General features: G+C 34.7%; 2 protein-coding genes across 2 annotated transcripts; both read left to right on the forward strand.

Moving 5' to 3' along the window:
- Positions 1-19,846: 19,846 nt before the first annotated feature.
- grap2a (GRB2 related adaptor protein 2a) lies at positions 19,847-43,365 on the forward strand. The gene is given in 12 exon segments (XM_056451142.1): positions 19,847-19,982; positions 28,332-28,406; positions 32,234-32,346; positions 36,347-36,438; positions 36,565-36,684; positions 40,745-40,928; positions 41,187-41,228; positions 41,230-41,292; positions 42,122-42,220; positions 42,510-42,564; positions 42,567-42,616; positions 42,618-43,365. Coding segments are annotated over 10 exon segments (852 nt in total). The 5' UTR covers positions 19,847-19,982; positions 28,332-28,406; positions 32,234-32,268; the 3' UTR covers positions 42,687-43,365.
- A 350-nt stretch (positions 43,366-43,715) lies between these two features.
- Positions 43,716-60,153, forward strand: fam83fa (family with sequence similarity 83 member Fa). Its single transcript, XM_056451151.1, is given in 6 exon segments — positions 43,716-43,919; positions 43,921-44,259; positions 50,238-50,405; positions 56,431-56,552; positions 56,634-57,499; positions 59,604-60,153. Coding segments are annotated over 6 exon segments (1,668 nt in total). The 5' UTR covers positions 43,716-43,796; the 3' UTR covers positions 59,654-60,153.
- The last annotated feature ends 2,596 nt before the right edge of the window (positions 60,154-62,749 follow it).

Consider the following 62,749-nt stretch of genomic DNA (forward strand, 5'->3'; position numbering starts at 1 on the left):
CACACCTCTGATTAACGATTAGTATGAAAGACACCAAACCTGCTATATTTAAAATGTCAGCGGTAGTCACTGTAAACTCTTTTTACATGCTAATCAAATTTTTTTGGTATCCATAGAATTAATAAAAAAGTGGCAGATTTTCATTTAAATATAAAGCACCTTACGATTGGAATAATTTGCTAGTTTATTCAATTCGTAACCTTCTTTTATATGCTTAGAAATGCTCTTAGCATTATTTACAGAATACTTATTTGATTCTGATTTGTGTTTGCATATGGTTGAATATTTATATTTCAATAAAAGGTTATTGTAATATTGTTTAATAACTATAGCGTAAAATTAATAATGTGAAAGGTGCATATTGTTGTATGTTTAGACAGCTTTTTGAGTGTTTGATGGTCGCATTGATGGTTTACTGCATTGATGCAGTTGTATTACAGCACTGCTGTATCTGGAATTTGTGTATTTATTTGCGAAAATTGAGGACCCCCTTGAAAATGATATGATTCATTTCAAGGGGCTTATCCTCTAAATAATATTAATACATTTCTGTGAGATAAAACCGCAAGTAAAAGACACCTGAAATGACAGTATTGTGGTCAGTAGAAGAGGTCAGAAGAGGAGCAGATCCAGCAAGATCCTGGATGGAACGACCCAGAATGAAAAAGTTTCATGAGGAGGTCATGGCACAACTATAGAAATAATGCCACATACTCTAAACAGTACTAAACTGCAGTACAAATGCAAAGAGAACCATGCAAAAATTAACCAAAGTGAGTTAAGCAGTGCCCAACCGTTCCTTACTTTTCAGTGGAAAAGCAGTTCATGTAAGAGGCTATCATCAACTGGTTGCCATGGTAATTCTTCAAAATATTTTCTTGTGCCGCAGAAGAATTAAACTCATACAGTTTTGGAGTAAGTGATGGGTGAATAAATCATGACTGATTTTATTTATTATTTATTTATTTATTTTTGTTTGTTTCACCTCTACTGGTATGTCCCAAAATATGATGGCATCAATGATTGATTGACCCCTGTTTTTTGTAATGTGCAATGAAACTGGTTGGTTCATTGGTAACTAGTGTTGGGTTGGACCCCCTTTTGCCTTCAGAACTGCCTTAATCATTCGTGGCATTGATTCAACAAGGTACTGGAAATATTCCTCAGAAATTTTGGTCCATATTGACATGATAGCATCATGCAGTTGGTACAGATTTGTCGGCTGCACATCCATGATGCGAATCTCCCGTTCCACCACATCCCAAAGATGCTCTATTGGATTGAGCTCTTGTGACTGTGGAGGCCATTTGAGTGCAGTGAACTCATTGTCATGTTCAAGAAACCAGTCAGAGATTATTCACACTTTATAGCTTGGTGCGATATCCTGCCGGAAGTAGCCCTCAGAAAATGTTTACACTGTGGTCATAAAGGGATGGACATGGTCAGCAACAATACTTAGGTAGGCTGTGGCGTTGACACACGATGCTCAATTGGTACTAATGGGTTTTCATGTTGTTGACGCCAAATTCTGACCCTACCATCCGAATGTCGCAGCAGAAACCGAGACTCATCAGACCAGGCAACATTTTTTCCAATCTTCTATTGTCCAACTTTGGTAAACCTGTGCGAATTGTAGCCTCAGTTTCCTGTTCTTAGCTGACAGGAGTGCCATCCGGTGTGGTCTCCGGCTGCTGTAGCACATCTGCCTCAGTGTATGATTAAAATTCCATTGTCCAGTTTTGGTTAGCCTGTGCGAATTCCCATCAGCTGTAACCAGTCTGGCCATTCTCCTCTGACCTCTGGCATCAGCAAAACATTTGCGCCCACAGAAGTGTTGCTCACTGGATATTTTCTCTTTTTCAGACCATTCTCTGTAAACCCTAGAGATGGTTGTGCGTGAAAATCCCAGTAGATCAGTAGATAAGTTACTTAAATCACATTTCTACCCCATTTTAATGCTCGGTTTAAACTGCAGCAGATCATCTTGACCATGTCTACATGCCTAAATGCTTTGAGTAGCTGCCATGTGATTGGTTGATTAGAAATTTGCGTTAAGGAGCAGTTGGACAGGTGTACCTAATAAAGTGGCCGGTGAGTGTGTGTGTATATTATTATTATTATTGTGTACACATTGGTGAAGTTAAAATACCCTGTTTTGTAGAGTTTGATTGACAGGCTAAGGTTTGACAGCATGGTAAATTTTAAATATCTGCATTATTTTAAATACCACAAGATTGACATTAGATCATTATATTCTATCTGTCTGTCTGTCTGTCTGTCTGTCTATCTGTCTAACCGTCTGTTATACTGTTGAAGTAAAGTAAATAAAATCTTTTTTAGATTGAAAAAAGATCCAATAATAAGATTCAGTAAAGATTTAGCTCAGTGTCTTTTCTGTGAAAGAGCAAGTTTCTGGATCTGAACAAATGTGGCATATAAAAACGTTAACATTGCATTGAAAAGTCATTCTACGCCATGATCAAACATCATCACAGTTTATCTTCTAAAGGTCACTAAAAGAAAAAGAGAGTGAAATGAGGAATGTTCAAACCACTTATTTTGTCTGTGCTCGAGCTCAATAGTGCTCTGAATGTTTTTTTTTTTCCTTTCTCATTTTATCCAGTGGTTATTACAATGCAGATTATAGGAGGCCAGGTTTGAAGCGTTGCCATGGAGAGGGGAGTGAGTAATTTCACGTCTCCTCTGGTTTAGCTCACCTGCTTGCCTCCGCTCCGCTGAAGTCAAATAGATTGTGAATCACATTACCAGTGATTTAACCAGAAATGCAGAGCGCTGAGCACTCACTGTCTGGACTGCATCCATATCTCCATCCACTTCCAGAGAGAGAGCGAGGGAAAGGCGAGAATGCAAGCGCAGCAGAAAGCTGTGTGACGCTTAAATGGAATTAATATGGTAGCAGATACTGGAGAGAGTAACAACAAATGTGAATAAACGCAGAACAAGATGAGAAGAGTGACTGGTAGGAGTCAGAGAAGGGACAGAGAGAAGTCAGCATGATGGATTCACCCCTATGGATGGACCATCTGCTCAGTGAGAGAGAGAGACAAACCAATGGAGATTTGCAGGCGATTCATTCTAGCCATTTAAAAAAAAGTCAAATAAACTGTTTATGCATGTCACAGTAGTTACTGTGTGTCTTTCTGATAACCCAAGCTGCATCACTTTTTTCCTAATGGGTTTGTGTCTTTAATTAAAAATGCATAAATATTGAAATTAAATAGTAATGTTCATTTTGTATTATCCATCTATTCTGTTCTACAATATTTTGTTCACACGTGTACACAGACATACAAAAATGAAGAACGAGCAAAAGAAGTGAGCCTCCTGTCCCTGATGTAGGTTTTTTTTTTTTTTTGCAATTTTGAAAAAAGCTAAATACTGCCCCCTGTTGACATGTTACAGTTTTCACACGCTGCAAGTACAAATACACACTCACATTTCAAAATAAATCACTTATCATGCCCGTAGCCAAGGGGTTTGGGTGGTCCGGAAGACCCACCCCTCACTGACAAAAGTCCTTACATGAGCTCATTTGTCCTATTTTGACTGCTATGCTAGCATAAAACGGTTACGTTCAATTAGAAATGACAATGTGTAATAAAGGCATTAACCCCAACCCTTCCCAAAAATCCAAGCATCTCTGTTTTAGATGAACTTTTCAGATGGCGCTTCTAGGTTTTTGCATCTGAACTCTTTAGACTAGCAAGCTAACGTATGGCAAAAAAATAAAATAAAATAATAGCAAGCACATTGTAAAAATTTTCATAACGAATAGTGTGATTCCTGTCTGCTTTTCATTTGAACTGCATTATTACTTGATCTCTGGTCATACAACTCTTGACAATTTAACTTAGTTAAATAAGGTGACTTTTATTTTCATGTTTATTAGACATTGATACTGCTGGGCAGCTTGAAATGTGTAAGCAGGGGCGGATTTAACCAATAAGCAAGGTAAGCGGCCACTTAGGGCCACAGGAAATCTGAGGGTCCCCAAATATATATAAATGATAGTATAAATTATATATAACATTTTTCTCTATCATATTTTGTACAGTGAGGGTCTAAAAATGTTAATTTTACCTTAATTATTACATCTGGGCAAATGTCCCTACCTTTAATCATGGACCAGTCCAGCAGTAAAATCAGTAAAGATTTAGTAGTTTTAAAAACGAAATTGTTCATTTAGTATATTTAGTTTTGAATTCATCTTAAGAAAACAAATCATTTCAAAAGTTTTACAAGGTGAATGATATAAGAAAAAACTGTTAAAAAATTTGACTTTAAATTTGTAAAAATTAAAGTACAAAAGGTGCATTTTATATTTTTTGGACCCCCTGATGGGAATTGTTTAGGGTCCCAAAATCACTAAATCTGCCCCTGTTTGTAAATAAAATAAACCATCAAATAGAAGACAGTTATAAAACTGTAAAAAAAAAAAATGACCTTTGTTGTAACAAATAAATCCTTATTTCCATTTTATAAACTTTTAGTAAGACTAAATAAATCAACGTGCTGACCTCCATGTGCACCAGTAGCTACATGTGCAACAAAAAAGTTAATGTACAAAACAATTTAAATAAACTTATTTAAATATTTGTGCAAAATCCTGCATTTTAAAGTTATATTCTAATATAAATAAGCCATTATTTCTTGAACTATCAGATTAATTGACATCAAACGCTGTCCGATCTGGACGTGGTGTTTTACTACAGGTTGTTCCTTGCGCCACCTGTTGGATATTGTGTGAAGCACAACAAGAAGTCAGAGCTAAAGCATAAAAATAGCAGATATTCAAGAAACATCTGTATTTCCTTGCCAGTATAGTAGTTTAGTGATTGTATACACATTTATTTCTGTGTTCTTTCTGAAACAATATATTGTTTCAAACAACTAATCAAAAGCTGTCAGAGCAGAGACCAAGGTCCAATAATCCAATTAAAACAGACGAACAAGCAAACAAAAGAAAAAAAAACACACAAAGTAATGAAAAGTGTTAATTAACAGCATTTTTACTGTGTAATAACGCTGTTCCTGATTCAGCTGAATTGGTTTATTAACAGCTTCATTTCAAAATGGCAGAAAATAGCATGTAAGTGTGAACAGGAAGCATCTTCCTCAGAACTAAACATAAAAGTAACACCTTCTACAATCAGGCTGTTTATAAATGTCTCAAAAAAAAAAAAAACCCGGCAATGCTTGGTTTTACCATAGATGTGAAGAATAGGCTGGTCTGAACGAGCTGCATAAAGACCATTTCTATTTTTGCAGAGCGTCGATTAGCTAATCAATTCTTCCAGAGAGAGAGAGAGAGAGGTAGAGTGCATTGATTCCTCACCTCTCCATGGTGACAGACGGGTGTTCACAGGGTCAGAGATGAGTCCAATACCATGAAGTCTCCTAAAGTGTCTCAGGAAAGACATGGTCAGTTTCAGCTTCCCCCACCTACACCTGACCTTAAACACAGAAACAGATTTATATTTGACACACTACAAAAAAGGAGCTTCTTCTTAGCAGATGGCATCTTATTCAGGTCATATACATTCATATGCATGGATGCAGTTTGCAGTCATTTTACATTTTTATTAAAAGTGATTTACAAGCCCTGTACCGTTGAAGGCCTTAGCATGACACCAGTACTCCGGATGGAAAGAGAGAGAGAAAATAAGTTATTTCGAAAAATGTTAAAGACCTGTAACCATTGACCTCCATGGTAGGAAATACAAATACTATTGAAGTCAATGGTTGCTGGTTTCCAACTTGTGTTCAACAGATAAAAGAAACTCAAACAGGTTTGAGACAATTGAAGCGAAGTAAATGATGACCCAGTCCTGAGTGAACTAGTATATTAATAGTATTGCAATATAATAATATGACATTTGGCTCTGATCTATCTAGGCCAAACACACACATTGAAAGTGTGGCCTAGCTAGTAATTCTTTGCAACTTATACCTGACAAAAGTCTTGTTGTTGATCCCATTTGTAAGAGCTACTAATAATAACTTGACTTCTAGTTGATTTGGAAAAGTAGCAGAAGGTAGATTTTTCCAATGAATCATCTGTTGAACTGCATCCCAATCATCACAAATACTGCAGAAGACATCATGGTTTGGGTTTAAATTCAGTAGAGATCTGCGAGAGATCTGCAGAGTGGATGGCAACATCAACAGCCTGAGGTATCAAGACATTTGTGCTGCCCATTACATTACAAACCACAGGAGAGGGCCAATTCTTCAGCAGGATAGCGCTCCTTCTCATAATTCAGTCTCCCTATCAAAGTTCCTGAATGTCAAGGTGCTCCAGGATTGGCCAGCTCGGTCACTATATATGAACATTATTGAGGGTAAGATGGAGGAGACATTGAAGATAAAACCAAAGAATCTTGATGAACTCTGAGAGTCCTGCAAGAACGCTTTCTTTGCCATCCCAGATGACTTTATTAATAAGTTATTTGAGTCATTGTGGAGATGTTTGGATGCAGTTGTCCAAGCTCATGGGAGTCATACACAACATTAATCCTTTTTTCACTGCACCATGACTTTATATTCTATACTGTACATTATTTCTGTTAAATGACAAGACTTTTGTAAAGTCAGACCTTACTGTCCTATTTAAATTATTAAAAATCAAGGCATGGACATACAGGTATTTTATTTTGGTAATCTAGAGGCCCTTGCCTTTCATATAAGCCACTTCTTATACTAGAAGTGAAGTTATTATTTGCTGTTCCTAAAACTTGGATGGACCAGACTTTTGTCAGGTAATGTTAATTATAAAAGATATAATTATAAGATATTTTTCACAATTTTCAAAAAGTTGGTAGAAGTTATTATTGTTTTGGACCAAATCAGCACAAACAAATTTATAATATATTTATAAAACTGAAAACTGTTCAAAACTTTTAACAATATTTTTTTATTGTACTGATATTTCACATATTACTGTTTTTATTGCATATTAATATACAGTGTGCATACAATATTTCAGATCCACTGTAAAACCCAAAAAGTTACTGTAACTCAAACCATTTAAGGAAACTGATTGCAACAAACCATTTAAGTTCAAAAACTAATCCTAATGAGTACTGTGTGGAGTACTCCATTTGAGTAAACGAAGCAATTTGAGCACAGTAAAACCCAATAAATGAAGACAACTCAAACCAACTGTAAAACCCAATAAGTTAAGGCAACTCAAACTGTTTGAGGAAACCGATTGCTACAAACCATTTGAGTTAAACTAATCTATATGAGTACTGTGAACTTACTTCCTTTAAGTAATTTGAAGTAATGGAGTATTTCATTAACTCATTACTTTCAACACTGAGTTCAAAACTCTTCTCAAATGAGTAGAATTAACTTTCAGGAAACTTTTTGTTAACTACACTCATTTCATTTGATAAAGTTGACTGTTGGGTTTTACAGTGCAGTATTTAAAAGAATATGTCACTCACAATTCATTCAGAAGCTCAAACCATTATCGTTTTCATTCTTTTGTTGATTACAAAAATATTTTATGTTGGTTAAAAAGATAGTTCACCCAAAAGTGATATTTTGGAGGGAAAAAAAAAACATAACATAAGCAATACTATGGAAGTCAGTGACCGGTTTCCAACATTCTTCAAAATATCTTCTTTTTTTTTTCTTTTTTTCTTTTTTTGCAGAAGTAAAAACTTACACAATGTTTGGAACAAGTGAAGGGTTAGCAAATAATGGAAGAATTCTCAACATTTTTAGATAAACTATCCTTTTAAGCAACCCCTCTTGTCTGAATGCAGTATTGCTTTGTTTTGCGTTCACTTCTTCCTCCAAAAGAGAAAGCTAAAAAAATTATCGTACTGAAATCAGTTTGTGCTTGCGCGACAGAAGAAAAAAAAACATGTAAAATAATGAACCAAATGCAGTAAATTCCATCACACATTTCCAGCATTCCATCTCACATTCCTTCCATGGATCCTCATGTGATGATAAAAGGCCCTAGTCCGTTATTTATCTCTGCTAAGCACTTGACAACCAGTGTGAGTTTGTGCATGTGTGTGTGTTTGGCCTAGCTGGACCAGAGCCAGTTGTATAGGAAAGCCTCTTGGAACTTACAGACCATACATTGACCTGGTGGCTTGTGGTTATCAACTCTACCTGGAGTGATGAATTGAGATTGAGCATGCTCTGTGCCAGCCTGAGTGTGGGCTACTGAGGTCCACCACAAAGGCACACAACTGTTTATGCGCGATATGAAGTGGCGTTCTGCCAGTTCAGCTATAACCATTACGTTTTCTCTCCATCTCGCTCTTCCTTCTGTTGCATGCTGTCTTGCTCAAGACACAGATGTGGCAATAGTGTCATGGTAACTACCCACTGCATTTCCTCTCAGCAAGGATGTGACCACAGTTTTGTTGATGACTTTTGGAAATTAACTACTTAAAATGCTCTATAACATGCTCTTCATAAATATGTTATATTTGTTTGGTGTATTTGTTTGGTGATGGATTTGTTGTGGATTGTTGTCTGTATATCACTATCTGATGAAAATATAAAAATAAAGTTAAAGCTAAAGGGATAGTTCATGCAAAATTGAAGATTCTCAAAGAGTTTACTCGCAATCTATGGTTCTAAACTTTTATCAGTTTCTTTCTTGTGTTGAACAAAAAACAAGATATTTTACAGAATGTTGGGGAAAAGGCAGCTATGACATCCATACAAGCAAAAAACAAATGATCAGTGAATTTTTTTTTTTACATACAATAATTTTTTAGGGTTTTCACCAATTATTGATAGGACAGTAGAGAGTATTGACAGGAAAGTGTGGGGAACAGAGAGAGGGGAAGGATTGGCACAGGACCATGAGGCAGGAATTGAACTTGGGTTGCCATGAGCACCAGAGTACATGTGTTGACACACTAACCACTGAAGCTGACATAATCAGTGACTTTTTTTTCAGAATATCTTGTTTTGTGTTCAACAAATGTAGAAACTCAAACTGGATTGGAACAAGTGAAGGGTTAAATGATGACAGAATTAAAATTTTTGGACAATCTTTCCCTTTAAAACTGAAAGCAGAGTTTATATATATATATATATATATATATGATATATATATATATATATATATATATAGATATATATATATATATATATATATATATATATATATTTGTTTTTCTAGTTGTGTTAAAATGCCAGATGTGTTCAGTAATGCGCTTCTGCACAGATGAATCTGATTAACATAAATGTCACCTCATATTTTTTATCAAAACAACTTCCCCTCCCCGCAACATGTCATTGACACGAGATTGCGGTAATAGCAAATGACAACGATCTAATCAATAGAGTGCAACGTTTGGGTTAAGGAAGTGAAAAAAATCTTAATGATAAATCTTTAAGCACAGCTCTGTGTGAGCTCTGAAGCCTCTGTTATTTGTAATAAACACCTTATTGAACACATCTGCTTGGCTCAATTGAATAGATTTTTAAAAACATCTGTTTAATTGTGGAATTCATGCGGAATAGCGGGTCTAACATGAACATTACAACATTAAAACATTGTATATTATCAATAAACAAACTGTAAAAATTTAGCTATAAAGGCCAAGGAGCTATCATTACTGTAACTGTATTGAACAACATAAATTACTAACATTCATAATTTCTTATTTATTATTTATGTGTTTAATGTAGAAAATATTTAATGATCTTGCAGCACCACCTCTCCAACAATGTGGGATTGTCTGCAAGGACAATACAAGACAGACTAGGTCATCGGTTGTTGTTTAGTTAAACTCAAGAAAACAGTTTTTGGACAATCAGTTTTTTTTTTCAGTCAGAGCAGCAGAAAGATGGAATAAAATATCAGTGCATATTAGAGTACCCCTTTTAATAATTCTAAAACTGTTCTGAAATTTTGGCTTAAAGAAAATCAAATGTAAAACCACTGATTTGATTTCATTGTATTGACTATGATGTAGTGTATGTATTGTACTGTAAGTACTGTATTGTACTTGTACTGTGTATATTATATTATTTTTTATTTTTAATAGGGATGTCCAGATCAGATCACATGATCAGAAATCGGGTCCGATGACGCGGTTTTAGACTCGATCTAAATCGGACGTTACCTTCCGATCAGGACTTGAATACATGTATAGCTAGTGCTGTCACCTCACAGCAAGAAGGTCGCTGGTTCAAGCCTCGGCTGGGTCAGTTGGCATTTCTGTGTGGAGTTTGCATGTTCTCCCCGCATTTGTGTGGGTTTCCTCAGGGTACTCCGGTTTCCCCCACAGTCCAAAGGCATGCGGTTCAGGTGAATTGGGTAGAGACTCAAAATCAAATGACTTGTACTCGATGGGAAAAAAAAACTTTTCAGGACATCCTTAATTTTTAATATTGTTAAACTTGTTACAACTTCCTGCCCAGGGACTACAGATGTAAATTAGCTTTATAGCTAACTCTGGCACAACATGTCATGTTGTACATTGTCTCTGTGTAAATAAAATAAAAATTATAAATAAAAATTACTAAATTACTCGTTATGCTATGCAAAAATTCCAAAAGATCTTCAGCTACACCAGCTTGAATGATATAATTAAATCTTTCTCTGCACTTAAAATGCTTAAAGTTTACAATTTGCGTTGTCGCCTCACAGCAAGGTCACTGGTTCAAGCCCCGGCTGGGTCAGTTGGCATTTCTGTGTGGAGTTTGCATGTTCTTCCCATGTTGGCGTGGGTTTCCTCTGGGTGCTCCGGTTTCCCCCACAGTCCAAAGACGTGCGGTACAGGTGAATTGGGTAAACTGAATTGTCCGCAGTGAATGTGTGTGAATGGGAGTGTGTGGGCGTTTCCCAGTAATGGGTTGCAGCTGGAAGGGCATAAACATGTGCTGGATAAGTTGCCGGTTCATTCCGCTGTGGCAACCCCTGATTAATAAAGAGACTAAGCCGAAAAGAAAATGAATGAATGAATGAATTATTATTTCGTGTCTGTGTGTACTGTATGTGTCTTACATGGGTATGCGTACAATGTGTATTACATTAAATAATTTTTATGTCCTGATATGGAATAGGATGTCATATCTTTTTTACAAGATGATATAAACTCTTTGCATTAAACTTTTAAATAGATATTTTTTTTATAAACCCAACAAACAACTTTAATTGAATAGTTTTACATTTTTCTTTTTTAATTTGGTTGTCATTCTTAGTGCTTCAGGTTATTGCAGCTCTTTCCCTAAAGCTCTTAAGCAAACACTCTTTTTTTATTTAAATCTTAGAGTTTATAAATGAGGGAGGACATACAATATCCTCTTCATTTCTCGAATGTTCTGTCAGATAAAGCTTTTAATTTGGTAACAGTTTTTTTTTTTTGAAGATGACTGCAAGTCTCTTATTCGTTCATCATTTCACCCTTTCATCCATTGATAAGTGTCCCTCTCTCTGGCCAGTTTTTGGCCTCTTTAGCAGTTTCCTCTTCCTGACCATCTGCTGCATGCAGGGACTCACCTCACCTCCTCAGTGGCTCAGGGAACGAGTCCGAGCTGTTGCCATGGAAACAAAACACCAGTGTCAGCAGTAAAGTTATCCCAGCACAACTCTCCCACGTACGGATAATGTGAGTGATCGCATCGCAGTAAGAGAGGAAAGCCTTAGCTGGATTTAACACAGTTGCATGCAGTGAGACTCCAGAGGATATGCTCTTCCTTGCTGAGAAAGAAAAGAGGAAATGTCATTAGACAGAAACTCAAGAACATAATATGCTGAAAGGAGACTGACCTGAAAGAGAGAAAGTAACAAAGCTACCCTCTTGCACAACATGTAACATACCAATCTGTGAGCTCCAGGAAATTTGTGTATAAACATATTACTTCGAGACAAGGTTTGTAGTATTATTTTGTTTATTTTTGGAAAGACATCTAAAAATATTCTCATCAAATACAAAATTATACAAAATATTTCAATGTAACATAATTCCTTTTTAGGCAACGCAGTGGCGCAGTAGGTAGTGCGTCGTCGCCTCACAGCAAGAGCTCACCGGTTCGAGCCTCGGCTGGTCAGTTGGCATTTCTTTGTGGAGTTGTGATGTGTCCCTGGGTGGGTTTCCTCCGGTTTCCCCCACACTCCAAAGACATGGTACAGGTTAATTGAGTAGGATAAATTCTCTGTAGTGTAGTGTGTGGATGAGAGTGTATGGATGTTTCCCGAGATGGGTTGCAGTTGGAAGGGCATCCACTGAGTATAAAAACATGTGCGGATAAGTTGGCGGTTCATTCCGATGGGCGACCCAAGATTAATAAGGGACTAAGCCAAAAAGAAAATGAAGAATTCGGTTTAGATAGACATTTTAGACATTTTCAGGACAAAAAGATTTAAAGTTTTTATCAATTAGCTTGACAGATTTTAAAACTAGTTTAACATTTTGTATGAATGACTGAAGTAATGAAATGAGACTGTTAGTTTATATGGAATGACTATTCAGCATTCACAAGTTTAGTTTATTTTGAATGACACATAAGCAAATGAAACAGCAGAGAGTTGCATGGAAGCAATTGAGGCATGTCAAAAAGCATTTGCAATTGTTGGAAGGAATTGAGAAACTGCTATGATGTGCACATGACTAATTGTTTTGAGAACCGCATTAACTGTTGTGCAAATGTAAATAGTGTTGTGAGAAATGCACCAAAATGACTGAGAAAAACTGTAATTGCAGTAAATACTGAACTCAATGAACTCAACGAATTCAGCCTCATATGATTAATTTGATGTTTTTCTAGCGTATTTTTTTATTTGCAATAAAAAGTATCTTAAATGTAGCTAAGTTACTTTTGCCAAATAGCTTTTAGATTAGCTTGCTACATTTCCAGAGGCTTTTAGTGTAGTAAGCTACATTTAAGTAGAGTAGCTAATAGCTTAGCTCACTACATTTTTTAAGCAGCTTGCTCAACGCTGTTTATTTTTTTATTATTCTGATTAAATCTAAATTTTCATCAGGTATTATGCTAATAATTATTATCTTTCAAAAATCATTTAAAATGCTGATTTGCTGCTTAAGAAATCTCCTTATTATTGTCCATGTTAAAAAGCTTTTGTAAATATATTAAAATATGATATGTGCTATATTATTCGAAATATTTCTTTCTTTAAGAAAAGGCTTTTCACAAATTTTACATGTAGCTGATGATTATATAAGCATGTTTTGGCATGCTTTTACTGGGAGAGAACCCTGAGCTCAGAGGATCCTGAGCCCGGTGCTCCCTCCCAATTCATTGGAAGAGAGGGGAGTCTGAGCTTAGGTAAGTCTTGTTTATTAGGGGTTGCCACAGTGGAATGAACCATCAAAAATACCAACATATAGTTATGTGGTGAATGCTCAGTACTAAATCACTTATGTACTATGCCAATTTGGTTTATTCAATTCACTTAAACTGCATGTCTTTAGCGAGCACAGAGAGAACATGTAAACTCCACACAGTAATGCCAACTAGCCCAGCCAAGACCCAACCAGTGATCTTCTTGCTGTGATGCAACAGTGTTAGCCACTCAGCCACTGTGCCGCCCTGCCTGGATAGTCTGGGAAAGAGGGGAGCAATAGGGGGGATATGGGAATTCTTCAAGGCAAAGATGACTAAGGTAAGAAAATATGTTTTTTTTATGCAATGGGATTCATCTGATTGGTAAATCATGTGATAGCTAATGCGGGACCAGCTGTGGTCAATCATAAGCACATGATCTATTAAAAATAGTTTATAAATAAACTTCACTTATTCGTCAAGGACACCTAAATGATTACACATAAATGAAATGTAACATAAATGCATTTAATGTTACAGAAGATTTCTGGTTTAACCCTCCTGTCGTGTTCACATCCTGCCCCTTACTTAGTGGTTTCCCGGTCAAAATTGACCGGTCTGTTTTAACTGCTCTTATATTAGCCCCAAAATAATTTTTCTCCACCAAATTTTTATTCAACATTATTTAACTGTGAACAATGTCTCAAAGTAGTTTTTAACATGAATTTACAGAATTAGAATAACTGCATTGAAAATAAAAATAGGCACTGAAAATATATAAAAAAATGAACAATAGATGACAGAAAACAAAATACTTTGTTTTATTACTAATAGACAGCTAACTAAAATAACTATCACAGGGTCTGACGAAAGAAATTGAAATTTTAATCTATCTGAATAATTTATCAATCAGCAAATCACAAACAGAATGCTATCCTTTCCTGTGTTCTGAGTGATCGAATTTTCAGTCCTTCAAGTGTACTAATATAGGGAATAGTGACTGAAGTTATAGACGGTGAGCATGGACAAAGAACTAGCACTAGTTATACTTTGGTCATTTTTGAGCAAGATAATAACGGTCTAATATAATAAAATAATTGTTGCTAAGCTAAAAGTACTCCTACTAGAATCAGAGATTGGCTGAAGAACGAAGAAAGAAAGAAGAAAGAAAGAAAGAAGAAAGAAAAAGAAAGAAAGAAGAAAGAAAGAAAGAAAGAAAGAAGAAAAGAAAGAAAGAAAGAAAGAAGAAGAAAGAAAGAAAGAAAGAGAACAATATTCCTTCTCTGTGTCTTTCCAGGAGAGAGAATAAATAAATAAATAAATAAATAAACAAAAAGAATAAAATAAAGAAAGAAAAGAAAGAATGAAAGAAAGACACACATAGATGGATTCACATTTCAGACACCTAGTCTGTGTGAAGATATGATATTTTATCAGGAAGTTGATTCACGTTGGAGGATCCAACACTTTCATGGCCATTCATAACTTATTGATTTATTGGCTAATCTGTATGAATTTGTAGGATCTCATTCATACAGTTTTGTACAAATTGCTTACCCCCAATGACGGTTGGGTTTAGAGGTGGGGTTGGGTGCCACACTTTCTTTTAAAAATCGCACAATTTGTACGACTGAACCCATGAATTAGCCATCAAACTGATAAAACGTAAAATAGTTATGTTTCCTTGTGAGATCAGGATGGAGGATCAGCACATAAGTGCGTAAAAGAGATTTGTACCTGCAAAATACATTGTTCAGTCTGAAGTGAGTGAGTGAGTGAGTTGGGGTGGTGTGTATGGAGATGTTTTCTGTGTAATGAATGAATATAGCCTGGATACCCATTCATTTCCAATGGCAGTCACTTTTAACCGGGAACACCACAGGTGTAACAAGATTGATTAAAACACTCAAAATTCAATGAATGGGGTGATCGTCGCTTTTACATGTTCAAATGCATAGTGTGGAGGATATCATAAGATCTTGAGGCAATCATATGTAAAACACAATATTTATGAGTGATTTAAGTTGTAAATCGGTCAGATTTGACCCGAACACGACAGGAAGGTTAAATAAATGCTGTTATTTTGAATTTTCTGGTCATCAAAGAATCTGTTAACATATTTATTTTTTACAATAAGAATAATTAGATTTTTCTACCCTAAAGGTGACTGGATGGACGTAGAAAAGGAACCAGTGTGGAATAAAAGTAAACAGCTGTCAGGATTTTTATATCTATAGGAGAACATCCTGCTCAAAGCTGCCAAATCCTTTACAGATCAAGAGAATCAAAGGAATATAATGTAGTCAGTGCTAAATCATTTTTACCTACAGTATTCCAGTTCATTAGATTTAGGACCAGTGGTGTAGTCCTTGCTATACGCACGTATACTCAGTATGCTTACTTTTTTCCACGAGCTGTTTGGTTATTACGACTTCTGAGGATCAATAATTGCATATACCCTCGGTATACTCACTTATTTTTCCTGATTAAACTTCCCTAATTTTAGTGTATTTTTTAATTCTTACTTAAAAATGTATATGTGTGTAAATGTATATACATTTTTCTTTGTTTACCCCAAAATGATCTGTTCCTGATTCGCCCTAAATGAAAATCCTAAAATCGCCCTGTACAACAGTATTTCATATTTGTTTTAATCGTGCCTACTGCTACAGGGAACGACACTATATATAACACTAAAAACAATGAGACAAAGACTACTCATAAATCGCGTAACAATATGCAGTTTAAAAGGGTAACTACTAGTATTTAATAGCGACAACAGAAGACAGACTCCTAATAGTTTGGTTTAAAACAAGCATGCACGAATGTGACAATCAAAAATAATGGCTAATGTTTAAAGGAACCTATTACATGTAAAGTAATAAGCCAGTAAAGAAAGTAAGTAAAAAAGCTGTCTTTCCATGTATGCAAAGGCCCTATTGAATTAACTTAAATAAAAGTTAACTAAATTGTTGTAACTATCTTGATTGACTCTTTCCTTCAGTATTAAAATGATTATATAAGAATAAGATACATACTGTATACATACAGCCAATTGCCAAGGCTAGCTTATATATATATATATATATATATATATATATATATATATATATATATATATATCTATATATATATATATATAGCTAATGAATCAAAGAAACATTGAGTTTCGTCGTTTCTTTGCCTACTTTCATTTAAAATTTGGGTCGGGTGAAATAGTACACCACCTTTTTTTTTGGACTACACCACTGTTCACGACTGAATAGGCTCTTCTACAAAAACTGCATAAGCAAATTTAATGCCAGAAATAACAGGTTTATAAGTGATTTAAAGCATGTATCTAGTGGCATTTCAACTAATCTAAATCAGTATTTACATATATTACAGTAGTAAATCTATCTCTCTCTCTCTCTCATGCATGTCATGCAAATTGCATCTGCTGGCCAGTAATAGAGCGATAGCCATGTGGCATAGTGGTGTGGCCAAAGGCACAGATTCATTAAACCATTATCTCTAATGTACTTTGTATAAAATACTTCTTCCAAAGCAGTATTACTGCCACACATTAGTTTTGAGTCTGCTCTCTCCTAAGAGCTGGTGTCTTGTGGTTCCCACAGAAGAACGGAAAGAGGCAGAAAATTTTAAGTGGAGGTGTTAATGAGATAATATCTCTGTCAGGTACAGTATCATAACAGGAACTGATTTTCAAGCACTAAATGCACAGCGAAAGATTGATTTCACCATGCATTAAAATACAAATAATTATAACAAGTGCTACTGCTTTTGATAATGTTAAATAGAAAGTACATTTTGTTTGAGAATAAACGTAAAAATTATTAATACTGTAGAAAATTATGAAAACACTATAGTTTACTCATTTCAAATTCTGTGACTCAAGCCAAGAAAAAGACTTCATCCTGAGCCTTATCCTGTGCAGAATTAAAATCGTGTTCTGACTAGTGTTATCAAGGAGCAATCTTAGTCAGGAAGCAAATCATGTGCTGATAGAAGTGATAAACTTCATACTCTAACCTACAAACTCTGTTTGAAGGAGAGTAGTACAAAGATCTTTAGCATTCAGTTTTTCTCTGCATGTACCGTAAAAAACTGTTATATTGACTCAAGAGTTAAATGACTCACCAACACACTGCAGTTATGCAAGCATGTGTGGTCGAAACCTTAAGATTTCTGTCTGATTTAATGCTTAAATGGTTGATGTTATTTTTTTTTATAAAACCAGTAAATCATGTTTAAAAAGATGTGTAATTCCTTATGTCTTGCAATATTTGAGAGAGCGAAGCATAATGGTTTGTCTACAGACAGTATGCTGGACAGTAATTATTTAACAGTTAGTCAGGATGTAGCAGCGGATTCCTATTCACTTCTGCATTCTGACCTGTCTGAGGTCACAATCTTTGTTCAGTCAGGAAGCTTAACTTAATTATTGACAGATAAGGAAGGATATTTGTCAGAAAGGGGACTTAGAAAAGAGTTACCACATCTAAAATGCACTTGGATATAAAACAGCAGATTTTTTTCCCCAGAGGGGTCTGATATGGGGGGTCACATTGTTACAGAGGGTCTATGTTACAGTGTATTTGTAAATAAAATTAGGTAAATTTTTTTAGTACCAAAGCTAGATTTGTTTCGCAGTTATGAGTCCTGATTCATGACACAATGCAACACAAAACATCCAGTACATATACAGTAGTAACATCAACAGGTACCAAATAAGCTTAAGACATGACACAAAAAGTCATGGCTAATCCTGTAAAAAACCTATGCATTTTAGCAGAGAGCTGCCTTCATCAGGGTAACGACCTGATGAAGGCAGCTCTCTGCTGAAACACTTAGGTTTTTTAAAAGATTAGCCTTGTGAATAAAGGCTTTTATATATTATTTTCACATTTTGCGAGTGCCTTGGACTGATTTTTACTGCAGAAGCCATATTGGAGCCCACATGGACCCAAGATTCTTACAGAAATTAGTCAAGTTTGGTGAGGGAAAAATCATGGATTAGGCTTACATTCAGTAAGGGGGCATGCAAGTGATCTGCAAAAGAGATGGGAACATCAACAGCCTGAGTTATCAGGACATTTGTGCTGCTAGTTACATTACAAATACCAGGAAAGGGCAAATTCTTCAGCAGGATGCACTCCTTCTCATACTTCAGCCTCCACATCAAAGTTCCTAAAAGCAAAGAAGGTCAAGGAGCTTCAGGATTGGCCAGCTCAGTCACCAGACATGAGCATTATTGAGCATGTCTGGGGTAAGATGAAAGAGGAGGCATTGTAGATGAATCCAAAGAATCTTGATAACCGCTAGCAAAGTCAGACCTTACTGTCCTAATTAATTAAAAATCAAGGCATGATCATATTTTAATTTGGTAAAATAAGCATAAGCAGCATTCCTAAAACTTAGATAGGCAACAAGAAATTTGTCAGGTAGTGACAATGTGTGATTTTTAAAGAGCAAGAGGTTTTATTAATTAAAAAAATGAATTCCCTCTTAGTTCTCTCTGTGGTTTTAGAATTTTTATTAAAAAAAAACAACATGAAGACATGGTGAAACTGTTTTGTGATGTAGAAACGTTGTATGTGGCTTGAGGTGTTGGGCTGATTACTGCAGGTGCAACAAAAAGGTTTGATCAGGGGGTCTCGATCCTGCTCAAAAAATACCATGAACACATGCTGTCTTAAAGCTTTGACAAAATTGAACTTGAACCATGAGCAGATTCTTCAGATTTCATGTACTTATATTTTGAGGGGGTTGTTAAATGCAAATACAGGCATGTATTCCTGCTAAGTGTGCTTAAAAGAGAGAGAGAGAGGGAGAGAGAGAGAGAGAAACCACTTGCTACCAGAAAGTTCTTTTCATGCTTCCTGCTGCATGCTTTGCTACAGAACTGCAAAAAAAAAAAAAAAAAAAAAAAAAAAAAAATGGCCGTTTCATCTGCGTGAAAAAGTTAGAAGCAGACACAAACTGGGTTGTTAGACTGGGTTACTTTAAAACTTAAGAAAAATGGCGTATTGCATGTTGGACTATTATAAATTTATATATATATATATGTGTGTGTGTGTGTGTGTGTGTGTGTGTGTGTGTATATATATATATATATAATATATATATATATATATATATATATATATATATATATATATATATATATATATATACACACACACACCACACACACACACCACACAACACACACACACATATATATATATATATATATATATATATATATATATATATATATATATATATATAGACAATAGTTAATTAGTTGTTAATTTATATATTTACATATAATTAAAACGTAATTAAATGTTTAAAACATCGGGGCACCAAAACGGTTTGTGTTGTGCAGAACGAAATAATGCTGCAATATTAAAATAATAATAAAAATTGAATAACCCCACTTAACAATGAATATTTCAAAAACTGACACAGACACAAGTGTGCTCTGCTGACTCCTTCTTTAGCCTACTTCAGGGCGGAGTCAAAGTTATGCTCATTTTCCCTCCTCTTGTGTCTGTTGGTGTGTGCCATGCATAGCAGCTAGACACGGGCACGCGCATGCAGGTAGCGGTAGAAGAATAGAGGGTGACTGAGACACCAAGGAGGTGGCAGGTTATCTGCAAGAGGTTTCTAATCTTCGTTGCTGGACAGTGAAACAGCGGTAACAGGTAAAGTAATTAGATTTTTTCCCTCATAGTTTGTTTAAAAGACTGAACACTGCTGAGTCCAGAAATAGATGTGTGAAGTTGTTTAACAGTTGGTTCACATCGCGTATGCGCGCAGTAACACTCGGGGGCTCGTTCAATCATCGTCCGCTTCAGCTCTTCAGCCATAATCAATTCATGTTTCCAGCTGGTTTGAAAACTCCTGATTTAATGTGAGAATTTGTGATTTAATGTGTGAACTTTGCGATTTGCGTAGGGTACTTTAGGTATCAAATAAACATCAGCCTACACATTAGTGTTAAACGTTAATTAATGGATGGTGAAAGAAAAACTGCTTATATTTTATACAAATTACTAAATAGATTTTTTTCTTTCTACATAATCTTCAGTTATCTGTAGTTCCTAGTTTTTATGACTTTTTTAGGCATACTTTGGGAATATTGAACAGTATACACACACACACACACACACACACACACACACACACACAAAAAGCCTATATGATCTATTATGAAAACATGTTTTAATTTTAATAATAAATTGATAGACTAGCTTAATCATCTTTCAGCTTTATATGGATAAATAAGCTGTTTTAACTCAATTTAAGGTAATTTAAGTTAAAATTACAAGGTTAATTTGATTTAACATAATACTGTAATACAACTCAACCATGTATTTTTTTATATTAATATTAAAGTGGGTGAATGCAATCTATCTATCTATCTATCTATCTATCTATCTATCTATCTATCTATCTATCTATCTATCTATCTATCTATCTATCTATCTATCTATCTATCTATCTATCTATCTATCTGTCTGTCTGTCTGTCTGTTTAGTTAGCTAGATAGATAGATAGATAGATAGATAGATAGATAGATAGATAGATAGATACTGTAGATTGGTACATAGATATATAGGTTACTATATCCAAAACAACACTCAAGAATATTTTATGTTGCTTCTTCAAACTACTTATTTAAAATGAGCTAAAACAACTTAATTGTTTTATGTTTCAACTTAAAGTTGTAAAAACCATTGAGTTAGCTTAATCAATTTGCTTTGTGATGACATAAAGGGATTGTGTGGTGGAACCCAGCATTTTTTAAAGTAAAGGATGGTCTGATATTGGATGTTTAGCATACGACAGATGCCCTTTCCCACTTCAGTTTCCAGTTTCCCCATTTCTAACAATTCAAAGTTATAATCGTAATGTCATTAAAATATCAGTATTAAATCTCAAAGCACAGTGCAAATTGCTACATTTAAATGTGCTTTGCTTAAATGTTCAGTTGTTAGTCAAAGCAATCCTTCCCAAAGCTTACATTTGCAAAAGCACTGAGCCTCTGCACATACAGTAACACAAAGAGACTATCTATCGAGGGAATGAGACTAAAGCTCAGTGTTTATTCAAGAAACAGCTTCCCTCTGTCACAGCAGTCAAATCAGCTTTGTGTAAAATGGCTTTTCTGTCTTCCTTGTAATGCCTGAATCGATTTGCTAATATTTGCATGAACCCAAAGGCCTGCATTTCAAGGACATTCACTTCTTAGAAATGATAACAAATGCAATCATTTCATTTGCATTTTTAATAATTCATATTTTCATATTATTTCAGCCATGATATTATATATGGGTTTGACAGAGTATAGTGTATAATAGAGAGCGCATATTTGTACAGTAAATGTATAGATTATAGAAAGTACACACTGTAAATTGATAGTTTTTCCATATTTTATGATTCATGTTTTTTTTTTTTTTTCTCCACTTATTTATGCTTTTGAATTGCACTATGGGACCTTGGTCTATCTGCCAACAACTTTTAACCTTGAAAAGTTGGAAAAGGTGACTTTTATAAATATTTTTTATAATTTTAAGTGATATATTGTCTGAGTTGGTGTTGTATATTATGTTGTAATAAACTGCCAGGGCCTTTTCTGTTATTTTACAAACTTAGTTCTATATATATTACTTCTTAAACAAAATCTTGTCTCAAACTATTAAAATGTCAATAAAAGTCACTTTGTTAAACTAAGTTGAATTTTCAACATCAAAAGTCGATAGAGCGGAGATCAAGATCCCATAATGCAATTCACAACCGTAAATAAACGGAAAATACAGAAACTGGTAATTAACAGATATTTTTTACAGTGCAGAGTACAGATAAAGTGAAGTAGTAGAGAATAAATACTATTATTTATTTATTTGTTATATTATTAATGACATTTAATTACAAAATGTTGTATTTATTTTAACAACAGAAGCTTAAACTAAATAAACTCTACACTGTAAAAACGTCTGGGTTTCACAAAATTCCTTAATGTTGCCCCAATACAAATCAATTAAGTTAACTTGATCATTTTAACAAACTTAAGTTGATTGAACATAAAACATTTAAGTTGTCCCCAAAAAACTTTAGTATTGTGTTGTTTTGACTCATTTTTACTAAGTACACTGTAAAAAAAATCTGTTATTTTACTTTTTTTTTCTGGCAGCAGGGGTGCCGATAAAACAGTCGTTAAATTACATACATTGACCATAAAATAACAGACGTTAAATTACAGAAATGTTCTTAAGTTTAATTTTTCTGGCACCCCAGCTGCATTTTTTTTACAGTTAGTTTTTTGAGTGTATGTTCAAGCTCTCCAGTATGATTAGATTTGATGCAAGACTATGTTTTGCATACTGTTAATCAATGAAGCAAGAACATTTGACCATCAGTAGAAAGAGTCTTTTTTTTTTTTTTTGCTAATATACTTTTCGGAATAATAACATCCCAGCAAGCATTTTTAAAAGATGTCTAATAGACGTCTAAACATAGTCGTCTTGGCTAAAACACGCACATTAGTTCAAGGATCAAATATGGCTTTACTGACATCAGGCAAATACCCAGCAAGCATTTTTTATTTTTAAAAGATGTCTAATAGATGTCTAATAGTCGTCTAAACATTGTCGCCTTGGCTGAAACAAGGCTAAATTTGGGCTGTCAGTGAAAATCTAATAGACATCTTAGAATAGGCCACAACTAGACTAGTTGTCAAATAATCAGAAATGAATGACTACACATATAAAGTCTGTCTAATCTGTCTAGTCTAGTTTTGGGCTATTCTTAGACATCTATTCGATTTTTACTGACAGCCCAAGTTACGCCTTGTTTTAGCCAAGCTGTCAACATTTAGATGTCTATTAGACATCTATTAAACACAAAATTGTTTGCTGGGATCTAGCAAGTCTCTAGCATTCTATTTATTTTACCTTGTAGTTTTTCTTAAAATATATTTAAAGTAGGTTTTGAATTGACTTTTTTGGGACAGACTTTTGATCAACTTTATTGAGTATTTCTGCAAAGAAGGCATTCTGACGCATTCATTAAATGCAATCACTCTGATTTTTTTCCATAGTCAAATTAGGTCAGATTAATACACAAAACCAAAACAAGACAGCTTTCCTCCGCATAAACTTGGCTAATTGTGTGTCACCGAACAGTGAACAGATAGTGTTTCTGTAGTGTTTGCAGTCAGGGAATAAATTGGGTTGCTAATTATAATGGATTTCACACTTAGCACTCATTTTAATGGGAATGTGTTGCTTTTTGAACATGTGTCTTTGTGTTTCTCGCTGTCTCAGTGTGGGGTACAGCAGGGGGAGCTCAATTTAGGGAGAGATAACTGAGCACTGTGGAAGTGACAGAGCACATTAGCATGACTGACAGATCAAATCGCTGCTCATCTGAGAAACATTTTCTTTTTTCATAAGGCCAGAGGGGGGAGAGGGAGGAAAGGATGACTTCAGATCTGTGTCTCAGATGCCGCTCAGTGTAATCTAGAGGTGACAAATTGAAATAGATGACACCAAAAGCTAAGTCAGAAGAGTAGGACACTGCATACCAGTGCATGGATGGCCTAAAATAGCATGTACAGTAAACTGCCACAAATAGCAATTGAGATTGACTGATAGAATTAAATATTGACAGTTTTTTCTGCTCATGATTGGAGATTTTATTATTAATCCAGGAGGCATGATGTACATGTAATTGATTTTAACATCAAGTACTTTATTCCTATACAGTTGTATAGAACTAAAACACTGTTAACCACAAAAATAGTCTTAACCCTTATGTACTGTTGGGGATGTTTTCATCCACTCTGGGGTGATTGTGTCTTAATTTGGCCATAACTTTTTCTGTGTTTCAGCTAGCAGAATGATTTTGGTGACAAATCTTATTTTGACACATATTTTGAGAAAATGCTTTGATTAAAAAAACTTAACAATACACTCTGGGTATATTTACTAGCCTTTTGTTATGTTAGGGATGAAAACATCCACTAAATTAAACTGGATTTTATATGGAGTTTAACAACAAATTAAAGTGTGTGTCTGTGAGTGTGTAAAAGTGACCTTTGCGCACTTAGTTTGATGTTTATGAGAAAATCAAAATATGCATCTCAGCTCTCAGAACTACATGGAGTAAACAAAAACAAAGACAAAGTGTATTTATGCACCATCAAAGGTGGTTATAATGGAAGTCAATGGGGCAAAAACAACCACCAACAGTAAATTAGGGAGAAAAAATCTAACAATGCATCAAAGCCAATGGTGTTACTAATTGTTCACATCTAAGACTGTGATAAAAGGTAAAATCCGATCCACTACTACTTTTTATATTGAAAATACGTCATTTTGTGTGTGTTTTTTCACCAAATCTAAAATAAACTAAATTATACAGTTATGTTTGTAGGAATAGCCCAAAATACACTGCATAAGTCAAAAAAAATGTACTTTTATGCCAAAAAACATTAGAACATCAAGTAAAAATTCTGTTCCATGAAAACATCCTATACATTTCTACTGTAAAGATATCAAAACTTACATTTTGCTTGGCAATATTCACTGCTAGGAACTTAATTCTCACAACTTCAGAGGCGATTTTCTCCTTATTTACATTTTTATTTTAACCCTCAGAAGTGTCTCTCAGCCAGATATTACCCTATCATAAAAAAATCATGCACTGATGGAAAGCTACTTTGTTCAGATGATAGATAAATCTCAGTAAAAATATATTTATGACTGGTTTTCTGGCCCAGGTTCACATTTGTCTTGTCTATTATGAAACGATAACAATTTTACATGCAATAATATATGCAGTTACAAGAATAAAGTTTATAAAGGATGGGACACAATGGTACTGTAGCTGCAAAAGTGATAATTTTATCTTTAGCGGTTCTTAAGAAATATTTTGAGCAGTCTGTTTGTCCTTATTGATTTTTTATAATAAAACGGCTGCATGTATAATGTGATGCTGCAGAGATTCATGCATGGACATGTTCCTGTCCACATTAACTTTTCAGTGACTGAGTCGTGAAATGTGTGTTTCTTAACAATGGGGAAGTGAAAATGAAACTTTTTTTTGACTTGAAGGACATAAGTTGTCCAAATATCCTTGTTCCCCCATAAAGCCTGAAATATTACCAGTATTTACTGTAAGCTGTAATTATTACAAAGTTGCTTGTTCTCAAACTTTATTTGTTTTAACAAAACATTAGTAATTATATAAACCAACCATCATTGATTTAGTGAATTTCAGAAGTTTCAAGAACTTATAAATTCCCTAATAAAGGAAGGTCATGCAAACATTTCAAGATTTACATTTTTTGACCTTGTAAGGTTTTTTCAGTGTTGCCATAGAGGAACGATTTTAACAAGAGGAGAGATAATAAAATTATAAAATGTATCTGGTGTAAAAATAATCTAATCTGAACATATTTGTGGGATGAATGTTAGAAGTTATTCATGGAACAGCAATGCTGTAAATAAACCTTTATTTTTAAAAGTGTTAAACTAGTCAACTTTAACTACAGCATTATTCAAATAGCATTGAACTAGTAAAATCTAAGTTTAACACAAACATCAAATTAATCAATAAATCTGGAGAAATTGTCTATCCTGTACCTCCTGCAGTCCCCTTGGAACTTCCATTTAAGGCCCGCTGGTGGTAGCTGCAATCTTGGTTGAGAACTAAGAAATGGAACTGAAAAAATGGCTTTACAAAAATTACAATAGAGTATGACTATGATATGATAACTCTTGAAATTTTGGATGAGCAATCAACCGTTGTACACAGAAGCTTATAAGTAAAAGTTTTGGACTGATCTTTTTTAAGTTAGACAAACATAATTTCATTAAAAATGTTGAAGTATTTGAAAAGCATTATATAGTATTATATAGTTTATATAGAAATATAGTTACATTATTTACCAGTTGGCTGTTAACATTTTCTTCTTCTTTAGTTTTAGTCTTATAACACAAAAACATTGTTAACTTTTGATTATATAATTATGCGATCTATACAAAGCTTTCCAATGACTTTATGTGAGCAGCTCATGACCATCTTTTTTAAACTGAGGTCCTGACTCTTTGGTCATTAAAATCCCATGTCATTTCTCATTAAAAGAAGGGGTGTAATCTTGGTGTCCTGGCCAAATTCCCTCCATCGACCCTCCCAATCATCCCCATCCTCCAAATTGGCTGTATCACTGTCTCTCCAATCCACATATAGCTGGTGTGTGATGAGTGCATTGGCGTCCTTGTCCTGTGGATGCTGCACACTGGTGGTGGTGTGGAGAGGACCCCAAATGAATGTGAAGTGCATTGTGTGTATGGTCATACAATACACAATAAATGTGCTGTGTAAATACACATTACATTACATGATCCGTGTTGAGGAAGGTTACTTTTGACAGTAATGCATTAGCTTGAGTTACTTGTATGATCCTTATTCACTTATAAGCTTATTGAGTTACTCCTCAAAAAAGTAACTACTTGCTTTACTTGGTTACTTTTATTGTAAGTAATGCGCTACGTTACTTTTGAGTTACTTTTGTGTTACTTTTTCTTCCTTTGCTAAGGCTTGATCTCTTTCAAAACTTATAGGGTTATTTCCTTCTGTTTTAAAAAGACGAGCTCTGCAATTAACAACGCGCTTTATTGCGAATACCTTCATTTAAACACACATGCACACACACACACACACACGCACGCACACACACACACACACACACACACAAAATTAGGGTAATGTTATCTTTTGAGAGCTTCCTGACCCTAGAGCTTCTGTATACATGCCATATGTATCGATTAATAAAAAAGGTGTAAAGCATTGCCCCTTTTCCTCTACTTCAATGTGTTCAAAATAATGAGACCACTTCCTTGACAGAAATGTAAGCTAGAGCCATTTTCGTTTCTGTCTATTCCTTCAGGGGAGCACGTTCTCTGATTGAGTACATTTTTGTCACTTTTGAAAATGTACCAACCATCTTACACAAATTATTCATAAATCTGTTCTCCACACTCAATATATAGGAAGCATTTGACACAATCTACATTGTAAAAGCGCCATATAACTAAATATGAATTGAATTGAGTTTCCCTGAAGTTCATCACCAGAATAGAAGTTCTATGGTAAACAAACAATTAAATGGTAGCTTTGTAATTTTACTGTTATAAAATAAGAATACAAAGAGTAAACAAAATGTTAGTAATACATTTAAAAATTGTATAATTCTTATGTGTTAACAATTCAGGGCCCTTTCTTAAATAAAAAGCATTAAAACTCCACTGTATAATCAATGACTATGGGCTTTAAAGACTACAAGGATCATACAGCAAGAGCATCACAACTGTCATTCATACAACTCATAGTTACAGCAAATAAGATGACTTTTAAATATAGCATAAGTTTGCCTTAAACCCTTTAGCCCAGAACAGTATATTGCAAATCGTTCAAGTGTATTCTACAAAGTTCCTCTTTTCCTGTAAGCCAAAACCACTTTTCTTTCTCACTCACGTGCTTGTCTTCTACCACCATCACCATCTTGGGCAAGGACACGCATCATACTGTAGTAATTAAATATAATTGAATCTGCGTTTCCTCCTCTTCTGTTTGTGCCGCTCTCCTTCCTCCTGATCCTGATGGAAATGATCCTCATACCAGCATCCTTTCCTTTCCTCTTCTCTTCACTCTGAAAAGCCCAATTCAGAAGAGAACAGAGAAGACATTTGAAACTGCTCAACCAATCTGGTTAAAAAGAGGATCAAAAAACTTTGTTAAAAACATTCTGTTATTTAATTAAATTCCCTATGAACCCATTGTAAATATGAATGGCAGTTTTGTTTACGAGGGTCTTATTAAGGAGGTTATCACTTTGTTTTTCAAGTAATTTGTTTACAACTACAGTAATATAATAGTTTAGATTTTTAAACCACATCTATGAGATACCACATGTTTTACCATATGTATTGAAATTTCTAACAATTTTTTATGTATAATAATACCTATATCCATATGTTCTCCAGGTGCTGCTGTGATGGCCTCTTGAAACCAGTTAAACAAGTGTCTCGACATCCTCTGATCACAAGCAGTGTTTTATAGTAAGACTTGTCCTTTTGATTCATAATTATGAGTTGAAACAATATACAGTCAAGCCTGAAATTATTCATGCCCTTGCAAATTCTGATAAAGTTTCCATTAAAATGTAAAAAAAGAAAAAGAAAATATAATGTAATGTAAACGTAAATACAATGATGCCTCTTGTAAATCATCTTATGATGTTTTGGGAGAAGTCTGTGTCATTTCCGGTCAAAAAAAATACTTGCTTGCTGAATGAACATAACTTTAAATCTGAATTTGCCAGGGGTATGAATCATTTCGGGCTTGACTGTGTATGTTATGCTGTAGTGTAACGTAACAAATCACAAATACTCAAATTACTTTTACTGAGTAGATTTTCTGAGTACGGGTGGTCTTGGACTTGGTTATGTTTATAAGATGCAAAGCAATGTGTGTTTGTGCTTCATTTGTAAAAAAATCACCTTATTTTTTCACATATCTTTAATTATATACAGCTACTCAGCTAAGATAAAAATGACTGTCATATTTCCTAGTTCCTTCGAAAGCCCACGCTCAAAGGCTCTGATTGGTCAGCTAACATAATGTGCTGTGATTTGCGGATCCGCTCCATGTCACCAGGAAGCGTCATGCCTCTACTGTCATGCATTTCGCCGTTGTGTAAATACACTGTCGGTCAGTGTAGCAGTGTCAGTGCGAGCCTGAATTAGACAGAAAATTAAAAGGACACAGCTGAACCTCACGCCTGCTCTCTAAAATAAAATCTGACATGTGTCTTTCTTATATATTCGAATTATAAGCATGTGTAAGTAATATGAAACGTTCACATATCTTTTGCGAATTTGTTGAGATGTAGAACGCAGGGGAAGCAGCTGCATATAGAGACACTGCAGCGCTGCTGAAGACTGTGGCTGTTTACAGCGGTTTGACTGATAAATATTCATTTGTAGCTAAATTATTAAAGTTTGTAGCTAAATTATTAAAGCCAAACAGCATTTCCCGTTGTTAACATCCTTGATTACGTTCTTGCTACAACGTACCATTAATGCTAGAATCTATGCATGTAATAGATCAATTTTAACAAATAAATAAACTTACAGGTTGTGGCTCACAATCCACAGCTTCGTCTATTCTGGTTGAAGCGGCTCCTTCTTTGAGGAGTTTTTAGCCGAATCCAGCACTGAACTGAGAGAGATTCTGGAAGCTGTCCTTTGTCAAATGCTAGAGCTATATATTTTGTATAATTCTCTGGAACATAATCAGGTGACGCGGTGGCGCAGTGGGTAGCGCTTTTGTCTCACAACAAGTAGGTTGCTGGTTCAAGCCTTGGCTGGGTCAGTTGGCATTTCTGTGTGGAGTTTGCATGTTCTCCTCATATTTGTGTGGGTTTCCTCCGAGTGCTCCGGTTTCCCCAACAAGTCCAAAGACATGTACAGGTGAATTGGGTAAGCTAAAGTTGGCCATAGTTTATGTGTGTGAATGAATGTGCATAGATGCTTCCCAGTGATGGGTTGCAGCTGGAAGGGCATCAGCTGTGTAAAACATATGCTGGATAAGTTGGCGGTTCATTCCACTGTGGCGACACCTGATTATTAAAGGGACTAAGCCGAAAAGAAAATGAATAAATGAATGTAACATAATTTACATTAAATTGTGAGCACTTCTCTCTTCTGTAAGCACTTCTGTCATTTCCTTGGAAGCCCAAATACAGAAACAGAACAAGCTCTGTGGAAATAGCAGCATTTGGGCAGCAGTTTAGCGTTCTCTGCTATAACATTACAGCTCTTCTGTAGCCACGCCTAACATCTCCCTTTGCATTGAACTTTGAGCGTATTATATTCAGAGATGTTGTTTATTTTCATTTAGCTACATTACACATCAACTAAAGTTTAAAATATGATATCATAGTGGACCACCCCTTTAAAAATGTGTTCATTTACCTTCCCTTGCGTACATTTGTAGTGCTGTATCATTACTTTTACTGCTCTTTTTTTCCTTCTACCTGCTGACATTATTTAATTAGTTTATTTTGTCTCGTCGACAATATCTAGCTAAATATTATAATCTGTGATGTGCATAGAAAAACCGCATAACAGAAACACTGACCTCAAGACCTAGATGCTTTATAAATGCAGCACGCATGTAGAGTTCAGAAGTAATAAGTGTCGGAGAAGATGCAAAATCATTACATGCAATGGCAGAGAGAGTGTTTAGTATGCATATCACAGATGAGCCTACTGGATGATGACAATAATCAACAAAAGGTCTTAAACAATAACTCAATGCACTACAGAATGTTACGTTTTCAGATAAATGCACAAATTGTATGTGTTCTATCCATGTTGCACAAGCTTGTTTTGAACCAGGAACTGCTGGACACTTGTACAGTAGATTGTTAGTCGGAGTTCAAATTGCATAACACAAGCGTTAACAATTGGTCACCGCTAGATTTTGCCTTATACAGTAGGTTACACATATTTAGCTCCGAATGTAAATGCACCAGTCAGCTTACTGTCAGCTTATTATAGATGCATATATTAATATAATGTGTTCTCACATTAAATTAATCCCACACTGAAAACCCTAATAAGTTGACTAAACTAAATTAGTTGAGTAAACTCGTTGCCTCAATTTAATTGAGTAATGGAGTCTCCCAAAACTTGCATATTTAAGTTTATTTAACTTGGCGATTTGTAGACTATACTTAAATTGTTCAGTTCACAAAACTTAGTACTTAAGTAGATTATACTTAAATTGTTCAGTTCACCAAACTTATTACTAAAAAAGTATAGTCTACAAAACCGGGTTAAATAAACTTAAATATGCAAGTTTTGGGAGAATCCATTACTTAATTAAATTGAGGCAACGAGTTTACTCAATTAATTTAGTTCAGTCAACTTATTAGGGTTTTCAGTGTGTGTAATAATATACTATGAAAAAATATCTAAATAAATTTTAGACAAAAAGTAGCCATTTATTCACATTATGATGAATAATTATACCTGAAGCCATTTGTTTTCTGATTTATAAAAAGATCTTGCACTTAAAAGGTTGCACATATTCGAATTTTTCAGTCTAGACTACATTTGTGAAAATGACCTATTTTTTTCAGAGGATTAATTATGATTTTGAGCTCACTACACTTGAAATCTTAAGTTTATGCATTTTCATGGTACATAAGTTAAATTAACTCATATTTTTAAGTGATAGGACCAAAATGCTAAATTTTAAGTTACGTTCAGTCAACTTTACTTAATTGTTTAAGTAAAGACAGCATTAGGGTTTACAGTGCACATTTTAAATCTATAGTCCATGATTGGCAAATAATTTAACTTAACACCCTTAAAAGAAAATGGCACTGATGTAAGCTACATTTGTTTAGGATGCAATCATTTTCACAATATATACTTGAGTGCTAGAAAGGCATATTTGTATTAATATTTTGAGTAGTATTTGTAACAGTAGTATGAATTATATGATACTTTTACTACGTTATTTGCTGCCCTTACTTGAGCTAGATTTTTCTCTATTCTTTCCACCACTGATTTTATGCCTAATTTAATCTTGACCCCATTAAAAACTTCAGTATTTAACCAAATCTTAAAACAGAATAAACACAGAGGATCCTTTTAATAGCCAACATGCTCAGCTTTGAGCACATTTGCATTGCGTACAATTGTGACTAGCTTGCTAACCACAGCTGCACACATTTGCTTAGCAAGAACATCAGCGTCGTTTGACCTGTCTTCCCTCTCACAAGCCTGAGGTTAACACATTTCTGTTCATTTTCTGCTTCTAGTGACATCATGGTTTTTCTAACATGCAGCCTCTCTCAATCTCTTAATTGCAGACCCTGTCCTCTGCTCAGCCTCTCTGTTTTTCACAATGGAGGCTAGAGGAAAGTATGACTTCAATGGCACGGCAGAAGACGAGCTCAGCTTCAGGAAAGGAGACACTCTGAAGGTCAGTGACTGATGACCTAAATGCACAAACCAAAAAGCTTTTACTTCAGTTGTAAGGTCGTCAAATCAAGGCTTTATTGTTAGAGGCAGCCGTTGCATTGACCACCACAGGAAAGAAATGTACTGCGAAAACATTTTTGTTTGAGGTTATTGCTTTTGTACATAATGGAAAAGGATGACTTGCTTAAATATTTATCTTAGGATGCTCAAGGAGTAAAAAAGGACGAGGCACTCTAGATCTCTTCATAAATATTTTAGAGACTTTTAAACACATATGTACAGGTATAAGTTGGAGCTGACCAGACAGATGTCATGTGACCTGTCTAGTAAATGTTGGTATGCCAGTGGGACTAAAGTTGAAACCATTTTTAAGTGGTGCTCAGTTTTGCTAAACCAGTGGCAATGCATTATGGGCATAGTTACTGTACAGTAACTACAGTACAGAAAACAATCTATTCATTATACATAATAAAGGTGCAGCAGGTGATTGTCTTCAGAAACATTTTTGTTGTGCTGGTTGAAAGTCTCTTTTAGGGGCGTCGCTAGACCCAATTCACTGGGGCACGTGTCCCAGTAAAAATCTCCAGTGCCCCAGTAAATGCATTGAGATATGATTTACTTCATATGCAAGTGTATTTATTAAGAGTGGTAATTCCGAAATAAAGATAGTTATTCTCTGTGTGCAACCGAACCAATGATGGTGAAAGCAATGTAATCAAAAAGCAAACTGACACATCTCCACATGTGCGCAGAGAACACGTGCTGCTCTTCTGCCAGTGCGAGTCCCGGTAGTCAACATGCACGCCAAAAAAGCAGCCTACCTGCTTGTTACGCGCTGCTCATGCATTGTAAAACCAGCGTAACAGCCTTTTTTGTTTTGCAAATCGACAAAACTAAAGTTTAAACAATATGACGGTGATCTTACTAAGCATGCGTCCTGATAGATTTTTTTGTATGAAGCAAAAAGGAGGGATGACGAGTCAGGGAGGTAAGACTTAATAAACCTAATTATCTGCCATGTGTCAAGTCTACAACAGATAATTCTATAACACATTTTTTTTTGTATTTTATTGAATTGTCTATAGAATTTCATTCAAATGAAATTAATATTTATGTAAAAGTAATTTCTTAAATGATCTTAGCATATCACTCCAGTTGTCTTAACATTGTTTTTTTTACATTTAAGATTATTTAGAAGAATAATTGTATAATAAGAAGAATACTTTTATTTATAGTAAATATAATATAATATATATATGTGTATATGTGTGTATATATAATATATATATATAATATATTATATATATATATATATATATATATATATATATATATATATATATATATATATATATATATATATATATATATATATATATGAGGGGGGGGGGGGTACGTGCCCCAGTACAGCTTTATGTCTAGCAACGCTCCTGGTCTCTTCATATTACAATAGTAATGATCAATTAAATAATCTAATGTGTATAAATATTTTTATATTCTGGGTAAGGCATAAGACTAAAAAAAGTTCATCCAATTACAATTTGTCAGGCTGACAATTTCCATAATTCTGATAAGTAGCCCAAATTGTCTGTCAACGGTAAAAACAAATGCTAATTCAAAACTTTTTAAAATCCGAATCATTATTGGAGTCACTTTTGCACGCTGGAGGAAGGATGACACCCATAGCTTAAGTGTTTCTTTTAGACTGGTAATGTTATGTTTTAAAACTATTTTAGTTCACGCAAAGCCAAAGCAAAGAGCTTAGAATGACCAAGAGGCGACACTCAATAGAGCGTTCCATTGCAACAGCAGCGCCCAGCAACATGTTGCCTTGTGATTCCGCCATTCTGGAGTGGAAAGCGATCGGCCCGTCCATCGGATCTTATTGCTGTTGAGATGGCAAGCAGCTGCTTTGATTTTGATTTATTTATGTAAAAAGCCCATTAAAGCTGAGATACAACCTGAAAGACGACAATACAACACTTACTATCACAATCATCAGCAGTTTTTAATAGTTTATTTTACAGACTTAGGATTTGCTGTTGTTATATTGGAGTTTTCATTCCAAAATGGCTGCAACTAGCTGCATCTGGTGGCTGTTTCCCAAATCGCACTAGAGTGTTGCCTTGGTGATTCTATACTCTTTGGCCAAAGTCCCTTTAAGGCAAGACTTTTCACTAGGCGGCCATCCTTGAAACACCTCACCGGCAGTATGCTCGGGCATTCTGTCTGAATGGGGAAACAATCAAACGTTCCAAAACTGCTTGCCTATAAATTTCATATTAGGGATCACCAGTAAAATTAAATAACAGCTGTGTCTTTAGTTTAATTTCTAAACATCTAAATCACACAAAATCTGCAGAAACTCACGTCTGCTCTGAGACCCTCCTCCGGAGTATTGTCAGCCTATAGCAATCAATGATTGGCTCCTGTACTAGAAGGCGGGCTTTATTTGCCATATAGTGATCAATGATTGGCTCCTGTACTAGTAGGCAGGGCTTTATTCATCACATTGACCGTTACACTTTTCCCCATTCAAAAAGATACAAGTGACATGTCTTGTGTATTTTTTAGTCATTTCATTAAGAAAGATTAGGAAAGGGGTTTTAAAAGAGTTATTTCAACCTAACAGACACCCCCTGCCCACCATTTCTGTTTGTTGTCAAAACTTACAGTTGAACCAGCTTGGTTAAGCATGTTAGCCATGCCCATTATCTCAAAATCATGTACTCTGAGAAAAAAACTGAAATCAAAAAGGAAGTGCATTTTCGGATTTTAATTAAAGATTAGAAGAACAAACTATTATTTTTTCTTAATGACATGCACAGATGAATTGTTCACAACAAAACTAGCAATGTGAGCTGACAAAATCATTTCAAAATCATATTTGATTTCTTGGGGACTTTAAGGTGTGCGTTTGTGATTTTAGAAGGCGTGGCTTGAACGGTCGGGGAGGGACTGTTTTATCAAAGCTATTATGCTAACGATTAGCATTTTGGCAGACCACCTACTGCACTTTTAAATAATAAATCTCTAAATCTGTTCAGTTATGCCACATTTGTATGGAAGCTTATCTTTGACATGTGAATGATTGCTTATGACATGAAAAGTCATAATAATGCATGTTATAGGGTACAAAGTCATGCGTCACAGTTATGAATTAAAATTATTAGATAACAACCATCTTCTTTATGCTATATTAGGTGTTTTGACTTAACTGCCTGGTCACATTTGTACAGTTACATGGACTACAGTATGACAAAAGTCATAATTGGTGATAAAAGTCAGGACACAAAAATGACTGTGGCTTTATGACTTAAATATGACACTTTATTCTGACTTCAAATGTTTAATATAGTAATTTAAACTTTTATTGTCTTTGTTATGATTTGTTTTTCTTTTTCAAATATTTCCCAAATTATTTAACAGTGCAATGAAATTTTCACAGTATGTCAATATTTTTTCACATTATTTTTTCTTCTGTAGAAAGTCTTATTTGTTTTATTTCAGCTAGGATAAAAGCAGTTTAAAATTTTTTAAAAAACATTTTAAGGTCAAATTTTTAGCCCCATTAAGATAATTTTTTTCTATAGTCTACAGAACAAACCATCATTACACAATAAATTGCCTAATTACCCTAACCTGCCTAGTTAACTTAATTAACCCAGTGAAGCCTTTAAATGTCACTTTAAGCTGTATAAAAGTGTGTTGAGAAATATCTAGTCTATTATTATTTACTGTCATTGTGGCAAAGATAAAATAAATCCATTTTTAGAAATGAGTTATTTCGAAAAAAATTGTTCAGGGGGGGGCTAATAATTCTGACTTCAACTGATATTATTATTATTATTATATTAATAATGTTTTTAAATCTTTTAATTATGACTTAATAATGACAAAATTTTGATTTTATTTCATAATCCTAATCTTAATTTTTTTAAAAGCATTATTTTCTGTTTGTGAGAAAAGTGTGCTTCCATTCATTTGATCAAATTTGACAGATTCTGGGGTCTCAGGATGATTGGTTCAAAGCAGAGTTACATGGCCACGAAGGTTATGTTCCGAAAAACTATGTTGACAGGCAGACACCGGGGTAAGCTACAATACTATTATAATAATCTTTGCAAACCACATGCAAATAATCTTTGAACGTGCAGTAGTTAATATAGTGGGATCTGTAAATAGATCATAATGAACAATGTAATGTGTTGTTTTGCAGCTGGTTTAAAGAGAACGCCAGTCGCGGATCAGCCGAGGAGACGCTCATGTCCCGAGAGGTGGGCGCTTTCCTGATCCGGGGAAGCCAGAGTTCTCCTGGAGATTTCTCCATCTCTGTCAGGTGACTCAGAATTATTATTAGGGTCACAAAATTACTTCATAGTTCAATGTGAATTTAAAGAGATGAAGAAGAAAATTCACATTTATTCACCCTTGAGTTTTCAAATCTTTATGAGTTTCTGTTTTTTTATTGAACACAAAGGATGATGGAATCCAGAGCCATTGAATAATATATATACAGTTCTCAGCATACAGTATATGAGTACATCCCTCACAATCATTCATATGTTCATTCATGCATTCATTCATTTTCCTTCGGCTTAGTCCCTTATTTATCAGAGATCGCCACAGAGTAATGAACCGCCAACTATTCCAGCATATGTTTTACAGAGCGAATGCCTTTCCAGCCGCAACTCAGTACTAGGAATCCCCTCACAAATCCAATCATTTAAATTAATATTTTCTATAGAATGCTTTATAATATTATATGTGTGCGTATACATTAGATAAAAATAACTTATGATATCGGTCTAAACTGATAGCCCAAATTTATGTTAGAAAAATATTAAATACAAATTTAAAAAAAGAGCAAAAATCAAGAGAAACTAAAAATTTTGTTGAAATTTTGTAGTTTGTATTGTTTGAAATATTTTGCATTAATTGAAATGTATTATCTTTCCATTTATAAAGATATTCGGTGACTAAAATATTATTTTAATAAATATTTCTGTTTAATAATTCTGTTTTGTTCAAAATGGGATGTACCTACAGTATTTATGCTGAGCACTGCATCTATTTTGTTACTATCAGTTTCCAACATTCTCCAAAATATCTTCTTTTGTGTTCAAAAGAAAAAAGAAACTCAAACAGGTATATACGTAGAACAATTAGAGGATGAAGAGATTAGATTTGACTTAATACATATGCTTTGGCTTAGTCCATCAATCACTTCTTTTTGGTTATCAATTTTCAAGTGTTTCTCTTCTGTGACGAAGATGCACATTGAACCGTGTCCTCTTATTGAACTTTTTGGACTTTCTCAGAACATAGCAGGGTTATCGAGTTGTACTGCAAACATCCTTGTATTTTTGACACTGTTAGCAAGACGGTGTGTTCTTTTATTATGGAAAAAATGTCCCCCAAGTTTTGACATCTGGTTGAAAGATGCAATGAGCTTCATCCGTTTGGAAAAAAATTAGGTTTACAATAAACGGCAATACTAAGGCTTTTTCTGAAACATGGGACCCCATTTAGAATGTTCTTTTCTGAGCATGTCAGTATCTCTACAAGCTGTCAATCTAAATCTTAGGGTCTTTTAATTGCAAAGTTACGCATGCTTAGTAAGATCACCATCATATTGTTTAAACTTTAGTTTTGTCGATTTGCAAAACAAAAATTACTTAAGTACATTGTATAAATACCTGATTAATGTTTGTAATATTGGGTTATCAAAGTACATGTGTATTCTGAACAGGTTTTTTATTTTTTATTTATTAGATTTTTTTAACATTTATAAATTTAGAATTTTAGAATTTATTTAAATTTGTTTTTATTATTTATATTATTATTTTTTATTTTATTTTCTCTCTTTGGTAAATGTAATTTCATCTTGTTTATGGTAGGGGTGGGAATAATATTTGTTTAAATTTCTCTGCAAAATTACTTTCTTATATCTGTAAAATTTAATAAACAGATGAAAAAACAAGAAATTAATTTTCAAATACCCCTTTAAAAATGATATTGTGATATTGTTTATGACCGGGGGGAGGCACAGAAGTCTGGAGTCTGTTCGTCTTTTCCTTAAGCACCTATTATAATAATATTACATCAAAATAAAAAGAATTATATAAAGTGACTTGTTAGCCTAATACTAATATTTCAGCTAGCTCGTGAAGGCCACTCATTGCTATAAAGCCATAACCCCACAAATATTAATGTCAGTCTTCTTGCCACTAAGACCACGAGACTGAAAAACTTTCACACATGAGAGCCTCTGCCCACACCCACACACACAGACTGAATCTAGCCTGTGGAAAAACCCCATCAATAATGCATCAATAACATCCATCTTATTACAGCGGTCAGACAGTCCATTTGTTTTAGCCGTCCTCTCATAAATCAGCGATACAGTAGGTCACACTGTAAGACTGAGAGAGAGAGAGAGAGAGAGAGAGAGAGAGAATGAGAGAGGGTTCCCTCTAGTGCAGAGAGGGGGTCATGCAGGTTTAGTTAACTGGTTTATTCAAACCTGCTGGAATTCAATACATCAGGACTCGTGATTAAACTTGAATAACCTGCTTTGGATAAAGGCTTTGGCTGAATTGCTACTTTTTAATTGTCTACATGTAAACAAGATGAATGAAAGCCTGTTTTAATACCACCATATGATATTTAAGGCTTAGCCTGCGATGGAAAATACACATTTGTTTATTACACTTTACAGTGAACTTTCATATCGGTAACAGTTTTCCAGAATTGATTTGGTAGCCCGAGGCTTAACTGGAATAAGAAAAATTCAATTTTTAGGAGTCAAAAACATTTCAAATTAAATATTACCAGAATGAAATGAAAATTCTGGACTGAACTGAACATGAAATGAAGGAATCTGAATTTAAAAAAAATACACATCCAATAAAAATAATCATTCTGTACTGTCCGCCATGTACACAACACATTAACTGTTTGCTGCTCTGAATAACAATGCAATGTAATAACATGCACTTTTTTTATTGCGAAAAGCACTATACAAGTTAACTTGAATTGAATGACAATAAAGCAAAAGTAGGCAGAACATATCTTAAATTTTTTTAAGTATATTATTGCTTTATTGAGTTCTTTGTAACAATCAAAATTATTTCTTAATCAATTATCCATCATATGTAAAGCTCTAGAAAACTTTGTTTGTCTCATTAAATGATCAAAAACTGATTCATCCATCAACAAAATGATGATTTCTTGGAGATGCTACGTTGATATTTGGTTGATTTTAGGTTGTGTTGGAAAGTGACCAAAATTCAACGTCTGATAGATGTCATAGTGGTAACGTCCACACAACCTCAAGGTGTACATTAGATGTTGATATTTGGTTGATTTTTAGGGTTGATTTTATGTGGACGTTGGACATTGACATCGACCTGATGTTGGGTTCTGATGTCAACCCTATTTTCATTTTTAAACAAAATCCAATAGTCCCCACAACAATGGGGTACGTCATGTTGATGACCTGTACCTGCAGGGATGTATCTCACTAAATTAATGTTTATATAACTGCATTTAACACTATTCTCGTTCTCTTTTGGTAGCTCAATATGAAAGCACAAGGAAATGTTTTTGAAATGCGAACGAAATTATGTAAAACTGATCAAATTTGAATCTATTCTTATTATTTTTCAAGCATTAAATTGTGAACACTGTTTTTGCACCCGCTTCAAATGTTATCACTTGTATTAAATGGGTGGTATCAGTGTCAGATATGGGCCATTAGGGCCTTCTGCGCCTACTGGTAGCTCAGAAGGCTGTTATCATACATCCACATGGTTAATCAGCTATACTGATAGGGAAGACTCCAGATCCAGATCTGTTTTTACATTACTGTGACAGTTTAGGGTTGGGGTAAAGGTAGACATTATCAATCATTCATTTTTTTTCGGCTTAGTCCCTTTATTAATCTGGGGTCGCCACAGCGGAATGAACCGCCAATTATTCCAGCATATGTTTTACGCAGCAGATGCCCTTCCAGCTGCAATCCATCACTGGGAAACATCCATACACACTCATTCACACAAACACTCATACACTGCGGTCAATTTTAGCATACCCAATTCACCTGTACCACATGACTTTGGACTTGTGGGGGAAACCAGAGCACCCAGAAGGAATTTCACGTGAACACGGGGAGAACATGCAACACTTCAATCGAGTAATAACATTAGAATCGGCTGCTTTTAAAACATCCTGCAGCAGCCACCCTGTTGTTATAAGTCAATTTATTTTTATGTTAGGCCATCATATGACCAAAAGCACCCTGAAATAAATGTGTCAAATAAATACATAAATAAATCTCTCACATTCACTTATTTATATCTCACTTCGTGTTTTGGTTTTTCCCCTCTCTGTCATAGACACGACTATGATGTGCAGCATTTTAAAGTCATGAAGGACAAATCGGGCCACTATTATTTGTGGACAGAGAAGTTTACCTCTCTAAACAAGCTTGTGGACTTCTACAAGACCACCTCCATATCCCAGCAGAAGGAGATCTTTCTTAGGGATGGAAGTGGAGATGAGCCAAGAGCACCTCCGCCTGTAAATAATCTCTCGATTTTAAACCAATAACACAGCAGGTTTGCTGTTAATATTCTAGGTTGTTGTTTATGCAGAACTTCATGCACAAACTCAGTGAACTCAAGCTTAATAATTAAATAGTTTTCCGTCTTTGCGCTGATGAATCTGCTGATTTATCTTTTGCTTTTCAATGAATAGCTGATGTAAGAGAATGGTAATGCTATGATGGATATTTTTCACTTTGAATTGATTAAAATCAATAAATTGTCCTCGTTTTAGATAAAGAGTCAGCCAGATGTTCGGCCTCCCCCAGGTGGTGGTCTATGGCAGTCCACAAACCTCATCACAACACCGCAGCACAACAGATCCAACTCATAACCAAAAGGTAGACATGTGTCAGCAGGGAAATTCAGCCCCATCTTGCCTTGCATTTAAAACTGAAAATGCTTGTTGAATTATTAATATGTTTCCATTCACACTGAATTACAGAAGCCTCTCTCCATTCAGTAAACCAACTGTTCATTAAAACATTTAAGCTTAATTGTGTGTGTCTGCGTGAGTGTGACATTAAGATAAATATACACCGCAAATCCTCTGGGTAAAATTTTCTCAGTTCAGAGAGTTTTGGTCCCTCTTTAAATAAGGGCAAACAGGTTGGTAAAAAGTAAAACTGCTGTTTGTGGAGTTGCTTAATGATCCTCTGCTGAGATTTTGAGAGATTCAATGTATTATATTTAAGCTGATTTCATCTAAAGCTGCAGTCACGCTGCACTTTTCTCCCCATAGACTTCCATTCATACGCACGTGAATGTGTCAGACCGGAAACACAAGCTCGTTTCACAGTTCACTGCGTTGGAAAGTTCAAGCTTGGTGAACTCTGACCTGCGAAATCGCATCACATGATTGCGTGAGACCAATCGAAGATCAAAACATGACCTCTCTGGACAGAAATTTAAAACATGGACCACTTTTTAAAATGTCTTATCATCTTGTTTAATCCTGCCCCTTTTCGCAGGGCCGTACAACAGAATTTCGCACGCACAAACTCTAGTGTGACCGCAGCTTAACTTTAACTGAATTTAGAGAGGGACCAAATACTAGCTAAACTGAGTAAATTTTCCTCAAAGGATTTTTCTGTGTATTATTTAAATTATTCTGCATATTTAACCATAAAAAAGAGTTTTCTAATGTATAAAGTTCTGCTCTTTTCTCAGGGTAAGAGAGGAAGTGTTGAAGAGAAATCTAACACTCTGGGTCACCAAGGGAAGAACAGCCCGGCCCCTCGACGAACCTCTGAAACTGCACCTGCTCCGGTATGATGCCAGACAGTTTGATAAAACTATGACATGTTGTGTAAACTTTTTTTGTAAAGGTCATGTGTGCTATAATTTCAGTGTTTAAATATATTCTTGTAGCAGAAAATAAGCTGAGACACAAAAAAAAAACTATTGAAGAACAAAGTTCAGAAGTATATTGGTACCTTTTATGGTACTGACACTGTTTGTTTGTTGTGTTGTGTGTGTGTGTGTGTGTGTGTGTGTGCGCGTGTGCGTGTGTGTGTGTGTGTGTGTGTGTGGTGTGGTGTGTGTGTGTGTGTGTCAGAGATCAACCATACAGGTGAGAGCAATATATGACTTTACAGCAGAGGAAGACGATGAATGGGTTTCAATAGTGGTGACATCATTGAAGTACTGGACCGTTCGGATGCAGTCATGGTGGAAAGGTCGATTGCGGGGCAGGAATGGTCTTTTCCCTGCCAATTACACAGAACAGATCTAATACTCAAAGGTTTGGAAATCACCATACCAAGAGTCAAATACATGTACAGTGTATGGACTGGTCGATTAATTTCAAATCATATAGACTGCTGCAGAACTGTTAAAGACAACTGAGAAAAAGACATTTCTCATCAAAGTCTTTCATGCTTCTCTTTTTCATAAATATAACCATTTTTTATTTTAAAAATAAGGTACGAAGAAAGAATTATACCATTCCCTTTTAGTCAAACTCTCCCAGATACAGATTACTGAATTATACAGTACATCTATACACAATGTCCCCGGTTTACAGGTAGTGGAAAAGTTGGCCAGAACATTCTCGAAACATTCTTTGTTGGTTTGGTTTTGTAACCCACAGAGAAATTGTTATTATGGCCTAGTGAGTACGTTGGGCAGTGTTCGGTGTTTGCTGGGACACTTGCCGTCACCTTGATCATTATATAAGCATTTTATATTAGGTTTTCAAAAGGACACACTAACACAGGAGCTCTTACAGTTAGCAAGGTTTTCTTACTATACCGTTTTGTATTGAATTAGATGTTTTACCAGTTCGAACAATTTGTCAAAACAGGTCTATCACAAAGTGTGTTGTTTTGTTATTCGGGATGGAAAAGATGTCAGACTCAAACATGATAACAACAGTGTTATACAGAACTTGAATAAAAGTGCTTTCAAAAATACAGCAAGTGTTATTTTTAACGGCATACTTAAAACCAAAACACTTTGTTCCCAAACTTTCTTTGTTTTTTCCGTGTAAATAATGTTAAACTTTTTTAGTTTAGCTTTTTCTTGTTGGCAGCTGTATTCGTGTCCGTTTCTTTGTTTACTTTCCCGACTCTTGTCAGTTATCTTGAAACAAAAAGTTGTCGTCAGACAGGGAAACTACCGTGACAGGTTCATCCGTCTTCTGTTGTAAGTTTAACAAGTGTCGTCATGTCAATTCCCAATAACCTTTCTGAAGTCCCACCCATCGGCTCCGAATCCCCGCCCACCCACTCTCTTCAGCACTGAATCACCTCCAGCAAACCACTCAAACAGGTAAAGGTGGGTAGAGCGGGCTGCCCGAAGAAGCCACACAGGTGAACCCGTTGTTTCCGGGAGCGCAGCTGCCATGGCTGAGTCTCAACTAGTATGCATGGACGATGAACATGTAAACGTGAAAATACCGGAGTCCAAACCGGAGTTTTATTACAGCGAGGAGCAGCGGGCCGCGCTCGAGCAGCTCCTCAGGAACGGGGGATGGCGCGTTCAAGATGCGCCTCAAAGAGGATAGCGTTAAAGACTTTCTGTCGGCCAGGGAGATAAAGTGGATGCGGGAGACCTTCCAGGAATATGAAAGCGACTCGGACACCTGCTGTTCACGGTCGCCCCATGATACGAGCGAGGACTCGGGCGTCCACTCTACATACTGGCCCACCATGTCTGACACGGAGATCCCTCCGCTGGACATCGGTTGGCCCAGCAACGGCCATTACAAAGGGGTGACTCGGGTGTCGGTTTACACCCACCCACCGAAATCCAACAGCCCGCATATTAAAGAGGTGGTGCGCAAACTCATTCAAGAATCTACAAAGGTAAGAGACTATGACATTTTATAATTTATTCCAAAACAGCAACAAAAACAATATATTTATTTTCCTAGTTAAATGATTTTCATTTTCACCCAAAATGACAATCATCTACTCACTCTTTACTTGTTCCAAACCTGTTTGAGTTCCAAACCTGGTAATATTTACATTTCTGCTATAGTATTCCAATACAGTTTTACATTGTTACTGGTTGGTGTTCACAATGTTCCTAGAAAATGGCATGTGATCAGTTCCGCTAGGACTATTCATTGCCTTCAGAAATAAATGTTGGTAGCGCTTAATTTTAAAGGTGGCCCTGTTACAGTGTGTGCAATCCATTGAATTACTAAGTATTAATTAATTACATGCACTTAATGTATTGTTTGGTTTAGAATGGTGGTTAGGTTTAGTGTCATGTAATTATGCATGATTAATTGTAATTACTATAGTAAGTTGATTGAACATGCAACAAAGATGCCTTAAAATTAAGTTATTTATTTAATTTGATTTTTTTCCTCATTTGTTCCTTATAGCTGCCGTCCTAATATCCGAAAACATCTATTGCCATTTCTACTGCTTGCTATTATCAATATGCCTTTCGGTTCTATGGTGGTTTGTGATTCAGACATTAACAGTTTGTTTAACAGTAGCTGGACGTTTTACTTCGTACTGTGAACTTAATCCATTTGAGTAAATGAAGCAATTTGAGCACAGTAAACCCCGATAAATGAAGAGAACTCAAACCAACTGAGTACTGTAAAACCCAATAAGTTAAGGCAACTTAATCTGTTTGAGGAAACCAATTGCTACAAACCATTGGAGTTAAAAAATATTCTACATGAGTAATGTGAACTTACTCCATTTAAGTTGAAGTAATGAGTATTTAATTAACTCATTACCTTCAACACTGAGTTCAAAACTTATTCAAATGAGTTGAATTATCTTTCAGTACATTTTGAGTTAACTACACTCATTCCATTTGATAAAGTTGATTGTTGGGTTTTACAGTGTAGTATATCATACTAGTTCAGTTATTGTATTCAGTTTCAGTTTAGTTCAGTGTTATTCATTAATATCTAGTTTCACTAGTTCTAAATGCCACTCTAGCAATTTTTAATAAAAAAATTTAAACTCATTAGCAAAATTTTAAACCTATAGGAAGTGGGCATTCCATCCTGTTATTAAACAAGACCAAGTTAGTTGGGTAACCAGTGACATAAGAAAGGACGTTTGCATTTTACATATGTGTACTTAACATTTACCAAAGAAAGTTAAGGTTAGATTTAGGTTTAGTTATGGTAGTTATTACCCCGTTTATGTAATGATTTTGAACTGTAAAACAGTACTGTAAAATAATGTTGTACCAAAATGTAGTTCTACCACATTACGCACACACACACTGGTATATAACTTGCTACTAGTAGCTTAAAAGGGGGGAAATACTAATATCTGGAAGCAAATAAAATTTATTTAATCTACAGATTAACATGCTAAAATGTAATGAATAGTATAATGAAAAACAAAAATGTACAAGTCACTATTGTATTAAGCACTTGGAAACAAAATGCAAAAGTAGTGAAGGAAATACAGTTAGTTTTAGTTGTTAATAGATCATGTACTTCTGTACATGTTATTTGTTGATATTCATTTAGTTTGTATCATTAACATGATGACGAAGCATGTGGCCACAACCAGTTTTACTAGTTTATATGGGTCTGTAATTATGTTTGAAGTAATTGTAAGTCATGTGGTTTATAATTTCATCTGCGGATGAGATCATTTTTCAGAATTAAACATTTATTTAACTCTGACATGAATGTATTTAAACCTACCATGAAGTTTTGGGAAAGCAGAATAAACAACAATGGATTAATAACTGAGTTAGTAGCTCTATTTGCTGTAAGAAAGTCAAATTTCTTGGAAACAGACAAGGCTGTGGGTATTTTAGAGGGAGTGTTGTCAATTTAAGAAACAGCTTGAGCTCTTATGTGGAAATCACCCACAGTGTTTGAACAACGATCTTTCATCATGATATGTAACAGGAACATCATAATTCATTTGAATTCAAAGCAGAATTAAAATTATGATGAAATTAAGACCGAAAAGGAAAAACAACATTAAATTACAATTACAAACCTGATAATATTTAACAATTATATTTGATTTGGAAAAAGCTGCTACATTCCTTTACTATTACTGTATGTGGATAAATGTCTATGTTGATTTGAAGCGATAACTTAGCGATGATGTTATTAAAATAATAAATTCATTAAATGAGAGGATTTTACTGCTAGATGAAAGATCAGGTGGCATTTAAAGAATTATCTTCAACCTATTGTAAAGTACAATGTGTGTCACTGTGAATGAGTTTTCGTGAAAAGAATGAAATGATAATCAGTCAAGGAATAACCTCTCTAGCGTTGGGCTTTGTCTGTAAGTGCATTCTTTGTCATTAAGAGTGCCGGAGGCTTTAAGACTTGCTTATTTGCTACCAGGTTTACACACAAATTACACACATTTACACGCATACATAAAGTGGCTTCCTTAACAGTTATAAATGAGCTATGACTTTGCACATAGAATCAGGCCCACAGAAAATTACACAAAAAATGGTAAGCCTTATGTAAAATTGTATAAATTTCAATATATAATATTATAAATTATATTATGTTTTTATTCTATAATATTTTGGAGTAATATGTCAATGTTTAGATGATTTATTCATATACTATTTGTAAAGTAATATTTTTTTTTTGTAGTGGATGTAATATACGAGAGGCCTACTGGACCAAACAAGTGAATATATAAATGGATTTGCAATATAAACCTTAAATAAAAGTTGAGAAATTATTTTATAAAGGGATAGGTTCACTTACAAATGAAAATTTCTACCATCATTTACCTACTCTTAACTTCACTGTAAAAAAAAGTGACTCAACTAATTTTTTTTAATAAAAAGAAACTGCAGCAAGTTTACCTTACGATTTTGAGTTGTCAAACTTTTTTTTTTACCAAACTGTTTTATCCAAAAGAAGATATTTTGAAGAATGTTGGAAACCTATAACCATTGACGATCATAAAATTAGTTTTATTAGTTCCATCCTGCTATGGATGTATAGTTATAGGTTTCCAACAAACATTTTTTTTTTCATAATTCTTCAACATCTTTTGTGGTTAACAGAATTAAATCTATATTTTAGTGAACTACCCTTTAAAGTTTTTAGCTTTTATGCTCTAAAAACCATTTCTCATAAATCCACTAGGTTCGGGCGGTGATACGGTTTAAATACTGTTATACCGTCATAAAAACAATGCACTTATATAGGAGACAAGGATTAAATATTAAATATAATTTATTTAATGCCTAAAATGTGTATATGCGTGGTTGTGATAATGGGAGGGTGTGGAGGAGAAAAATCTGGGGAAGATGGCAAGCCGCGCACCAAGTGACCTGGCCTCGAAAAAAAACACAACTTCTGACAGTTTGGCAGTATTTCAGGTTTCGACCCGAATGAGAAGGGAGAGGCGGGGTAAATACAGAGGAAACAAAAAGGTGACAGCGAGAGATAGAAGTACCTCAAACCTAAGGTCGCATATACGGTATATACGGTATTCAATTTGTAAATGGTTTAGGCACAAGCCAACAGTTTCATGATGTTGTCTGAGCCTCATAATTTTTTTATAATGCACGGTAATACCGTATACCAAGGTAAAATAGGGTGGAGGTTTGAAGGTATCAAAATTTGGATACCGTCCAAGCCTAAAATCCACAGATTTTTTTTTTTCCAGTAAAGATATTCAGATTCTGCCAGTTCCTTTTTATGACACATTTAAGTTAAGCAAAAAGGCAACTGCCTTTAATATATCTTTCTTCACTGTTAAATATGGCCGTGATTTCAATGGTAAAAAACTAAAAATGCTACAGTACAAATCCGTAACCTGGTTAACGGTATGTTTCCTTAATATATACGGCGAATAACCGTAAATTGACTTTCCCAGAATTCCCTGCATGGCACATCACTTTTTATGCTTTTTGTTGACATTACTATGGATCTTCTTAGTTGTTTCCCTATCAGTTATGTACATTAGAGATTTGTTACATCTAATGTTGATAAACAATGTTTATTTCATGACTTTAATTTTATGCGTGTTACCATACTGGTGTTTAGTAGCTGTGTGAATGACACTAAGCACCTTCTATATACTGATACACTTTCTGCTTGTGGGAAAAGTTGTTTGTGATGAGCATTGGTTCATTATGTAACTTACTCATCAGCACCTGCCTATGACTGTTTTAACGTGTCTATCTGTGTAACAAAAGATGGGTAGATGTTGGTAATTCAAAATACAGACATATTACCTCTATAAATTAATAAAATGTGGTAGTTTACCGTAAAAATTACAAATTACTTTTACGGTTTGTACCGTATTTTTAACTGTAAAGTACTGGCAACCACAGCTGCCGTTTTTTTACTGTAAATTTTACGGATTTATTTTTTTACAGTGTTTACTGTACATTAACCCCCAGTTAATACAAACTTCATAATAAAGGTTTGTGTAAAATTTAAGTCCAACTACATTCTGTTGTCACTTCACCATACATTTCCTCTTACAAATGTTTAACACTAATACATTTATACAAAAACATTGCAATCTCAGGCTCACTGCAATCTTTTGGACCTGATTTTATCGGGCCATTTCTTATTGTAGCCATAAACGGTAAGAATATAGCTTGATCATTTATATTGAGGATATGCAAGTATTTTACTCTGTGCCTGTCCTAGTTTACTATGATCACATCTCTATGCAGCACAAGTACACAAACAAGCCTTAATGTTTGTGGGTGGTGGTGAAACCTATTCAAATGCACTAGTCAAACCGAGTTAATGTCATTCTGGCAGGTGCTGCCCTTGTTGGCTTGAGTTTTGCAGCTCAGTTCAAGTAGATATGCTTTCATAAAGCACCTGAAATGGTGTTTAGACACTTGATTGTGAATTATACAGTTCATCTGCAAGCACACCTTCGTAATATTCTTGGTGTATGGTGCTAATACAGACATTATATGCACTCTCATGTCTATATCCTTGTAAAAACCTCAAGATATTTAGACTTTTAACATGTAATCTGTAGTTGGATGATATTTAGACATGTTTTGAGTTAAGATCTAATTGCTGGCTAGTGTGACGTTTTAGTTTCAGTAAATGTGTCAATGTTAGCATTAGACTGTGTACACATTACATTGTGTTGACATTTTATTGAGGTCGATCCTGACGCGCATACATGTATTTGATGCCATGCCTTCATCTGAAGCATGTGCCACCTCCATTTGAGGATCTGGTAAGAAACATGCACGTGCCAGAATGTTAAAAATAATTTCCTCATACTGTAACTCGGGCAGGATGTTAAAAAAGTCATTAGTTCCTTGTTTGAAATGAATCAATTCCTATATGACAGACCTGAAAAAATATTCTGAAAGCAGAAGCTGAGTTATCAAAACTGATTCTGCTGCTCTCTTTAATGCAAATTGCTTTGTTCTTATTTACATGAGTTACATGAAGGAAATATGAGGCATAACCTTAAAACCTTTAAACAAGCTTTGAATTGAGCCATTTTGATTTTTCTACATCATTATGAGTTTTATGTTGACCTAGTTTGCATTTTATCTGTTGAAAAACAACATAAACACACGCGTGCCCTTTGAACCAGATTGTTTTATAGGTACAGTAGCTTGTGACTTCAGTTCAGATTGAACTTTAGGTCTTAATCCCCAAAGTATCAGCTTGTCTTTTAATGGGTTTGGTGAAATATAGCTCTCTGTGTACTTCATTTACCTGTATTAGAGTTCACATGTTCATTCAAGCTGAGACAAAAAAGGTCTAGAGTCATCAGCAAGGCTCACACAGTGTGGCTAATACAGTATACACACCAGATGTTGTGATTCGCACAGTAAGTAAGTGAAGCTCTAACCACTGGCTGATTTTTAGTTAATTGCAGTGGTCATGGACCTGGTGACGGACCTGCTGATCCTACAGGATCTCCTGGATGCTGCAAGTAAGAGAGGGGTGGCGGTGTATTTGCTGCTGGAGGAGAACGGCCTGCCACATTTCCTGGACATGAGCAGCAGGCTGCAGATTTCTGCACAGCACCTGAGGGTGAGTCAGGGTATCTGCAGGTTTCAAAGTGTTATATTTAAGACTGTTTAATATCAATAAGAATGAATTTTAAGACCAATTGTATAATACAGAATATGCAAAAATAAATAAGCATGCAACACAACTAATGACCATCCTTAACACTGTTAACCTCAAATCATTATTATAATAATAATAAAATAAAAAAATATTACAAATTATAAAACACATTTTACATCAGTTCCCCCAAACTACTTTATATAGTATAAAGTAGAGTATTTTATATAGTATAGCTTTTTATTATGGTTTTATTGATGCTTTTTTCTGATTTAGTTTGATCTTGTTCTGGTAAAGCATTTGCTGACAACTTCAGCGTGACAGATGTTTTCTCTCTTTTAATAGTTTAGTCCTGGCAAGAATTATTTTTAATCACGCAGAAAACATTTTTGTTTTGTTTGTTTTAAGATTTATTTTTAGCATTTTTGCCTCTATTTGACAGGGCAGTAGTTTTGACAGGAGGTGAAGTGGGGGAGAGAGGGGGATAGGATTGGGAAAGGTTCACAAGCCAGGATTCGAACTTGGCACGCCCGGAGCGCTTCCACGCCATATATCAGCGCACTAACCACTGCGCTATTGCGCCGACACTCAGCAAACATTTCAAATATACATTGAAAGAAAACAAGTTTAATCAACACAATCTCACGGCAATTCATAACTTTTTGATTTAGTGGCTAATTCGTATGAATTTGTACAATTTAGTATGATTTGCTCATCCCCCAATGACGGTTTGGTTTAGGGGTGGGGTTAGGTGCAAAATTTGAACAATTTCGTAGGACTGAACTCGTACACATTTGTACGAATTAGCCACTAAACTGACAAAACATAAAATACTTACGTGTTCTCGTGAGATCAGGCTGGTTTAATATGATTCAAATCACATTTTATGGCATTTATTGATCGTATTAATAACATGGCGCACTTTCATGTTGTGTAACACACTCGATCTTTGGTTCTGCCTATGCTGTTCTGCTTGATGATAGACAAAGAGATTTAACTAGATTTCAAAACTTCTTTCTGGGTCGGTTTGATTGCAATTTAAGACCCCTGAAACAGATTTTTAGGAAGGAAAGACATTTAAAGACTTATTCAAGCCTTATTTCTATATCATAGAATTTAAGACTTTTTACGAATCCATTGACACCCTGTGAGTGAGGATAATTGGAAGATGTGCATACTTTACCATAAAATCGAAGGAGGGAAATTAAAATTGTATGATGCATAAAACAAACCAAAACTGATTTTCATTATGGTAATATAAAAGAAACAAATGTATTATAAATACTACTAAAATGGCATGAAAGCATTTTATAACTATTTACAGGGTTCTTATGGGTGTTGGAAATGTTTTCAAGGTTTGAAAAGTGTTTAGATCTCGAATTAAGTGCTTGAAAATGTAATTGTGTTGCTTTCATCCTAATTTGGTACTGCTGAAAGTGGGTAATGCTAATTCAATATTTAAAAAAAAATGTACATATACATAAAATGGAATGAAAATGAAGTCTATGCATATGCCTGAAGCATGATCTGGCTGTTTGTAAATTGTAAATGTGAGTGAATGACATTTAAGAGAGTAAACAACATTATGTGATCATGTATATGTAGGTACATATGTAATTTACCACACTTGCAATGCATCTGAAAAAGTGCTTGAATTTGACTATTTAGGAACCCTGAATGTACTTATAATATCATTACTAAAACAAAAGGAATAGAACAACTAAGATAGCAGCACAAAGCATTGTGATGATGCTGATTGGAAGTATGTTTAATTATTTTTTATATATATTTTTTAATAATGGTAATATATTCTTTTAAATAATGTTTGATGTATCATATTTTACAATAAGCAAAAAAAATGAAGTTCTTATTCCATTAACAAAACTGCAACAAAAATGCAAATTTTATTATTTAATTAAATATATCATTATTCAAATTACTATTGAAGTAATATTGGTATTGTATCATTTCATTACTAAGGAATTCTGCTAAACCTGACGGTTAAGACTATCCTGTTGTAAGGCAAACATTATTAAACTAACAACACTATATAAACTTTTAACTTCTGCCATGATGGAACAAAAAACCCAGTGATCCCATTGAGTTTTATTCCTAAACGCCGGTCATTTTTTGCTATTTCTGCACAAAATGTTGTAAAAAATCTTTTGAAAAAATATGCAGAATGATTTTGAAAGTAACTAAAACTTACCACATGAAAAAAAAAAAACATTTAACTTGTATTTAAGGTGTACAATGCAAATCCACTTGTATTCAAAAAATATTCAAAGATGATTCATTGGATTTTCAATTTAAGGTAATTTCAAAAAGGTAAGTAAACAATTTAAAAAAGGTTGTAAACAATTTATTTGGGCTGAATTTAAACAAACAAATTAAGTTAAACATTACAAAATGTAATTTATTTGTTTAAATTTAGCCCATATAAATTGTTTGCAACAATTTTGCTGAATTGTTTCAGTGTTGTTTGGTGAAAAGACAAGAAATAATACTTCACAAACTTTATTGTAAATGAATTATATAAACATTTGCATATTATTAAAAATATTACTGGAAATAATATATAAAGTGAATAAACATATTTAAAAACATTTACAGAATTAAATAAATAGAAATAAAAAATAAATCTGCTGGTTTCTGCGTGCTTTTGTCATTAGTAAACCAACAGGATCCTTTTAGCCCTTTTATTCTAAACTCTGTGTGTGAACAGAAAATGTTCAAATGAAGACATGTGCTATCAAAACATCATAAAGTGTGTATATTAACAACAGTCAGACGTGCCTTATCAAGCTTCGCTGTAAAAGAAGTCAAACTTGAACATGTGACTTGCCATGTCATATATAAACGCACATTAACAGATTTGTCAGCTGACCTAGAAGAGATCTTGTGTGAACTTGAAACTCAGGATGATTCTGGAGCTGTTGCCACAGGGTTCAACTGACTTTCTGGTCCACCGTGCACACGCATAACAGCACGACAGAATGAAAACCAGCGCTTTCTGCAAGACTGCCCTAAATACTTGCCAATCTCTTTCAGATACTCTGCCAGCAACCCTTATCTACGAGGATTGTTTTATATAGGACACTAGGGCTTTTCATCTGACAGCAATAGAGTTGGATAATTCAGCATTGTTATTTCCTGAAAGAGATCTGCAGATTTCAGCTGAACTAGGAAAAAAAAAGAGGCAACCTGATCTCATTTTGGGGAATTGTGGAGCACTCTCATCTCTCACGCTTCTGCTTTTTCCTCATCCATGCCAGCCATGTACTCAAGGCGCTTTTGAAGCTACAGTATTCCTTTCTTTCAAGGCCTCGGTGTGCAAATGAAATGGCCACACCTCTGTGTGCAAGGATTTCTTTTTCCTTAACCTCACTGCACCGGCTTCACTTGGATATTTGCCCAGGTCAGGGGTGTTTCTCTGACACCTCATGCCTTTTGTCAAATCCAGATCTCCCACTTTATACCAATCGTAAAGGCACATTCACACTAAGAGCGCAACTGTAATGATAACTGTAAGAGCATCCACACTAAGGCCCTGTTTACAATAATACGTTTCATTTTAAAACGCATACGTTTTGCTATGGTTACACCATCTGTCCAGACTACGTCGGAGATTTGAGCACAGAAAACGGAGCATTTTGGAAACGCTGAAAAGGCCGTTTTCATTTTAAAACACTACTGGTCCGTGTCCGTGTGGCTGCAGACATTCGCTACATGATTGAGGCTTTTTTCCTCAGATATAGCCTACACAAAGTTTAGTCTTACATGCTTTCATTGTAAGTTCAGATTCGCTTGTTTGTTATGGAAAACAAACTTCTGAGGACACGTTGGGTAAATCTTCAAAGGGAACAGTGTACTTTATAATGTCATTCGCATCAATCTTAACAATAAAATGAAAACATGATATAAGTAACTGTCAATTTTCATTTTGATATTAACTTAACAGACACTAAAAATGTTGAAGCGTTGTGTAGCTACATATTTATATGACTGTCATCTGCACTGTATGCATATTTCTAACAAAAAGGAGTCTATAACATAACTGCCTCCTTTCATTTTCAGAGAAAAATATGAAACATACCCTCTCTTTTGCTGAATATCAGTTTTAATAATCAATAATGGCCATAATAAAAGTATAAGATACAATAAATGTATACAATATAGGAAATAAACACAAGCAATCAGTCAAATTTGCAGAATCCGTGTACGTGGTTACATTAATATATTAAATTATCTTTGCACTTAGCCAAAACACGTTCCCTGAGAACAATTAATAGATTCAAAATACCAAAGACGAGATGTTGGTTTTCAGTAGTATAGTGTGGACGGAGAGCTGTTCAGAAACAGATTTTCTTATCCTACTTTTTTTCGGTGTGAACAAGAATTTACTGGCATTTAATGACCTTTTTTTGTGCTACATTTAGTTTTTGAGTTCACAGTTCAGGGTAAATGTTACAGCAGATTGTGAGTTTTTTTTTTTAAGTGTGCTGATAGATCGTGTGATACACATCTCTGGCCATGATTGATTGGGTGTTTAACTGGTCTATGTCAAATTTTGCCACTGCAACTTCATGTTGCAAATTGCACACACATAACTGAAAAGCAATTGTGGATGGCGAGATCTTGTGCTTGTTTTCCATTAATTAAAATTAGTGAGTTTGTCGGGGCTTGACAAAATGTGCCTATTTTATTGATTTTTAAAAGGACCACGATGGGGTAATTCTAATCATAACTAAATAGTAATATTTTTAGCCGTGTCCCATGTACCAATGTTGTTGTTACAGTTGCTGGGCTGCTCGCTGCATTTACACTGACGTCCCAGTGCGAGCCAGGGCTTTTATCGTGCCAGACTAATAGCCCGAGAGCTTGAGCAGTGAGGCCAAAATCATGTCACATTTCCAAAGGCCAATAGCTCGTAGTGCAGCACGCAAACCCTTCCCCCAGAAAGCCCCCCGAAACAAACATCACACAAACCACCCAGTTCAGCAAGAATAAGAAAGTCAAAATAGAATCAGGCAGAGAAAGTACTTATAATTATCATCATGAAACGTAGACAACCGAAACCAGCAAATTACACGTTACTGTACAGCATTACATTATATGTCTATACGCAGAGGCCTTTGTATTTTCATTAATTATATTTCTTTACTCACTGATCAACTGTTGGCATTGTACATTGAGTGGTCTCGCCACAAACAGAGGGATGACCCAGCGCACCATCCATAATATAAAATCACAGAATTTCTCTAGTAATAACAACGTATTTTATAACATCCTTGCCTAAATGCTCGGGAGAGACCTATTCATTTTTCCCTAGGCTATATGACACTTAATAGGTAATTAAATAGGTAATTAATAGGTAATAGGTAATTCCCCTTCTATTTAATGATCCAATAAAACAAAATTATTAACATTTAACTACAGTTTTTTTTTAATTGTCGTTCAAAACTGGCAATTTGGCATTAGCTGTTTTTAAATTTAAATTAGAAATAAAAGAATCTCGGGTTCAAGAAAACTATATTTCATATCCTACTGTAGGTTGGAAACTTGTTTAAAGAGTTATTAATGAAATATTGAAAGGTTTATTCAACCAGAGAAACCCTTGACCTTTTTAAATTTACATAGCCTACTAAAAAATCCTGTCATCTTGTGCTTTAATGGCAGAGTTTGAGAAGTCAACCATATAAGACGGTTCTGTAGAATCACATTGAATTTTCAGAAGTGTTTTAGATGAGATTCAAACCGCTGGTTTGTTGTAGCAAAATGAGCTTCTGTTTACCATTCAGAAAATTAGGCAATACATGTTTCCATCATAGTTGCACAGTTTAGGATTTTATATTCTCCAAATTTGCTTGAAAATACATGGAAATAGAGCTTCTAAAGAAATAATCTCCAGTCCCAGAAAGGTTTTGATGACAGATATATTGCAGAGCCAAGTCAGCTTAAAATGTTCTTTCCTCTTCTGCTCTTTTAGAACCTGCGGGTGCAAACTGTGAGGGGCTCAGGCATGCCGCTGTCCTTTGGGCGTCTGCCAGGATCGCTGTGTTCAAAGTATATGTTGGTTGATGGAGAGAAAGTAATGTTTGGATCATACAGGTTAGAATGTAGACCAATCAGTAAACCTTACTACTTTGTTCATTATTGGCATGCAGTAATATTCTTCACTTTCAATTATAGCTTTACATGGAGTTCCTCTAGGATGAACCGTAATACAATCACTGTGATGTCAGGACAAATTATCGACTTTTTTGACAACGACTTCAGAGAACTATATGCTGTGTCTGATAAAGTGGACTTGTATCGTGAGTTTCACATCAGCAAGCCTGCAATGCAAGTTCCTGTGTTGAAAACGCCATCGGAACCCATCAAACTCACAGTTCCCGTGTCCATGTCGCGCTTCCAGATCTCTGTAGGAGACACCAAACCAGTGGACCTAAAGGTGCCTGCACATAAATACCATAATCCTAAGTACTCTTTAGTTGTTGGCAATAGCCTAGGCGTGACTGGATCCCTGCAGGATCTTTCTAAGCTGAGGGACTATGTTGACCATGCCTCTGTGAGTAACATGGAAAAATTAATCTACACCAATGGGGAAAGTTTACATCCACAGTCTCCTGCGTCCCCAGATGGGACGGAGGACACAAAAGGTGAAGGGAAGAAGCCCTCGCCATTTGGTTCTAAAAAGCAACGCTCTTCCTTCAGGAATTACTTGAAAGGCAGAGCTAACAACCAGAGTCCAGGCACTCTTACTAAAACAACCCATCAAAACACAGACGCTAAACAGAACAGTCCTAAAGACTTTAAGCCTACCAGCCACTCCAAGGAAGCGCCGTGGTTGGACAATCATGTTAAGGAGAAAGAAGAGCCATCCAGACACATGAGTCCTGCTCCTCGAAAGATTTCAGATGCTGACAGCACCGATGAGGTTGAGGACACCTTTGAGTTCATAGAGAATCCACCGCAGGTGAAGTTTAAGCTCAAAAAGAACAGACTGGGTCCCAGGAGCGTTTCTCTTCAGACTATTGCCACAGATGGGGAGGATGGTACGTATACTGTGCAGCACTGTTTTGATTGGGGATTAATTATGAAGGTTAGGATGTCATTTTTCAGATTAATATTGTGATTGTGTTGGAGCTGATGTAGGCATGGGCCAGTAAAAGATTCTGACGGCATGATAATCTTAAACAAAAATATCATGGTTTGTCAGTGTTGTGATTACTGCTCTAAAATATATTCTTTTTAAATGTGTGGGTAAAAAAAATTAAATATTTTTCTCCTTTGAACACAATATATTTCATTTTGAGAAACATTTAAAATATTTTGTTACAGTTAACACATCAGGCTACATAATTAAAATGAATCATTGACTTTTGCTGTCTTTATTAGTTTCAAAAACACAGATTTCCTTACAATTTTTTTTTCTTACAATGACATTTTTGGAGATCGTTTCTGCTGGGGATACTGTTGTCATAAAAAAAAAAATAGTAAATACTTAAAAAAAATCTTACATGTACCATAGGAACGGTCTAGCAGAAAATGGTGGCGGTTTTAAAACGATATACCTTGAAAGCGGTTATCATCCCATGCCTAGTCTGGACATCATACAGTAGTAGTGTTAGCAGAACGCTTACGGTAAAAGCTTTTCAAAGGTTTCAAACTATTGAATCAATTGCTCTGCAAAATGTTTTGAAAATTCTAATGCATACTTTTTTTAAATGTATTGCAAACCTAACATTGTGTAAAATGTGTGTTTATTTAATATATTCTAAATCTTTAATATATTTTTTGTTCTATTGTGTGCTCTGCTCAACAGGCCAAAAAAGATTATTAACTATTGTATATTTTTCCTTTACATTTATCAACATTTACAAACTTGTAAAACTGATCTGAGATCATGTAAAAACTATGAACCCTGTTCAGTGATCTGAATGAAGCCACGTGATTCATGGGGAGAGGAGAACCATTAAATTTTAGAATGTTTCAAAACAGTTATGATGTAGTGAAGAACTGAAATCACATGACCTTGCCAATTTGATGCACACTTCGAACCACTGATTCAAAACAAAAGTCTTGTAAAGTTTCGAAGCTACATGAAACAGTGCTTTGAAAGTAGCCATCACTATCATGTACTGTGTACTAGGCATGGAATGATAACCGTTTTCAAGGTATACCTCGGTTTGGAAAAGTCAAGGTTTTAAAACTGTCAAAATTTTCTGCAATACTGTTCCTAAGGTATATGTACGATTTATTTATTTATTTATTTTTTACCAAGACATTAAAGAAGAATATTTTAGAGCAGTAATCACAATACCGCGAAACCGTGATATTTTTATCCAAGGTTATCATACCGTCAGAATCTTATACTGGCCCTGAGAGTTGTAATGACCTGCTCATGTGTATGATTAAAGTATTGACATGTCCACAAGCCTTCAAATTGCACAGATTTTAGCTGTTCACTGAAAAATTGATAGAAACTTTAATTTTGCAGAAACTTCCATGAATAACAAACAATTTTGAGGTGTTTTTTCAGGCAATTTTAAAAAGCAATATTAAGCAAATTTGCAGTGCAAATGCATTAAAAGGATGTAAAAGTCACATAACCATTTCTTAAAGACATGGCTATGCATTTGTTGAAATTGCCTTTCTAGTTCATGATGTAGCAGGGGCCATAAGAGGCCCTATTATATTGCACAGCTCAAAAAAGGTTTATCTGTTGATCCAGAATTTCTGTAGCTTAAATACCACTGCATGCATATGGAACTTTTCTTATTAATGCATGAATAACATGCCTACATACTAGTCCTTTGAGTAAAAAAAATGGCTAGTACTGTTGCTGCAGTAAACCTACCAACGTCTATCGTCATGATTTTTTTAAATGACAGGTCATAAGGACAAAATGATGATTTAATTTCATAACATTAGCTAATTAAAACACCTTTCATATCACAATACCCTTTTCTCAACATTTAAAAATTATTACAAATGTTTTGGTCATATCTGGGATGAAAATTTGCGTAGTGTTGCACTTCATTTTAAACATACTATTTATTTCATCAAATTACAGCCATTTATATTTGATTCACATTATCACACTAAGCTGTGTGTGTGTGTGATAAGTATAATTTTTTAATTTTGTTATGCTTTCAGGTCCAAGAGGACGGAGGCGTAACCAGAAGAAGAACTGTATTCAGTCCTGATTTGTATTTCTGCAGGAGGAATCAATCAACATCTGCATGTGTGCTTACAGATCAGCATTTTGGATACCAGAACAGGTTTTAACAAGAACACTAATAATATGCGAATGGAAAAAAAAGACGATAAATTCTTTATTCTGTACAGTTTGGACAATATATGAACAGTGATTCTTGCTACAATAATACTGATTCAGCTGCCTGCTGATAAAGTATCGGTGCTGTATTTTTCAAGGGATGTGAGGTGGTTTGGACAATCTCCAAATTGTTGCTGATTCAGCAATCTGCTGCCAGAAACCAAATGACTAATATAATTTGCAGAGATCATGTGGCCTTCTCCCTGTTACCTTTAAAGCTTTGAAAGTAAGGGTCTGAAAGTAGCATGTTATGTTTTTAGTTCAGCTGATCTCTACCCTGCATATTTTCCCCTATCAGTTCCACTTACTCAATCCTCTTTCATAAATGAAGAAGGTAAAAGGTCCACAACAAAGATGACTAATAAAAAAGGTCCCTTAATATATATATATATATATAATATATATATATATATATATATAATATATATATATATATATATATATATACATATACATATACACACACACACACATACAGTTGAAGTCAGAATTATTAGACCCCCCCTGTTTATTTTTCCCCAATTTTCTTTAACGGAGAGAAAAAAAAATTCAGCACATTTCTAAACATAATAGTTTTAATAACACTGTTCTAATAACTGATTTATTTTATCTTTGCCATGATGACAGTAAATCATATTTGACTAGATATTTTTCAAGACACTTCTATACAGCTTACAGTGACATTTAAAGTCCTAACTAGGTTAATTAGGTTAACTAGGCAGGTTAGGGTAAATAGGCAAGTTATTGTATAACGATGGTTTGTTCTGTAGACTATCGAAAAACAATATATAGCTTAAAGGGGCTAACTTAAAATGGATTATAAAAATAAAATCTGCTTTTATTCTAGCCAAAATAAAACAAATAAGACTTTCTCCAGAAGAAAAAATATGATCAGACATACTGTGAAAATTTCCTTGCTCTGTTAAACAATTTAAAAATTTTTAAAAGAAGAAAAAGAAATCAAAGGAGATTTAGTAATTCTGATAATTCAACTGTATGTATGTATGTATGTATGTATGTATGTATATGTGTGTATGTGTGTATATATATTTTATATAAATATATAAAAATATATAAAAATATATAAATGAGATCCAGTCATTTCAGTGAGAACGAACAAACGAACACGGAGATTTAAGTTGGTCATGTAATATTGCTCTTTTCAATCACGCTTTAAAAGTTTTGTGTGAGCAGTGAGCAATGGCTTTTTTTTTTTTTTTTTGCTTGCTTTAGAAATTTCGCTAATGTGAAGTCTGTAAAAAAAACTAAATACTTATGGTGTTATATTTGAATGATTAGTACTAACAATTTTTTCAATAACAATATTTAAATTTTTTACATGCTATAACTTGTATTCCCGAATGCCTTTTATAATTCATTTAACAGCAAGCAAGCAAACCATGCACCAAAGCACGCACACTTTAAATTAGTGTCGGATGACTGACACAGAAGTGCTTGTTTAGAGCATTTCCCACTAGTTTCACTTTAAAAACATTTGCTTGGGCTTGTCATTTTTAATACACATTATAGTGAATCCCACTATAATTGAAAGGATTTGTTTTTGAATGAGGGGAATTAAAATACATATTCACATTGTTTGTACAGTACCTGTGTTTAAACTATTTTTAATTAAGTTATAAAATGTGAATTATTTTATAGAACATATGGTATGATTTTGTGTTTCTTGTGAATTCAATGAATCAATACAAATGTTTTATTGTGTTTAAAGACACCAAATGCAACACTGTGGCTGAATGAGATGTATTAAGAAGAGTTCCTATAAACTAAATTTTACTTTGACATCCAAAATGGACATCTAGTTTCATTTAAAACTTTACCATGCAGTGCATTGAAACACCTGCAAAAGAAGTGAACTTATGTGGTTTGGAAAGAATACAGGATAGGACACAATAGATTTTTTGATCATGAATGCTATTAAACAAAGGAGCCTGGTTTAATTTAACTTAAGATTATGTGGCCTTGCACTGTGATGGCAGAAAGACAATAGGCTTAAATGACTATATATGAGTTTAATCAGGCTTAATTGTCTAATGGCTAAAAGGTACTTTCTCACAGAGTATTAGTATAATTATTGTAGATCATCAAACCTCATTACAGGTTGATATTTTTAGAAAATGACACCTGCTGAAAAACCTGTATTAACACAACTCATCTTTGATTAATGAAGCAATTATGTGGACACCAATGAGATATAAAAAAAACTGCTTGATCATTTGCGGAATTATGTTTTTATATCACTGTTTATTTCTGTCATGCTCAAAGTTATGGATTTAGTCTTGAATAAAAAGTTTTGTTTTTATTAAATAAAGAGGATTCATAGGTTGAGTTAAAATAGTGAGAATTCTGGTAAATTACAATGAATTTTTGTCATCTAAGCGTTAATAAGTGCCTCAGGTCACCCAAACTCTCACTATTTACATTTTTTTTCTGTTCAGCTTAAAGGACAGGTTTGACCACTGAAAACACAGCCGCCATTATCTCAACCTCTTAGGTTATTCGTGGACAGGCTGAATGGTCTGTATACAATGGTTGGTTGTTTTGTACAGATTGAGGTGACAGATAATACAAATTAGAAGACATCCTAAAACGGCAGAAACACAGCTGTGTCGGCGTGCTTACAGTGACGTCCTCATTAACCGGCCATATACAAACAGCATCGATAGCTACGTCAACAGAGTTAGGCTAACATGGGTGTGAAATTTGTCTTCTCTTGTTTGTTAATGGTATTGTGTGTGTTGCGAAAGCATGAGTTAAATCGTTTTTAACTTGCGCCAGTCTTTGTGGGAAACCAAATAGTGCTCAGTTGACTTTTTTAAATAAGTAGGGCCGAGCTAGTGTGTTTCCCATACTGATAAACTTCCGGTGACCGGTTATTGTAAGTTTTTTTTTTTATACGGTTCATTTTACGGCATCGATGTTGTAATGTAATTCAAATACAATCAGT

The sequence above is a fragment of the Danio aesculapii genome, chromosome 3, assembly GCF_903798145.1.
Source record: "Danio aesculapii chromosome 3, fDanAes4.1, whole genome shotgun sequence".
Classification (NCBI taxonomy): Eukaryota; Metazoa; Chordata; class Actinopteri; order Cypriniformes; family Danionidae; genus Danio; species Danio aesculapii.